This window comes from Triticum aestivum, chromosome 1A, assembly GCF_018294505.1.
Source record: "Triticum aestivum cultivar Chinese Spring chromosome 1A, IWGSC CS RefSeq v2.1, whole genome shotgun sequence".
Lineage (NCBI taxonomy): Eukaryota > Viridiplantae > Streptophyta > Magnoliopsida > Poales > Poaceae > Triticum > Triticum aestivum.
The window spans coordinates 590,868,331-590,931,313 of record NC_057794.1 but is presented as its reverse complement, the minus strand read 5'-3'; the positions used below and the strand labels follow the sequence as shown (position 1 = coordinate 590,931,313).

Genomic DNA, 62,983 nt, shown 5'->3' with positions numbered 1-62,983 from the left:
GGGGGGAGGTGGCGCGCGCGCGTGCCGGCGAGCGTCGGGCACACGCCGTTCCCCTGTCGGGGAGGAAGACGACAGAGGGGGGGGAGTAGCGGTGGGCTGGGCCAGCGGGAGGAGCTGGCCAGCTGGGCCGGCTACAGGTAAGTGGCCCAGGTAGGCTTCTGTTCTTTTTATTTTTTTCTTCTGTTTTGTTTTATTTAAACTTTTGCCACTGTTTTGAATTAAAAAATAATAATTCAAACAATGCCAAAAACTCCTCTGAATATTTTATATTGCTAGATGGACTTTTCCAAAAGCTTATAAATATTTCGGGGGTATTTGAAATTATATTCTAATTATATGAATATAATTCAAATTCAAATAGCTAATGAATTAAATCCAAAGTCCCAAAAATAAATCCTTAAAAATGTTCAATATTTTGGTTGGGACCAGAACCCTTACCAAAAATTATCAAACATTTAAGAAGAGCATTTTGGAGCAATGAATGAGATTTCTAGGGTTTTTGCCCCTCTTTTATTTAGGGTTTTGAGGCTTCCAATATTCCTCAACTCAAGTTTCAAAAATATAGACATGATGCACACATGAAGCTAGGCTAGAGCAATGCCAGAAGCTCGGGATATGACAACTCACCCCCACTAAACAAGAATCTCGTCTCGAGATTCAATTGTAGGGTAAGGTGAGGGGGAAACGCAAACTAGCACAATCTTCACGATCCAGGTTGCACTTCATATAAACGTTGATTCGATCACCATCTTTGTCTTGTCGTCTTGCTCTGAGAAATCCTGCCAACATGACCTGGAGGGAAAGAGACTCTAGAAGGGTCGATCTTCTCGAAGATCGAACAACTCACGGAATGAGACATAGCAACATCTCTTGAGCTGGGAGACGAAGCACAGATTTGAAGAAATGGAGTGGAACAGATGACGAAGGTTCACTAGGTAGACAACGATTCCACGCTTAAGAAGGTGGTAAACGATTGCCAACGTAGCGAAGAGTTGAGTTGCCATGATACCACGTCGAAACATCCTGGAGGAAGGTGATCGTAGAGTATTTCCTTAAGTGGCAAAAAGAATTACTTTTGATTCAGAGATCATTGAAACTCTTCATACCAGCATAAGGCAATTCACAACGATCGTTTGGAGGGGGTCTGTAGAATGGCATACTCGGACTTGGATGATGTGGATTACCTTGTTGAAGACAACGTAATGGATGAATTTGCTTATCACCGGAGGTGGAAGAGACCCATGGTAGAATGGCACATTGGCGGTGCAAGCTGGGAACAAAATGCAAATGATGGGAATGATTCTGGTAACTGGGGAAGAACCCAACAATAGAGAGTGAATCCACTGTTGAAAAGGTCGTAGCATTACCGAGGAAACTGAGAGTAATCCCAGTTAGAGCCGATGATAACACGTAACGCTTGTGCGTGCTCTCAAGAACTTGAGCATTTCCATATTCATCAAGGTTTTACCAACATCCGTGTCAAGGGTCCAGTAACACAACTTACTACCATGATGAATGGTGATGGAGGATGCAGATGCAAAGGAAGATAACACCTTCTCAGATTTCACCCTTGGCGGGGCCAAGGAAATAAAATCTGGATGATCGACCGAGAGACATTTAGCACTCCGCTTCTAATGTTCTCCTTGACGTGCTAGTGTAACCCATTCATAGATATGGTTTGATATCTAGAACATCAAGTAAAAGGTCGGACTTCGGGATCTCAGAAATCCATAGGGGCAACTAGGGAGTAAATCCTACGAAATCCCTATGGGGGGTGGCCAACTTCCTCAATCAAGATATTATAATAACAGGTCTTCCGGCTGGGTGTGTTGGCCACGACATCCACTGTACCGATTATCGAGGGACCAATATTATAATTCTTGGGAAATGTTCCAACCATCACATCTGCCTGAGATTCAGATCTGGTTGGTGTCAGGATATTCCAGACTCATTGAGTCTAGGAAGAAAAATGAAAGTTTGCAACACAATTCGACGAGATGACGTTGCGAGATTCTCGGGAAATGAACTACGATAGCAAGCTCCAAAACATGAGCTGGTTCTGCTACAAACATGTGAACACGTTGTCCCGGACAAGCATGACCACGTGGTAGTCTTACAATAAAACACTACCGAGTTCTGGTTGGGAACCATCACCGTGGATAACGAAGTCCTTGCATAAGTCATATGATTAGCTCTTATGAAGGAACTTCTTCCCCTTGAACAAATCAATCAGTGGCTTGGTGTGCTCGGGACACATATGGAATGAAGGTTGCAAGTTTCCAGACCACAGAATACTTCGCACGTGTGCATGACTAATTTGGAATGATTCCAGGGAAACAAAACAATCTTCCTCAAATTCATGGCGGCAACTTGCATCATATGCACATGAATTAGGGAAAATCACTACTTTCATTCGAACATATGCTTCATGAACGAAACACGAAGAAATGCTTACACAAGTTTCCAACACTAGGTTGATGTTCAACATGATTCATGGGGGGAGACAAAATGCTACTGATGGGCTCAACAGCAACTCATCGGAATTTCCATATCACTGGACTTCCACCATCATGTGAACACGGTGATAGTATTGGTCAGACCAAAGATGTAATGGTGTATGCTCGAGGGATCAACCACGAGTAGGACAACATTACGAGCATCGTTGGTACTGATTTGATTTGACGATAGCCCACACTCAAATCAAAGGATTGATAAGGCAATAGGTCCAGCAACTGATCACAGGGACCAACCGATGAAGATATCATCTTTCTTCAACACACACTACACAAGAATATCCTTTTGGAACGAACTAAGTCAGGCAAGCTTTTATCTTCCAACTCTCCAAGTTGTTGTCTAGCTTAACCAACTAGCTCAGGGATATCTAACACCGATTCTTGGAGAGAAGGTGGTTCACAAGAAACCAACTTGATCACGAGCTCAACATAACAGTCAGGGAACAACCTGGTAATACTTCCGAGAAGACATTCAGAAAATCACGAACCACTGGTATGTTACTAAGCTCGAGAACAATCTCGCTTTTGAGGGCAAGACGATATGATCAAATGAGTGAGGACTTGACAAAATCCTAACTCATCAATTGAAGGGTGCACCGAAATAAGGACTAGGTAGCACGATCAGTCTTAGAAGGATGATTCGAAAACCAACATACTAAGAATGAAATTATTATCCTTTAACTACCAAGCAACAGAGTTGCTAGCAGTATTGATTTCACACATCACAATTCATTTGTCGGTATTCCGGTTGCATCAACACGAGGGCCGAGGAATGAACAATGATGGCAAGAAGTATCACTGTACCAAGAGTTCATGGGATGGTGTGCAATTCCTATAACAATCTCGATATAGAATAAGGTAATACTCCAAGGTAGAACAGAACCAAAAGCTGGATTAGCAATTTGATCTGCGGAGCACAACTTCTTTGACCCAATCCTGGATATGGAAGAGGTACTGGAGTTTGTTTCTCCTAGTCATTCTGCGATAGAATGGCTTGACGGACCACAAGAGTAATAGGCATCGATAAACGAACGCATGCATACTCTTGACTATCAATTGATAGACGAGGTCAGAATGCAACTAAAGAGAGACAACTCAAGGAACATATGATTTTCTGAGTTGTGGATGCATGGTTTAGCATGTCGAACGAATTACACATGTTTCTTCCGGATAACCCATGCAGAATAGTAGAACTGGCAGAGTCACAATGTATAACGGAGAACTCATCAAGAATAATCCTGTTGTGATATTTCAGTTCAACGAGGAACTTCTGCCATAAGTAGTTCATGGTATTTGGAAGAAGAAGATACCACGGACTTCAAGGACTATCGCAAAGGTTACTAATATCCTAAAGGAACTAGCAAACACTATCAACATGAAGTAAGTAGAGTGAATCTCGGGTTCAAAGCCCAAGGAGTAGAATACCTACTACTAAGTGGCATCACGGGATGCTTTCGAGAATAAAAGCCAGAATCATCACACTGGGACACAAAACATGGCTAGACTACTAGACGATCCCCTGAGACACCTAGGGTCATAGTAATAACTCCAACATAAAGGTTGAGACAGTAGAGTACCTCAACTCAACAATTTGTGTGATTAACCTGGCCTAAAAGACATTGAAACCAGAGGAAAAGGATTTTGCAAATGCATCACACTACTTAGTAACCTGGGATGACTCGGACAGCATAACGGCTGTAAATGCTCAGAAAAGATTTGAGACATTCACAAAAATGGTGGCATAACCACTCAGAAGCACAATATCAAGGTCTCAAGCTCAATAATTAACATACAGAGGTGGAAACTGAACTGAGGCTTAATCCAACAATCTTATAAGTCTACGGATTAGTAACACGTCATCCTGATAGATAGATGAGAACACCTAGTTCCTTAACCCCGTAGGAAAGATAAGATGACTCAGATCAGAAGGGCATAAGGTATAAGGAGTAAAAAGAGCCTTACGTTCCATCCACAATCAATTCCCTTATATAACTAAGAATTTCTAGACTCAACTTCGACCAGTTTGGCTTGGTAATCCTACAGGCAGTCAAGCTCTGATACCAACGCTGTCAGGACCCCGACTCAATGCCACATCGATCTAGCATGTAACACCTCATATCACTTTGCGGCCTCACGCACGGTATTCCCACGGGTGTCGCCTTACCTTTGCCCGGGACCGTTTGCGCCTTTTGGCACACGTATATGACAGTGTCGCTAGCATCCATATGATAAGGAGCCCGGGCTGACATGGCTAGTCGTAAACCCAAAGCGGCACAGACTTACAGGGACAGGCATCCATGACCCAGCATCGAACGTGTCGGTCATCAGCGAGTGAATCCAGGCTGTAGCACTGGGCTAGCAGGACTCCGGTGAACCGGGCTGTAGCGGGCTAACAGGACTCCAGTATTCATCGCGTGACATTTCCCCGAAGGGACAGACACAGGAACGAAGAAGGACACATGCCGGCCAGCCTAAGTGTTCCGGAGCAGTAGCAAGCTACCATGGCTCAGTGGAAACACTAGGAGACATTTCCCGGTAAGAGAGGCTACTAAAGATAAACAACTAGATGGTCAGATCCCACACATACCAAGCATTTCAATAACATACACACAATATGCTCGATATGTGCAATACAACATGGCATCACAAAATGACTCTACGACTCAAGTAGTTTATTCAATAGGCTCCGAGGAGCGAGATATTACAAACATGGGTCTCATGACCCAACACTCAGAGCATACAAGTCAAAGCACAAGCGGAAGCTATCATGTCTGAGTACAGACAGCTATAAATGAAAAAGGCTGAGAAGCCTGACTATCTATCAGATCCTGCCGAGGGCACAAGATCGTAGCTGAGGTATCAAGCTAAACGTCGAAGTCCAAGCGGAACTACTAGTGAGACTGAAGTCTCTCTGCAAAAACATAAAATAGGCAAACGTGAGTACAAATGTACCCAGCAAGACTTACATCAGACCTATCTACATATGCATCATTATCAACAAAGGGGTGGTGGGGTTTAACTGCAGCAAGCCAGCTTTGACTCGGTGGCTATCCTAACTACGACTGCAAGCGACTCTTTTGAGGTGGCGCACACGAGTCCACATATTCACCATATCAATACACCACTATGGATCCGCTCCCGTCTCCCTACGAGGACGCCATCCATAGCACTCACGCTTATCTTGCGTATTTTAAAGTATCCACTTTCACTTGTCTATGAACTGATATAAGTAACCCAGAAGTCCTTTTCCGCGGACACGGCTATTCGAATAGATGATAATAACCCTGCAGGGGTGTACTTCTTCATACATGTTTCCACCACTTAGCGTCTGCACACGACATGTGCTCGGCAGACTTCAAGCGAAAGCCGACGTGGGTGTAGACCACAACCTACCTAAACACTCAAGTCTCTAGTCCAGGTTTATCGCCTATTCGGGTTCCATCCATGAGGAGATCCGGCCGGAGTTTCGCTCACAGCCCCAAACGATGTGAACAGGGTTCCGTGACACCAAACGGGCGCCCGGTTTACCCGGCCACGTGCCTACCGCATCACAGCCCACCCCTACGGTCAGCGCTGTCCACGGCCTCCAGCATACTACAAACACCAGAAACTACTTGCAACTCCTGGACAAAGGACGAGGGTGAATAAGAAGTCGAGCGGGGTCATATTTCAGGGCCCAATGTATGGTAGTAGCTGAATCATGGATCACAAACACAGAACTCAGTTCCTGAGGACGGCTGCAATGAGACAACCCACCATGTACTCCTACATGGCCTCTCACCGCTACCTTTACCAAATCGTGTTCACACACTTAGCTCACACACAGTAGGACATGTTCACACGCCTCTGATTCATCCCCGATGAATCAGACCTGACTCAACTCTAAGCAGTAGCAGGCATGACAAACAAGCATGAATGAGTAGGCACAACGGGGCTCAAACAACTCCTACTCATGCTAGTGGGTTTCATCTATTTACTGTGGCAATGACAGGTCATGCAAAGGATAAAGGGGTTCAACTACCGCAGCATGTAACAGTTGAATCGGTGTTGTCCTAATGCAGTAAAAGAGAGCAGAAGCGAGAGGGTAGGATTGTATCGGAATGAACAAGGGGGTTTTGCTTGCCTGGCACTTCTGAAGATAACATTGAGTCTTCATCAGTGTCAACGATCACATCCTCGGTATCACGTCTATCGAGAGGGGACAAATACCGGCAACACAGAAGGAAACACAATCAATGCAATGCACAATATGATGCATGATCATGACATAGCAAAATGAATGTGTTTTGGGCTAATGCATCTAGCAACAAGTTAAATGAAGTTGGTTTGAATACAAGATTCAAATTCAAACTCCATATGTGATTATTTAAATGCCCTTTAATTGATTTGTGCTAAACAGCAGCTATAAGTTGTTCTAACATGCATGAAAATGGTACAGATGGATTCCTTGAATTTTTCTGATAATTTTTCATATATAATTTATTTCATTTGGAGTTACGGTTAATTTTCTATGATTTATTGAAGTTTTAGCTATTTTCTGAAATTTCCTGAATAATATTAAATCCAGAAAATACTTATTGCGTCAGCATGACGTCGGCACGACGTCAGCGGGTCAACGCGGCTGTCTAGGGTCAAACCTGACGTGTGGGACCCACACGTCAGTGACAGGGGGTTAACCCCGAGTCAAACCTGGGCTGGTTAGCTTTGACTAAGCCCTAGGGCCCACTTGTCAGCGTCAGTAGGTGGGGGGTTAGTGACTAATTAACTAAGCCACGTCAGCCCGCCGGAGTTCTGGCCGGCGGCGACCATTAGCGCGGCGGCGACTCGCCGGACTTGCGTTTCAGACAGCGTTTGATCGCGCGAAGACCACCGGGGCGTAGCCCGTCTTCGTCCGCAACCAGGGGAGCTGATTGGGGGGCTGCGGGGGCGCCGGAGCTCGCCGGAGCAAGCTTGCGGCGGCGGTCGGAGCTCGGCTGTGTTCGGGGACGCGGCTGCAGCGTGCAAACGAGCGAACTAAAGCGCTAGCGGGGCACTACGAGGTGCGGCGAGAGTGCTAGGTGCACTGGCGTGGCCAAAAGGTCGCCGGAGCAACGCCGGCGACAAGCTCGAGCGGAGGCGAGCTTCGGCCATGGCGGAGCTAAGGCCTAGACGGCGCAAACGGACACGGGGAGGAGGGGGTTCGGTGCGGGGGCTCACCGCGGAACCAGCGAGCGCGAGGGCGAGGTCGGGGATGCCCGGTAGCTCCCGAATCGCCGGCGAGGATCCACGGCGGCCGGAGTCGAATTTGGCGACGGCGACGGCTCCACGGGGTGTCCGGAGGGGCACGGCTTGACGGGGAGCTTCAGGGCGGAGGAGCGGAGCTTCCGCGTGTGTCGGGGAGGCGAGGGGAGGCCGGTGGCTACGGTGATGCCCGTCGGCGGCGGCGGTGGTTCTCGGGTGAGAGGGAGAGAGAGCAGGGGGAGAAGAGGAGGGCGAGGGAGAGTGAGAGCGGTGCGGGGCAGCTGCGTGGCTTCGTCCGGGGCATCGAGGGAGTCCGGGGAAGCAGGAGGTGGCCAGCAGGGGGGGAGGTGGCACGCGCGCGTGCCGGCGAGCGTCGGGCACACGCCGTTCCCCTGTCGGGGAGGAAGACGACAGAGGGGGGGAGTAGCGGTGGGTTGGGCCAGCGGGAGGAGCTGGCCAGCTGGGCCGGCTACAGGTAAGTGGCCCAGGTAGGCTTCTGTTCTTTTTATTTTTTTCTTCTGTTTTGTTTTATTTAAACTTTTGCCACTGTTTTGAATTAAAAAATAATAATTTAAACAATGCCAAAAACTCCTCTGAATATTTTATATTGCTAGATGGACTTTTCCAAAAGCTTATAAATATTTCGGGGGTATTTGAAATTATATTCTAATTATATGAATATAATTCAAATTCAAATAGCTAATGAATTAAATCCAAAGTCCCAAAAATAAATCCTTAAAAATGTTTAATATTTTGGTTGGGACCAGAACCCTTACCAAAAATTATCAAACATTTAAGAAGAGCATTTTGGAGCAATGAATGAGATTTCTAGGGTTTTTGCCCCTCTTTTATTTAGGGTTTTCAGGCTTCCAATATTCCTCAACTCAAGTTTCAAAAATATAGACATGATGCACACATGAAGCTAGGCTAGAGCAATGCCAGAAGCTCGGGATGTGACAATATATCTGTAAATGATAGTGTCATACATCTTAAATTATACGTTGAAAAATGAAAACCTTTCGATTTTCACTTATATCCCACGTGTCTCGTATAACAAGAGAGGTGGCGATATACCGTCACCATCAACTCCCTTTTTTCTCCAACTTAAAAAAAATATTTCACCTCAATTTTTTTCGCGCACCTAAATAATACTTATGGTTGTGTCGTCCGTTATTTCTTTCCTCCTATACCTCCACCTCACATCGTCTGTTTTCGGTTTTATCAATTTTTTTCAACCGGTGTTTCCAATAGTACGGAATGGATCATTTACAACAGTTCTTGTAGGCCATTTTTCCTTGAGGACAACCTCAACTGGCCCATGTCTTATTGACTTAAATAAGAAATAAAATCAAGCTTTCTTTGATAAGTCAATAAGTACTGATTCAATTTCCATTTTTATACATAATCACATTAACAGTAAAATGACCGTAAAATCACAGTGATTACGTACAAGAAAATTGTACGTATTCACCACGTACACGCAGCTTCCACTCCCAAACGGTTTGAGGAAAAGGCTGCCCTGGCCCCTGCTAAACGCCACTGTGTCATATTCCTCCTATATATAAGTGGCCCGACCAAGCCTCCTCCTCCATCGCGATCGCCGTCTCCCAACTCAAAGCTCACACAACAAAAAGATCACCACAGACGCCAAGAAAATGGGGCTCTGCATGTCCAGCGGCAGCGCGGCGGCGGCGGTGCCGGCAAAGGGACAGCCTGCCTCGACGGCTATGGTACTGCTGCCAACGGGTGAGCTGCAGGAGTACCCGCGCCCGGCCACAGCGGGCCAGGCGCTTGACGACTCGGTGGCTGGGGACGCCGGTTGGTTCCTGTGCGACGCCGACGAGATGCCGTTCGAAGGCCCCGTGGCCGCCGTGGGCGTGGCCGAGGAGCTCCGCCCGGGGCAGATATACTTCTTGCTGCCCGCTGAGGCTCGGCGGAACGGCCTCCGGCGCGAGGACCTCGCTGCTCTCGCTGTCAGGGCGTCTGCGGCCCTTGTTAAAAAGGCCAACACCGCAGCATCGTCTGCCGGCGTTGGACGGCGGAGGCGCGCCGGCTCGGTGGCGCCGCTCGTCTTCGCCCCACCCCAGGAGGTCGTCGAGACCGTCGCTTACAAGACCGTGCCGGCGCTCGCAGCGAAGAGGCGGCCGGTGGCGCGTGCGAATAGTTCCGGGAGGATGCAGCCGCGCTTCGCGCCCGATCTGACCGCCATTCCCGAGTGCGAGTGAACCAACACAATGGCGTTTCCCCGGCAGACAGGGAGGTGTTTTAGACTCTGTATAATTTGTAGGAACAAAATTTTGTCCTGTTAGTCGAGTTTGTGTCTGAAGACGCTACGACGGAGACAACAAAATTAATGTGAATATAAATTCCTGATTTTGCCAAAACTTCTCCTCTTGTTTCTACCGTATATTCTCTCCTTTGCCGGTTTGCTGGAAGCGGGAGCTCATGTCAGTTGCGATCATCTTTTCAGCCACATGAGAATTGTACTGCCCAGTGGATGCAACTTCATCTCTGTTCAGATCTCAGGCTATCACCAAAAGCTATTCAGAATTTTTTGAATTGTTTTTTATTTTATTTTTCCAATTTTACTGTTGACCCGAGCTCATAAGAAACTCCTTGTCCCAAATAACTCTTTGTGAGTTGTGAAAATGAAATAACTATATAATGTGTGCTGAAATAAGATATTTGCATCTTTTTTCCTCGGGCCTATCAACGCAGTGCAGAGGATTACCAAAGTACAACGAAATACCAACAAGATATAGCTGACTATACATGCCACTATCAACAACAAAAGAAGAATAATATCTCACCGACGTGATGCATGGGTAGTGCACAATCTGCTACACACATATAGGCAAAACCATATCCACTGATGACACCAATCGCAAAGAAAAAAAAAAGAATATCATATATGTTGGCCAATGTGAGTGATAGAGTAGAAGCACTGCTTGCTTGGTGCATCTTTACTGGAAGGAAAAGTCAAACAACCCCTACGAATCGTTAAGGAACTAATATTTGTTCTCTTTTTCTGAAGGGCTTAAAAAACAATTATGTCAAACTGTTAAAGGGCAGATATACCACAGGAGAATATATTAACCCTGCTCTGAATCATTTAAAATTTACTCCCTCCGTTCCTATATTTTTGTCTTTTTAGAGATTTCAAATGGACTACCACATACAGATGTATATAAACATATTTTAGAGTGTAGATTTATTCATTTTGCTCCGTATGTAGTCACTCGTTGAAATCTCTAGAAAGACAAATATTTAGGAACGAAGGGAGTAACATTTTTCTAGATCAAGATATTTGCTAGTGTTTATATTTATGATAATAAGGAAGATATTAGCCAGTGCCCAAGTAACTATGTTATAAATCGGTATTGAAAAAGTACGCGGATACCAACCGAATATTCATCTCTGATTCCGGGCTCTTCTGCACCCGGTTAAAAGAAAATTCAAAAGAAATATTAAAAAAATTCAAATTTGTTTAACATGGAAGATGATTTGGTGCGTGAGGTTAGCTCTAAATTTCAGCTCATTTAGACATACATGAATAGTAAACTACTCCCTCCGTAAACTAATATAAGAGCGTTTCGATCACTACTTCAGTGATCTAAACACTTTTATATTAGTTTACAGAGGGAGTATTTCACAGACCCCAAATTTATCATGTTTGCCAGGAGCTACTCAGATAGCCAAATGAGTTGAAATTGAAGCGGACCTAACGCGCCTAAACATCTTCCATGCAAAAAAGTTGTTTTTTTTTAAACTAGTATTTGTTTTGAATTTAATGTTCACCATGGGCGCAGCTGAGCCTGGGAGCCAAATGGCCACACTCGACACCAAAATACTATTTAGTTTGGTGCACTTCAGAGTCTGATGTCTAAGTGCATCTTTAAAATAGACCCTCAAAACTCCTCTATACATCCGGACTGCAGTGTTTGGACCACTTTTGACATCCAACAGAGACCCTTAAATGTCCGCTTAGCAGTCCGGATGTATGGATTCCGGTATCCTAATAACAAATTTGGGGAAGGTTTGCTAGATTCTGAACATCCACTTGACCAATCAAAAGTAACCACATTGTCCTCCTCTGTTTTCTATCTTCGAACTGGATTAATATGGAAAAAAGCATTGGATCACCGGGTCCTACATCATGTCTGTGGATCACGTCCGGACATAAAAACGGGCATTTACAATGTTCATTTACGGGTCAGCGTTAGATATGCTATAACTGCTTGACGAAACTTTATAGGATGGATAAACTAAACAACTCAATTCTACTCTGGATCGTTTGGAAAACTCGTTAGTATACTCCCAATCAATCGGCCAATCAGCTTACGGTCAACCGTGGCTATAAGATACCACGAAACTGCAAATAAACAAAACATGGCACTACTGCTACTAACTACTATCATTCATCATATGATTTAGTACTACCCACTTGACTACTTGTCATCTTAAGCGCTCACGAAATACATAAGAAAAGCAACCCACATCAGCATCAGCCACGATGTCGTGGCAGATCATTTCGTAGCCAAGGAAATAAAGCATTTGCTATTTTCCTTTCAGATACCGTGGGGGCGCACCCCACATAAACCCATTCTTTTATATTGTAGTAGTAAATAAGGCCAACTCCAATGCAGGACCCCAAATCATCCACGGGTGTCTGTTTGGGCGTAAACGGACAGAGACAACGACCCAATGAACGACCTTATATCATATTTTTTCTGTTTAGCGTCCGTTTGACCATATTTCCAGACCATACTTGAGATGGATTTGGGTGGAAGCGGCCGGCAAGCGGACGTCCGTGCGTCCTCGCGTCCGTGCATGGCCCGCATGCTAGCCACCTACCCAACCTTTTCTCTCCTTCTTCTCGTCCCTCTCTCGTCTGCAAGATGCCGGAGTCGCGTCGCCTTCGCTCGTTTCGCCGGAGCCGCACTGCCATGGCTGCCCTCGCGCTGCCGTCCACCGCGTCGCCTCGCCGAAGCACATGCGTCGCCATAGCATGCTCCAGCTCGACGAGAACGTCGCGTCGCCATGGCGCTACCCCGCGTCGGCGTGCTCCTTCCAGAGGCATGGCACTGCCCCACATCGGCTACTGCTGCCCCGGGCTAGGCCAAGTGCGGCGGCAAGCGCGCGGCGAAGGCTGCGGCGGCCTAGAACGAGCGTGGCAGTGGCCGTGGCGGGCTGCTGCTAGCGAGCGGCCGTGGCGCGAGCGCCAGGATGAGGGAGCGACGCGAGAGCAACGGGAGAGCACGGTACGGGCGACGGCGGCGCGGGCGAAGCTGCCGAAAGGCGCGCGGGCGAGGTGTGGCCGAGAGCAGGCGGGTAGACGGGACCGCGGGCGGGCATGGCGTGAGCGCCAGGACGAGGACACGACGCGAGAGCAGCGGGGAGAGCACGATACGGGCGACGGCGGCGCGGGAGAAGCTGCCGGCAGGCACGCAGGCGAGGCATGGCCACGAGCAGGCTGCAAGGCGGGAGCACGGGTGGGCGTGGCATGAGCGCCAGGACGAGGGCACGATGCGAGAGCAGCGGGGGAGAGCACGATACAGACGACGGCGACGCGGGCGCGTGGGCGAGGCGGGTCTGCGAGTAGGCGGGAAGGCCGGCCGCGGTGAGCTGCAGCGGGCGGCGGCAGGGCGTGAGCGCGCGGCCACACTTGCAGGAGGGCGCGCAGTCTCAGCTTCGGGTGGCGGGCGCGGAGGCGGGCGGCAGGGCGAAAGCATGTGCGCGGGCGTGATGTGTGTGCTACCGTGGGAGGTTGCCGAGCGCATGGGCTGCGGTGCTGGCGGGCGCGGTCGCGTGCACTCTTGCAAGCGCCAGCGCGGCCGAGGCCGAGGGCGTGGGGGTGGCGCGAGCTGATGCTGCTGTAGCACGACCGCGGGAGCAAACGCGCGGACGGACATTTTAGGGTGGTTGGCCGCGTTGGGCGCCTCCAACAGAAGTCGGACGCGTATGCCCATTTTGCTACGCATTGTCATCCCAAACGGATGAAATTTAGATAAAGCGGGCGTCCATTTGATATCGTGCATTGGAGTTTGCCTAACATCACGCTTTTGCTCAAATGTTTATGACATGGTAAGGTCACACACCACGTACCAGCACCACTCACGCCACTAGCGCTCACAACTGTGATCCATGAGTTTTCACTAGGACAGAGGGTTTCATGGACTCTGGTCCAGCGATCTGACGTCTGGTACATACAACTAAAGACATTATTGTCCGGCCAAAAAACTAAGAAATTATTGAAAATAACGCTAAGCATCAATACTTGTAAAGAAAAATCTGATGTCATTTTGTTCTAAATCACACCAGAACCGATGTCGCAGATTATTTATTTTTATGACAACAAAGCCCTTGCTTAAAAACCAACAAAATGTTATGAGTTTTTAGAGGAATATTTAATTTACACAACTCCAGGTTAAGATCTAACCAGGAGTGTGCTGTTATGAGAAGGTTCCCACAGAACTCGTCCCGACCTCCATGAGATGAACGTTATTCAACCGCTTAAGTAGGTCGTTCCAAGGTACCAATTTCAGTTCAACTAGACATTGCTAATAAATATGCGATTATGATTTCGCCCTTTTTTAATGGACAGTAGGGACGCGTTTTATAACATAATACACATACACACACTAGAAGGGAACTTTCACTACCATATATGTTATCCTGGGCTTACCCATGCCTTCGTCATCTGTTATCTTGGTGAGCGCACTCTCTTTGCATGCCGCTATCTATCCATGCAACTACTCAGTTGCTGCTGCAGCAGTGTGCAACTGAGGTATAATTGCTTGGCACAAATTTACAGGATGGATAACCTAAAGAATTCTCTCTGTCCTGGATCGTGTTCAAAACATGTGAACATCCTCCGAAAACTTTTAAAGCAGCCCCTGGGAGTGATGTGGTTAATCACATCAATCTATGATACCTCAATGCGCACTTGGATTCAGAATCCACGTACAAGATATACCAAGAAAGAGCACATAAACAAAACAAAGAGCACTACTGCTACTACTACGGTACTACCGATTAACTATTGACCACTGGCTTCTTTAGCGCATGCACTGTCATCTTAAGCACTCAAGTACGATAATAAACTCGCCGCAGGGATTACATGAAATCAAGAAATGTGTAAAGAGCAATCAGGTCAGCCACAACCATGATACTATGAAGGATGTCGTGGCAGATCCTTTCATAGCCGCGGAAACAAAGCGCACACTTTGCTCTTTTTGTTTTGGATACGGTGGGGACAGACACTACGGACATCCACACTATACCGTTGTAGCAGATAAGACTACACTTTTGCTCTGTTGTTTAGGACGTGGTAGGGACGTACACCAGGTATGCACACATCCATGCCACTAGCACTCATAGAAGTAAGCTTTAGCTTTGGATTATCTTTGGACGTTGTAGCAGATAAGACTGCACTTTTGCCCTGTCGCTTACGTGATCAAATATTAGTATATCGTTAATATTGTCAATATCATGCTCATGATTTATCTTTGAATTAAATTAATCAAGAAATTGCTAATTTACTCAACAGAAATTTTATTCACTCATGTGTGTATCCATCTTCTGTAGGTACTTTAAGATTTGTGCATGTTTTTGGTTTGTGGCAAAGTTTGTTTTGTTTTCTAGTGTTACATGATTTTTCATTGGGTTTTGGCTTTTTCGTAGTGTATCATAACGATTCTTTGTGCACCAATAACTATGGGTGCATTTGTTTTAGCGTGGACTTGCTGGTACACATGAAACATGACAATGCAGATTGAAACAAGAAATAACCCAATGAAACATTATCTAGTACTTTGAAACACGGTAAAATTTGCCAAAAAAATAAAAAATGTAGCACAAACCTCAAAGTAATGCCGTGATGCATGCATGAACGGAATAACATGCATAATAGAAAATCACTCTCCCACATGTATGCACTAGTTTTATTGTTTTCTTTCCTACTGAATTTTGAGTAAGAACACATAATCTGTGCCAGGACGCGGTGGCTTATTTTGCACAAGTTGGAGCACAAGACTAGTGTAAGTTTAGCAATCTATCTAGCTATTCATTTCAGATTATGATAACTGCTGTGGTTACATGATGTATATATATTTTTACTACAGGTGAATTTTATTAGCTCAAAATGAAGCATCAAATAGATACAAACACAATGAGCACATCGGCCTCTCATAGTTAGGATGCACACACATAAAAACACTCCACAAAATAGCAAAGTCGGATAAGACCAAAGTTATATGTAGATGAAAAAAGGATTAAAAAAAATAGAGCGATCAGATCCTCAATCGGCAAACTACACCATAACGTATGTATATATGGTTACAAAAGATCAAAGAATGGTGGATAGATGGATACGCACCATACCAAAACCGAAATACAATACTCCACCACGTACACGCAGCTTCCACTCCCAAACGGTTTGGGGAAAACGAAGCAAATATCCGATCGAGTCCACGCATATACGCAGCCCTTGCCCTTATATATCTGGCCCTCCAAGCCTCCTCCTCCATCGCCATCGCCGTCTCCCAACCCAAAGCTCACACAACAACACCACAAAGATCACCTCAGACACAACTCCAACCTAACCTCAGACGCCAAGAGTGACAATGGGGCTCTGCATGTCCAGCGGCAGCGCGCCGGCGGCGGTTCGGGCAAAGGGGCAGCTTGCCTGGACGGCTGGCCAGGTGCTGCTTCCAACGGGGGAGCTGCGGGAGTACCCGCGCCTGGCCACAGCGGGCCAGGTGCTCGACGACTCGGTGGCTGGGGACGCCGGTTGGTTCCTGTGCGACGCCGACGAGATGGGGTTCGATGGCCCCGTGGCCGCCGTGGCCGAGGCCGAGGAGCTCCGCCCGGGGCAGATATACTTCGTTCTCCCCGCTGAGGCTCTACGGAACGGCCTGCGGCCCGAGGACCTCGCCGCTCTCGCCGTCAGGGCGTCCGCGGCGCTCATTATTAAGGCCAACACCGCAGCATCCTCTGCCACCGCTGGTCGACGGAGGCGCGCTGGCTCCGTGGCGCCGCTCGTTTTCGCTCCTCCCCAGGAGGTGAACGAGACCGTCGCCTACAAGACCGTGCCGGCGCTGGCGACGAAGCGGCGGCCGGTGGCGCGTGCGAAGAGTGCCGGGAGGATGCAATCGCGCTTCGCACCCGATCTGACCGCCATTCCCGAGTGCGAGTGAACCAACACAATGGCGTTTCCCGTGCAAGTTATAGTTTTGTCACATCATAGGCAGATTGGGATTTGGGAGGTGCTTTAGACTCTGTATATAATTTCTAGGAACAAAATTTTGGCACTACGGGTTTGTGTCTGAAGTTCACGCTACGACGGAGACAACAAAATTAATGTGAATATAAATTCTGATTTTGCCATAACTTCTTCTCTAGTTTGACATATTGCTGCTCCGTTCTCTGTGATCTCTGTCTCGTGCGCGCACGCTGGCGCACGGCCACTGCCACGTGGAAGTGATAGCGGCGCACACTGCTTACTTTGCCGGTTTGCTGGAAGCGGGAGCTCATGTCAGTCATGATCATCTTTTCAGCCACATGAGAACTGTACTACCCAGCGGATGCAACTTCATCTCTATTCAGATCTCAGACTATCACCGAAAGCTATGTCCAGTATTTTGTCCCTTTGCATCTGCATGGAAGGTGGCTGCATAAGGACTCTTCCTTCGCTTGATAGTTGTGGCCTGTGGTTCGACTTTGGAACTACATAACATTGTAGTAGTAGCAGGATCTTAATGACTCTCTGAATCTCCTGACCTTGTGAAACCCTTTAATTTATGACCTGTTCATCATTCTGTTCTTCGTAGGCTGCAGCGATAAGCTACCGGCGAGATGCCAAGCGTTTTGTTCGCATCAAGAAATGGTCTTCAGCGTCAATTCTACCCCCCAAAACATCACTGGCTGTTGGAACACAGGTTATCTCCGAAAAGGGGCAGATGAACACTGCAGACGAAGAAGTGGCCATGTGGTAGCGCGAATGCAGAGGGAGGCAGTAGTGGCTGGGGCTATGGGTGGTGGATGAAGTTCCATCACCAGTCAGTATTGTGGGCCTTTTATCTTCACGTCAGATCTTATCCACTGAATATATGCGAGTAGAAGGTGTTGATCGTATTGAATTTACATGACCTGACAAATCATGCGTAGGTATTGGATGTGTGTTGTCTCGCCTATTAATTGTGTCAGATAGCCTGAATTTGACAGAAGGAGTTGAACAAGTGACAGAGCGTGGTTTTTACTGTTAGAGAGAAAAAAGGAGGATGTTTGCCTGATTGATTGGTCAGCTTAGCCCAGCTGCTGCACTGCACACACTACTTGTGCTTCTGTTCAACAACTTGGCAACGCTCGGAATAGCTCTAATATTAGTATGAGATTTGTTCACACAGAGCGTTGATTAGCAGAGAGCTATACAAGACATAAGCTAAGCTATATATATGCAGTGCAGGGCGAGGAACCCAAAGAGGGTGCCATTTACTTGCAGTTTCGACAGAGAATGCAGAGGTTGTCGATTGTACCGTATCTTACAGGACCTGGTCGATTTTGTGTGGGCACAAGATACACGTGTATTTGAGCTTATATATCTTCTGACCTGTTGGGTTCAGAGAGGCTGAATTTGGCATGGCAAATGGAAGTAACGACGTTCAAACGAATGCACCTGTTGCAGCAACAAGATGCTGGAGATGCAGAACTTGTGCCCCCATGGACAGTACCAATGAAAGCTGTAAAATGTTGCAGTGCTAATGTGGATAATAACATCTGCATAATTCAGTGCTAATTTTCAGCTTCATCTTCTTGACCTCAGTCATGCCTATACTGAATGAACCTCTAAATCCTTGAGATGCTCTATCTGGCAGCAATATTTCTAACGGATTGCCTTCACCCAAAGATTTTGCTTGAGTAGAGTTACCTCTTATCTTTTATATCTCATATTAAGGAAGATATATACAGGGCATACACATACATACGCATAGATGCTCTATTTGTTGTCAAGAAACAATAAGAAGAGAAACGTGTCACGGGTGAAGGTGGAGGATGAAGCTAGGCTATCATCAGGATCTGCCATTTACTGCACTTTGGCATTTTTTTCAGTAACTACTCTGTCCGTTTCTTTTTAGTCTGCATATAAGATTTGGTCAAAGTCAAACTTTATAAAGTTTGACCAACTTTGTAGAAGAAAATATCAACATCTACAATACTAAACTTATATAGTATGAAAATTAATTTCATGATGCATCTAACATTATTGGTTTTATATTGTGAATCTTTATATTTTTTTTATAAACTTAGTCAAAGTTAACAAAGTTTGACTTTGACCAGATCTTATATGCAGACTAAAAAAAAGGAGAGAGTATAATGTTCCCACTACAAGACACGATGTCCCTGCATTTTGGCTCATTCTAGTTTCATACTGTATCTAGCCAAACTAAGAAGAAACTGAAAAATTGAACGACGAAAAAAAAACATTACATAACATGCACATTCATCACCAACACAGCCGCCACGTCTGTCATGTTTTCAGCCTGCTTTATCACGGACCAAAAATCTTGTACATGTTGAAAGAAAACAAAGCAACTAACAATACATAGATTTCCATGCTTGACACGATGTATGGCTCACGTCTCCTGAAATAAATAAATAGATACATCGCCTGAAGCCTGGGTATGGCTTCCAAACAGCTAGGAGAACTGAATTCATAATTAAAAGTTTTCTCTCAAACCTATCATCGGTGCAGTGCTGGATTTCTTCAGCTAATACTTGTTAGGTTGATCTCTCCGGTGTGGGCCCACCGGACCCCTGATTCGCACCCTGATCGGGGGCGCCCAATCGCAATCTGGTTGACGGGCCCCTGTCACGCAGCGCTACATAAAGAGGTGGGGGCCGGCGGCACGCAGTGTGAGGTTCACCGCGTTGCTAGGCTCCCCACCGATACGTCTTCAGCGTATCTATAATTTTTGATTGCTCCATGCTATATTATCTACTGTTTTAGACATTATTGAGCTTTATTTTCCACTTTTATATTATTTTTGGGACTAACCTATTAACCGGAGGCCCAGCCCAGAATTGCTGTTTTTGCCTGTTTTAGGGTTTCGAAGAAAAGGAATATCAAACGGAGTCCAAATGGAATGAAACCTTCGGAAACGTGATTTTCTCATCAGATAAGATCCAGGAGACTTGGACCCTCCGTCAAGAAAGCCACGAGGTGCTCACGAGGGTAGGGCGCGCCCCCTGCCTCGTGGGCCCCTCGAAGCTCCACTGACATACTTCTTCCTCCTATATATATCCACGTACCCCCAAACGATCGGGGACGGAGCCAAAAACCTAATTCCACCGCCGCAACTTTCTGTATCCACGAGATCCCATCTTGGGGCCTGTTCCGGAGCTCCGCTAAAGGAGGCATTGATCACGGAGGGCTTCTACATCATCATCCAAGCCCCTCCGATGAAGTGTGAGTAGTTTACTTCAGACCTACGGGTCCATAGCTAGTAGCTAGATGGCTTCTTCTCTCTTTTTGGATCTCAATACAACGTTCTCCCCCTCTCTCGTGGAGATCTATTTGATGTAATCTTCTTTTTGCGGTGTGTTTGTTGAGAACGATGAATTGTGGGTTTATGATCAAGTCTATCTATGAATAATATTTGAATCTTCTCTGAATTCTTTTTATGTATGATTGGTTATCTTTGCAAGTCTCTTCGAATTATCAGTTTGGTTTGGCCTACTAGATTGGTTGTTCTTGCCATGGGAGAAGTGCTTGGCTTTGGGTTCAATCTTGCGGTGTCCTTTCCCAGTGACAGAAGGGGCAGCAAGGCACGTATTGTATTGTTGCCATCGAGGATAACAAAATGGGGTTTTTATCATATTGCATGAAACTATCCCTCTACATCATGTCATCTTGCTTAAGGCATTACTCTATTTTTAACTTAATACTCTAGATGCATGCTGGATAGCGGTTGATGAGTGGAGTAATAGTAGTACATGCAGAATCGTTTCGGTCTACTTGTCTCGGACGTGATGCCTATATACATGATCATACCTAGATATTCTCATAACTATGCTCAATTCTGTCAATTGCTCAACAGTAATTTGTTCACCCACCGTAGAATACTTATGCTCTTGAGAGAAGCCACTAGTGAAACCTATGGCCCCCGGGTCTCTTTCTCATCATATCAATCTCCATCACTTTACTATTGCTTTGCTTTTACTTTATTTACTTTGCATCTCTATACCAAAAATACCAAAAAAATATTATTTATCATCTCTATCAGATCTCACTTTTGTAAGTGACCGTGAAGGGATTGACAACCCCTAAGCGTGTTAGTTGCGTTGAGCTATTGTTTTTGTGTAGGTACGAGGGACTCGAGCGTAGCCTCCTACTGGATTGATACCTTGGTTCTCAAAAACTGAGGGAAATACTTACGCTACTTTGTTGCATCATCCCTTCCTCTTCGGGGAAATCCAACGCAGTGCTCAAGAGGTAGCAAGAAGGATTTCTGGCGCCGTTGCCGGGGAGTCTGCGCAAAAGTCAACATACCAAGTACCCATCACAATCCCTATCTCCCGCATTACATTATTTGCCATTTGCCTCTCTATCCTCCCTCTCTATTTGCCTCTTTTGCCCGTTTGCTCTTGTTTGCTCGTGTGTTGGATTGCTTGTTTGTCGCGATGGCTCAAGATAATACTAAATTGTGTGACTTCACCAATACCAACAATAATTATTTCCTTAGCACTCCGATTGCTCCTCTTACTGATGCTGAATCTTGTGAAATTAATATTGCTTTGTTGAATCTTGTCATGAAAGATCCGTTCTCCGGCCTTCCTAGTGAAAATGCCGCTACACATCTTAATAGTTTCGTTGATTTGTGTGACATGCAAAAGAAAAAAGATGTCGATAATGATATTGTTAAATTGAAGCTATTTCCTTTTTCGCTTAGAGATCGTGCTAAAGCTTGGTTTTCATCTTTGCCTAAAAATAGTATTGATTCATGGAACAAGTGCAAAGATGTTTTTATCTCTAACTATTTTCCTCCCGCTAAGATCATCTCTCTTAGAAACGATATTATGAATTTTAAACAACTAGATCATGAACATGTTGCACAAGCTTGGGAGAGAATGAAATTAATGATACGTAATTGCCCTACTCATGGTTTGAATTTGTGGATGATTATACAAAAAATTTATGCCAGATTGAATTTTGCTTCTAGAAATCTTTTAGATTCGGCCGCGGGAGGCACTTTTATGGAAATCACTTTAGGAGAAGCTACTAAACTCCTAGATAATATTATGGTTAATTATTCTCAATGGCATACTGAAAGATCTACTAAAAAGGTGCATGTGATAGAAGAAATTAATGTTTTGAGTGGAAAGATGGATGAACTTATGAAATTATTTGCTATTAGAGTGTTTCTTTTGATCATAATGATGTGCCCTTGTCTACTTTGATTAATAATAATAATGAATCTATGGATGTGAATTTTGTTGGTAAGAACAATTTTGGTAACAACGCGTATAGAGAAAATTTCAATCCTAGGCCTTACCCTAGTAATCCCTCTAATAATTATGGTAATTCCTACAACAATTCTTATGGAAATTATAATAAGATGCCCTCTGATTTTGAATCTAATATTAAAGAATTTATTTCTTCGCAAAAGAATTTTAATGCTATGATTGAAGAAAAATTACTTAAGATTGATGATTTGGCTAGGAACGTTGATAGAATTGCTCTTGATGTTGATTCTTTGAAACTTATATCTATTCCACCTAAGCATGATATCAATGAGTCTCTCAAAGCCATGAGAATTTCCATTGACGAGTGCAAAGAAAGAACCGCTAGGATGCGTGCTAAGAAAGGTGCCTTTATAAAAGCGTGTTCTTCCAGTTCCTATGAAAATAATGATGAAGATCTAAAAGTTATTGATGTCTCCCCTATTAAATCTTTGTTTTGCAATATGAATCTTGATAATGATGGGACTGAATATGATCCACCTTTACCTAGAAGGCATTCTAAGAATTCGGAATTTGTTGATCTTGATGCTAAATTTGATAAAAGTGGGATTGAAGAAATTAAAACCCTAGATGTTGCTAAACCCACTATTATGGATTTCAAGGAATTTAACTATGAAAATTGCTCTTTGATTGATTGTATTTCCTTTTTGCAATCCGTGCTAAAATCTCGTCACGCTTATAGTCAAAATAAAGCGTTTACTAAACATATCGTTGATGCCTTGATGCAATCTTATGAAGAAAAACTTGAATTGGAAGTTTCTATCCCTAGAAAACTTTATGATGAGTGGTAACCAACTATTAAAATTAAAATTAAAAATTATGAGTTTTATGCTTTGTGTGATTTGGGTGCTAGTGTCTCTACTATTCCCAAAACTTTGTGTGATTTACTAGATTTCCGTGATTTTGATAATTGCTCTCTAAACTTGCATCTTGCGGATTCCACTATTAAGAAACCTATGGTAAGAATTAATTATGTTCTTTTTGTTTCTAATAGGAATTATGTGCCCATAGATTTTATCGTTCTTGATATAGATTGCAATCCTTCTTGCCCTATTATTCTTGGTAGACCATTCCATAGAACGGTTGGTGCAATTATTGATATGAAGGAAGGGAATATTAGATTTCAATTTCCATTAAAAAAGGGCATGGAATACTTCCCTATAAAGAAAATAAAATTACCATATGAATCTATCATGATAGCCACTTATGGATTGCCTACCAAAGATGGCAATACCTAGATCTATTATTGCTTGTTATGCCTAGCTAGGGGCGTTAAACGATAGCGCTTGTTGGGAAGAAACCCAATTTTATTTTTATTCCTTGCTTTTTTCTCCTATTTAGTAATAAATAAATTATCTAGCCTCTGTTTTGGTTGTGTTTTTTGTGTTTAACTAGTGTTTGTGCCAAGTAGAACCGTTGGGAAGACTTGGGGAAAGTCTTGTTGAACTTGCTGTAAAAAACAGAAACTTTAGCGCTCACGAGAACTGCTGTCATTTTTATTTGTAAAGTGATATTTAGTTAATTATTTTTGAAGATGTTTAATAGATAAATTCCTCACGTCCAGAAATTTATTTTAGAATTTTTGGGGTTCCATATCTTGCGCTAGCTACAGATTACTAGAGACTGTTCTGTTTTTGACAGATTCTGTTTTTCGTCTGTTGTTTGCTTATTTTGATGAATCTATGGCTAGTAAAATAGTTTATAATCCATAGAGAAGTTGGAATACAGTAGGTTTAACACCAATATAAATAAATAATGAGTTCATTACAGTACCTTGAAGTGGTCTCTTTTTTCTTTCGCTAACGGAGCTCACGAGTTTTCTACATTAAGTTTTGTGTTGTGAAGTTTTCAAGGTTTGGGTAAAGATTTGATGGATTATGGAACAAGGAGTGGAAAGAGCCTAAGATTGGGGATGCCCATGGCACCCCCAAGATAATCTAAGGACACCTAAAATCCAAAGCTTGGGGATGCCCCGGAAGGCATCCCCTCTTTCGTCTACTTCTATCGGTAACTTTACTTGGAGCTATATTTTTATTCACCACATGATATGTGTTTTGCTTGGAGCGTATTTTATGATTTGAGTCTTTGCTTATTAGTTTACCACAATCATCCTTGCTGTACACACCTTTTGAGAGAGCCATACATGATTTGGAATTTGATAGAATACTCTATGTACTTCACTTATATCTTTTGAGCTTTATAGTTTGCTCTAGTGCTTCACTTATATCTTTTAGAGCACGGTGGTGGATTTGTTTTATAGAAACTATTCATCTCTCATGCTTCACTTAGATTATTTTGAGAGTCTTAATAGCATGGCAATTTGCTTAAAATCCTAATATGCTTGGTATGCAAGATTAATAATAAGACTTTCGTATGAGTGTCTTGAATACTAATAAGAAATTGATGCTTGATAATTGTTTTGAGATATGAGGATGCTGATATTAGAGTCATGATAGTTGAGTAGTTGTGAATTTGAGAAATGCTTGTGTTAAAGTTTGTGATTGTCGTAGCATGCACGTATGGTGAACCGTTATCTGATGAAGTCGGAGCATGATTTATTTATTGATTGTCTTCCTTATGAGTGGTGGTCGGGGACGAGCGATGGTCTTTTCCTACCAATCTATCCCCCTAGGAGCATGCGCATAATACTTTGCTTTGATAACTTCTAGATTTTTGCAATAAGTATATGAGTTCTTTATGACTAATGTTGAGTCCATGGATTATACGCACTTTCCTTCCTTCCACCATTTCTAGCCTCTCTAATACCGCGCACTTTTCCCCGGTATCATACACCCACCACATACCTTCCTCAAAACAGCCACCATACCTACCTATCATGGCATTTCCATAGCCATTCCGAGATATATTGCCATGCAACTTTCCACCGTTCCGTTCATTATGACACGCTCCATCATTGTCATATTTCTAGCATGATCATGTAGTTGACATCGTATTTGTGGCAAAGCCACTGTTCATAATTCTTTCATACATGTCACTCTTGATTCATTGCACATCCCGGTACACCGCCGGAGGCATTCATATAGAGTCATATTTTTTTCTAAGAATCGAGTTGTAATTCATGAGTTGTAAGTAAATAAAAGTGTGATGATCATCATTATTAGAGCATTGTCCTAGTGAGGAAAGGATGATGGAGACTATGATTCCCCCACAAGTCGGGATGAGACTCCGGACGAAAAAAAAGAGGCCATAAAAAAAGGAGAAAGGCCCAAATAAAAAAAATGAGAGAAAAAGAGAGAAGGGACAATGTTACTATCCTTTTACCACACTTGTGCTTCAAAGTAGCACCATGATCTTCATCATAGAGAGTCTCTCATTATGTCACTTTCATATACTAGTGGGAATTTTTCATTATAGAACTTGGCTTGTATATTCCAATGATGGGCTTCCTCAAAATGCCCTAGGTCTTCATGAGAAAGCGAGTTGGATGCACACCCACTTAGTTTCTTTTGATCTTTCATATACTTATAGCTCTAGTGCATCCGTTGCATGGCAATCCCTACTCACTCACATTGATATCTATTGATGGGCATATCCATAGCCTGTTGATACACCTAGTTGATGTGAGACTATCTTCTCCCTTTTTGTCTTCTCCACAACCACCATTCTATTCCACCTATAGTGCTATATCCATGGCTCACGCTCATGTATTGCGTGAAGATCGAAAAAGTTTTGAAAATGTCAAAAGTATGAAACAATTGCTTGGCTTGTCATCGGGGTTATGCATGATTTAAATACTTTGTGTGGTGAAGATAGAGCATAGCCAGACTATATGATTTTGTAGGGATAGCTTTCTTTGCCATGATATTTTGAGAAGACATAATTGCTTTGTTAGTATGCTTGAAGTATTATTATTTTTATATCAATATGAACTTTTGTCTTGAATCTTTCGAATCTGAATATTGATACCACAATTAAGAAGATTTACATTGAAATTATGACAAGTAGCACTCCGCATCAAAAATTCTATTTTTATCATTTACCTACTCGAGGACGAGCAGGAATTAAGCTTGGGGATGCTTGATACGTCTCCAACGTATCTATAATTTTTGATTGCTCCATGCTATATTATCTACTGTTTTAGACATTATTGGGCTTTATTTTCCACTTTTATATTATTTTTGGGACTAACCTATTAACCGGACGCCCAGCCCAGAATTGCTGTTTTTTTGCCTGTTTTAGGGTTTTGAAGAAAAGGAATATCAAACGGAGTCCAAACGGAATGAAACCTTCGGAAACGTGATTTTCTCATCAGATAAGATCCAGGAGACTTGGACCCTCCGTCAAGAAAGCCACGAGGTGCTCACGAGGGTAGGGGGTGCCCCCCCTAGGGCGTGCCCCCTGCCTTGTGGGCCCCTCGAAGCTCCACCGACATATTTCTTCCTCCTATATATATCCACGTACCCCCAAACGATCGGAGACAGAGCCAAAAACCTAATTCCACCGCCGCAACTTTCTGTATCCACGAGATCCCATCTTGGGGCCTGTTCCGGAGCTCCGCCGGAGGAGGCATCGACCACGGAGGGCTTCTACATCATCATCCAAGCCCCTCCGATGAAGTGTGAGTAGTTTACTTCAGACCTACGGGTCCATAGCTAGTAGCTAGATGGCTTCTTCTCTCTTTTTGGATCTCAATACAACGTTCTCCCCCTCTCTCGTGGAGATCTATTCGATGTAATCTTCTTTTTGCGGTGTGTTTGTTGAGAACGATGAATTGTGGGTTTATGATCAAGTCTATCTATGAATAATATTTGAATCTTCTCTGAATTCTTTTTATGTATGATTGGTTATCTTTGCAAGTCTCTTCAAATTATCAGTTTGGTTTGGCCTACTAGATTGGTTGTTCTTGCCATGGGAGAAGTGCTTGGCTTTGGGTTCAATCTTGCGGTGTCCTTTCCCAGTGACAGAAGGGGCAGCAAGGCACGTATTGTATTGTTTCCATCGAGGATAACAAAATGGGGTTTTTATCATATTGCATGAAACTATCCCTCTACATCATGTCATCTTGCTTAAGGCATTACTCTGTTTTTAACTTAATACTCTAGATGCATGCTGGATAGCGGTCCATGAGTGGAGTAATAGTAGTAGATGCAGAATCGTTTCGGTCTACTTGTCTCGGACGTGATGCCTATATACATGATCATACCTAGATATTCTCATAACTATGCTCAATTCTGTCAATTGCTCAACAGTAATTTGTTCACCCACCGTAGAATACTTATGCTCTTGAGAGAAGCCACTAGTGAAACCTATGGCCCCCGGGTCTCTTTCTCATCATATCAATCTCCATCACTTTACTATTGCTTTGCTTTTACTTTATTTACTTTGCATATCTATACCCAAAATACCAAGAAAATATTATTTATCATCTCTATCAGATCTCACTTTCGTAAGTGACCGTGAAGGGATTGACAACCCCTAAGCGCGTTGGTTGCGTCGAGCTATTGTTTTTGTGTAGGTACGAGGGACTCGAGTGTAGCCTCCTACTGGATTGATACCTTGGTTCTCAAAAATTGAGGGAAATACTTACGCTACTTTGCTGCATCATCCCTTCCTCTTCAGGGAAATCCAACGCAGTGCTCAAGAGGTAGCACCAACCGAAACACCCGACCCGATCTAGGTGTAGCGCTGACAGTGACGGGAAGCTCCGCCGCCGCCACTGCCCACACATCGCCGCCATAACCACCTCACCTCTCTCTGCCATCGCCACCATCACCCTCCCCACGATGGCCTCCAGCTCGAGTTCATCAACCGCTGGAGAAGTAGGTTTACTGAAAATCCTACCCCACACGATCCCATGGATCTATTAATGGTATCAAACAGGTTTGGGCATAGGATTTTTGGTTGAAATCAAAGGAAAAGATATTTCCCCCTCCCCTGGAACCCTAGAACAGGGGAAAGAACAGAACCCTCACCGGAAAAGTTGCGCCGCCGCAATGGCTGCGTCGTTTCTCTCAACCCCAACGCGCATCGGCAAGCCGAGGCGCCGGGACGAAGAACAACCCCTCCCAGGGCAAAGAGACATCTCGCCGGGGAGGAAATAGTGCCGCCGCTAGGGCCACTTGATGGCGACGCGCTCACATGAGGGTGGAAGCGCACACCGGCAAGGGGGCCAAGGGGGCACCGCCGTTCGGCCGCCGCCTCTGCTCATAGTGACTGGTGGTGATTGGAGAAAGAGGAAAAAAGAAAGGGAAGGGGGCTCACGCGGCACACGTCCGACGCCGTCGCCGGCGACCGGGCGCGGCGTGGTGGCCCGACGAGGTCGGGACAGAGAGGAGCGAGAGCAATAGAGAGGCGCGCGAGAGGGCAAAAGGAAGGGCAAGGCAAAGAGGAGGCTCGCGGGGCGCGGTGGTTTTGGCGTGCGGGACACAATGAGCGACGCACGGGGGAGGAAATGACTAGGGTTTCCCCTCCTGCAGGCGCTGGGCGGTTTTGTTCGAGCTAGATCTAAGGACGACCGTCGGATTTTGTCCAATGGTCAGATATAAGCGGTGCAGGGCCTTTGGGCCGAAAGAGGAAATGCGCGCTGGACTAGGCCGGCGGCCCAGCCTGAGGCGATGACGGCTCGCGCGAGCACGCGGAGGCGCAGGCCATGGGCCGTTGCGGGCCTCCCGCGCCAGGGCGCGGGCCAGCTACAGTTCTTTCGGTTTTTTGGTTTTGTCTATTTGTCCAGATTTTGGGCAAAAGTTACACAGTTTATTTCATATAGTTTTCTATGCAATTTTTTCCAACGAAAATTTTGTTTAAGAAAATAGAAAAGTAAACGGAAAAAGTTTCTGAAAATTAAAATAGAAATTTTTGTCCAGAAAAAGAAATGTTCATAAGAAAATAATAAAGTTCATGATTTTTATTCGGTCAAAGAAAAGTTTCTATAAAGATTAAAAAGTTCATGAATTTTTATTCATGTTTTTCCGCTACGTAAATAATTAATAGTGCTCTTTTACAAAGAAAATAAAAGTTTAGATAGAATTATATTTAAAGAGCATATTAAAGTAATTATTGAAATGAAATGATTATGTTATTTTTATGACCAATGTCGTTAATAACATGATCATGTTTTATTATTGAAAATAAAAGTGCTCTTTCAAAAGTGAATAGAACTAAAGTAAAAGATTAAAATGTTGCTTCTCTAATGCATTTTTGAACCAACCGGTTAAAATTGCTTAGAGAGTAAAAGAGTACAGAATTGTTTTTGAAAAGAATATTGTAAAGTTTCTGCTGCAAAGTAAAACTTTTATCCTCCAATTAAATTGGAAACAATGGAAAATTTTAATTGGAAGTAATATTCTTAGCAATGTTTTTCCCCTGTGGGTGAAATAAGATGCAGATAGTTTACGCTATGAAATAAGATATTTGTTTTAAAGTTAAAATATGGTATTGTTATTTTATGACCAACGTTGATGATAACGGTGCTATAATTCTATGAGTCTAATGTTCAAAGTTTAAATCTCTGATAAATTTTGTATCAAAGTGATCAATTTTTAGAGAACGGATAAAGATCAAGAAATGCTCTTGAAATAGAGAAATGTATATTTCTTGTTCCCGCTGCAATAAAGTTGATGATGATGATTAATTCTTAGCAAAGTTTTTTAATAGAAATACTATCATCACATTGTTTATGAGTTATATGCATTATTTCCATTTCCGCCCAACGGTGATATGGAATTAATGGTGAAGGATGATGTTTATTCTAATTCTGCCACAACGGTGATTTAGAATATAAAAGAAAGTTTCAAAAGTTTAATGTGCATTTGTTTTAACTAGACCAACGTAGGGTTATTTTTATGCCCGTTATTGTTGATTATTGGCTATGTTTTCTCAGACTAAAAGTTTTCCATGCTTTCATTCGTGAAAGCGAATGGCTGGGTACTTGGGACCCAGAAGATGACCAAGAAAGGTCATAACCTGGACCAACCATCACTTGACATCGGCTGTGATGTCGCCACCACTTTCCACATCCCCAACAACTACATGCATAGCATGGTCTTGACGTGAGGTGCCACGCAAGTGAAGGCTATGTTCGCGCAAGCAAACAGTCAAGCCGTGACAAGAGCCACTCACCGCCAGCAACTCATCGCCGTCGCACTTTGCAATGGAGCTCGAGGGAGGATGATCACCGACACTATCAAATCCCAAATTAGGACGCTCCAACAGTCTCGCACCGTCCTCATGCTTCACCATCCTCGTCCATTGTAGTAGAATCACACCAAATGCTTCTTGTAAACCTTTCTTGGATAGTAGAACCGTTACTCTTTTCACATGTCTACTCTTCGTAAGATCATCATTGCATTCACTTGGTTCTTTCTTTTGCCGAAGCTTCTCAATGACCTCGTCTGATGTGTCAATTGGCGAGGAAGCGTGGGTGTCCATGCAGAAAACAATGACGAGCAAGACTGTCCTGACTTTAATGAGATCATGGACAAGCCTTGTGCCTGCTGGAATATTAGGAAAATTCATGATTAATTTTATTAAATAATTCATGACTAATTAGCATGTAAAGCTCTAGCATACTAGATGACCGAAACAACACCATCGCACATGCAACAGCTATCATAACTAGAGACAAGAGAAGATCACGGTGCACGTACTAATCGTTCCTAGATGAAGTAGTTGTGACTGTTGTAGGGGCGGCGATGTTATTGATGATGATGTTGGTGGTGACGACTGTTGGAAATATGCCCTAGAGGTAAAAATAAAATGGTTATTATTACATTTCCTTGTTCATGATAATTGTCTATTGTTCTTGCTATAATTGTGTTATCCGGAAATCATAATACATGTGTGAATACATAGACCACAACATGTCCCTAGTGAGCCTCTAGTTGACTAGCTCGTCTATCAATAGATGGTTACGGTTTCCTGACCATGGACATTGGATGTCATTGATAACGGGATCACGTAGTTCATCTGCTAAAGCTTTTCTAATGCCAAGTATCTTTTCCTTAGACCATGAGATTGTGCAACTCCCGGATACCGTAGGAATGCTTTGGGTGTGCCAAACGTCACAACGTAACTGGGTGGCTATAAATGTGCACTACGGGTATCTCCGAAAGTATCTGTTGGTTGGCACGAATCGAGACTGGGATTTGTCACTCCGTATGACGGAGAGGTATTTCTGGGCCCACTCGGTAAGACATCATCGTAATGAGCTCAATGTGACTAAGGGGTTGGTCACGGGATGATGTGTTATGGAACGAGTAAAGAGACTTGCCGTAACGATATTGAACAAGGTATTGGTATACCGACGATCGAATCTCGGGCAAGTGCTATACCGGTAGATAAAGGAAATTGTATATGGGATTGATTGAATCCTCGACATCGTGGTTCATCTGATGAGATCATCGTGGAACATGTGGGAGCCAACATGGGTATCCAGATTCTACTGTTGGTTATTGGCTGGAGAGATGTCTCGGTCATGTCTGCATGATTCCCGAACCCGTACGGTCTACACACTTAAGGTTCGATGACGCTAGGGTTATATGGAAAGTTTGTACGTGGTTACCGAATGTTGTTCGGAGTCCCGGATGAGATCCTAGATGTAACGAGGAGTTCCGGAATGGTCCAGAGACAAACATTTATATATGGCAAGTCCTTATTCGGTCGCCGGAAGTGTTCGGGGGTTTATCGGTATTGTACCGGGACCATCGAAAGGGTTCCGGGGGTCCACCGGGAGGGTCCACCTTCCCCGGAGGGCCCTATGGGCTGAATATGGAGGGGGAACCAGCCCCTAGGTGGGCTGGGCGCCAAACCCCCTAGGGCCCATGCGCCTAGGGTTTGGGGAACCCTAAAAGGGGGCGCCCCCCTTGGCTTGGGGGCAAGCCTTTCCCCCTTGGCCGCCGCCACCCCCCCTCTAGATCCATATGGAGGGGCCGGCCCCCCTCTCCCTTGCCCCTATAAATAGAGGGGAGGTGGGAGGGCAGCCGCACCACATCCAAGGCGCAACCCTCCCCCTCCCCAACACCTCCTCCTCCTCCCGTGACGCTTGGCGAAGCCCTGCCGGAGTACCACGCTGCTCCAACACCACCATGCCGTCATGCTGCTGCTGGATGGAGTCTTCCCCAACCTCTCCCTCTCTCCTTGCTGGATCAAGGCGTGGGAGACGTCATCGGGCTGCACGTGTGTTGAACGCGGAGGCGCTGTTGTTCGGCGCTTGGATCGGAATCAACCACGATCTGAATCGCCACGAGTACGACTCCCTCATCCGCGTTCTTGTAACACTTCCGTGTCGCGATCTTCAAGGCTATGAAGATGCACTCCCCTCTCTCTCTCGTTGCTAGTTTCTCCATAGATTGATCTTGGTGATGCGTAGAAAATTTTAAATTTCTGCAACGATCCCCAACAGTGGCATCGTGAGCTAGGTCTATGCGTAGTTTCTATGCATGAGTAGAACACAAGTTGTTGTGGGCATCGATTTTGTCAATTTACTTGTCGTTACTAGTCTTATCTTGATTCGGTGGCATCGTGGGATGAAGCAGCCCGGACCGACCTTACACGTACTCTTAGGTGAGACTGGTTCCACCGACTAACATGCACTAGTTGCATAAGGTGGCTAGCGGGTGTCTGTCTCTCCCACTTTAGTCGGATCGGATTCGATGAAATGGGTCCTTATGAAGGGTAAATAGAAATTGGCATATCACGTTGTGGTTTTGGCGTAGGTAAGAAACGGTCTTGCTAGAAACCTATAGCAGCCATGTAAAAACTTGCAACAACAATTAGAGCACGTCTAACTTGTTCTTGCAGCATATGCCGTGTGATGTGATATGGCCAAAAGGATGTGATGAATGATATATGTGATGTATGAGATTGATCATGTTCTTGTAATAGGAATCACGACTTGCATGTCGATGAGTATGACAACCGGCAGGAGCCATAGGAGTTGTCTTAATTTATTTATGACCTGCGTGTCAACATAAACGTCATGTAATTACTTTACTTTATCGCTAACCGTTAGCCATAGTAGTAGAAGTAATAGTTGGCGAGACAACTTCATGAAGACACGATGATGGAGATCATGATGATGGAGGTCATGGTGTCATGCCTGTGACGATGATGATCATGGCGTCCCGAAGATGGAGATCAAAAAGGAGCAAAATGATATTGGCCATATCATGTCACTATTTGATTGCATGTGATGTTTATCATGTTTTACAACTTCAACGCGTTCCTAGAGAAAACCAAGCTGAAAGACGATGGCAGCAACTACACGGACTGGGTCCGTAACCTGAGGATTATCCTCATAGCTGCCAAAAAAGCATATGTCCTTGAAGAACCACTAGGTGACGCACCTGTTTTCCCAGCAACTCAAGACGTTATGAACGCCTGGCAGTCGCGTAGTGATGATTACTCCCTGGTTCAGTGTGGCATGCTTTACAGCTTAGAACCGGGGCTCCAATAGCGTTTTGAGCAACACGGAGCATATGAGATGTTCCAAGAGCTAAAAATGGTTTTCCAAGCTCATGCCCGAGTCGAGAGATATGAATTCTCCGACAAGTTCTACAGTTGTAAGATGGAGGAGAACAGTTCTGTCAGCAAGCACATACTCAAAATGTCTGGGTTGCACAACCGCTTGTCTCAGTTGGGAGTCAATCTCCCGGATGATGCGGTCGTTGACAGAATCCTTCAGTCGCTTCCACCTAGCTACAAGAGCTTTGTGATGAACTTCAATATGCAGGGGATGGAAAAGACCATTCCTGAAGTATATTCAATGCTGAAATCAGCGGAGGTGGAGATCAAAAAGGAACATCAAGTGTTGATGGTGAATAAAACCACTAAGTTCAAGAAAGGCAAGGGTAAAAAGAACTTCAAGAAGGACGGCAAGGGAGTTGCCGCGCCCGGTAAGCAAGATGTCGGGAAGAAGCCAAAGAATGGACCCTAGCCTGAGACTGAGTGCTTTTATTGCAAGGGAAACGGTCACTGGAAGCGGAACTGCCCCAAGTACTTAGCGGATAAGAAGGTCGGCAATGCCAAAGGTATATGTGATATACATGTTATTGATGTGTACCTAACCAGCGCTCGTAGTAGCTCCTGGGTATTTGATACCGGTGCGGTTGCTCATATTTGTAACTCAAAACAGGAGCTGCAGAATAAGCGGAGACTGACGAAGACGAGGTGATGATGCGCGTCAGGAATGGTTCCGAGGTCGATGTGATCGCTGTCGGCACGCTGCCTCTACATTTACCTACGGGATTAGTTTTAAACCTCAATAATTGTTATTTAGTACCAGCTTTGAGCATGAACATTGTATCTGGATCTCGTTTAATGCGAGATGGCTACTCATTTAAATCCGAGAATAATGGTTGTTCCATTTATATGAGAGATGTGTTTTACGGTCATGCCCCGCTGGTCAATGGTTTATTCTTGTTTAATCTCGAACGTGATGTTACACATGTTCATCGTGTGAATAGCAAGAAGTGTAAGGTTGATAATGATAGTCCCACATACTTGTGGAACTGCCGCCTTGGTCACATTGGTGTCAAATGCATGAATAAACTCCATGTAGATGGACTTTTGGAGTCTCTTGATTATGAATCATTTGACACATGCGAACCATGCCTCATGGGCAAAATGACCAAGACTCCGTTCTCCGGAACAATGGAGCGAGCGACCAACTTATTGGAAATCATACATACTGATGTGTGCGGTCCAATGAGCGTTGAGGCTCGCGGTGGCTATCATTATGTTCTCACCCTCACTGATGACTTGAGTAGATATGGGTATGTCTACTTAATGAAACACAAGTCTGAGACCTTTGAAAAATTCAAGGAATTTCAGAGTGAGGTTGAGAATCAACCTGACAGGAAAATAAAGTTCTTACGATCAGATCGTGGGGGAGAATATTTGAGTCACGAATTTGGCACGCACTTAAGGAAAATGTGGAATTGTTTCACAACTCATGCCGCCTGGAATACCTCAGTGTAATGGTGTGTCTGAACGTTGCAATCGCACTCTATTGGATATGGTGCGATCTATGATGTCTCTTACCGGCCTACCGCTATCATTTTGGGGTTATGCTTTAGAGACTGCCCCATTCACTTTAAATAGGGCTCCGTCGAAATCCGTTGAGACAACACCATATGAATTATGGTTTGGGAAGAAACCTAAGATGTCGTTTCTAAAAGTTTGGGGATGGCGATGCTTATGTCAAGAAACTTCAACCTGAAAAGCATGAACCCAAGTTGGAAAAATGCGTCTTCATAGGATACCCTAAGGAAACTATTGGGTATACCTTCTACCTCAGATCCGAAGGCAAGATCTTTGTTGCCAAGAATGGATCCTTTCTAGAGAAAGAGTTTCTCTCGAAAGAAGTAAGTGGGAGGAAAGTAGAACTTGATGAGGTACTGCCTCTTGAACCGGAATGTGGCGCAGCTCAACAAAATGTTTCTGCGGTGCCTGCACCGACTAGAGAGGAAGTTAATGATGATGATCATGAAACTTCGGATCAAGTTGCTACTGAACTTCGTAGGTCCACAAGGACACGTTCCGCACCAGAGTGGTATGGCAACCCTGTCCTAGAAATCATGTTGTTAGACAGCGGTGAACCTTCGAACTATGAAGAAGCGATGGCGGGCCTGGATTCCGACAAATGGCTAGAAGCCATGAAATCCGAGATAGGATCCATGTATGAAAACGAAGTATGGACTTTGACTAACTTGCCCAATGATCGGCGATCCATAGAAAATAAATGGATCTTTAAGAAGAAGATAGACGTGGATGGTAATGTGACCATCTATAAGGCTCGGCTTGTCGCTAAGGGTTATCGACAAGTTCAAGGGGTTGACTACGATGAGACTTTCTCACCCGTAGAGAAGCTGAAGTCCGTCTGAATCATGTTAGCAATTGCCGCATTCTATGATTATGAGATATGGAAAATGGACGTCAAAACGGCATTTCTTAATGGTTTCCTTAAGGAAGAATTGTATATGATGCAGCCAGAAGGTTTTGTCGATCCTAAGAATGCTGACGAGGTGTGCAAGCTCCAACGCTCAATCTATGGGCTGGTGCAAGCATCTCGGAGTTGAACATTCGATTTGATGAGATGATCAAAGCGTTTGGGTTTATGCAGACTTATGGAGGAGCCTGTGTTTACAAGAAAGTGAGTGGGAGCTCTGCAGCATTTCTCATATTATATGTGGATGACATACTATTGATGGGAAATGATATAGATTTCTTGGAAAGCATAAAGGCCAACTTGAATAAGTGTTTTTCAATGAAGGACCTTGGAGAAGCTGCTTATATATTAGGCATCAAGATCTATAGAGATAGATCGAGACGCCTCATTGGTCTTTCACAAATCACGTACCTTGACAAGATATTGAAGAAGTTCAATATGGATCAGTCCAAGAAGGGGTTCTTGCCTATATTTCAAGGTGTGAGATTGAGCACGGCTCAATGCCCGACCACGGCAGAAGATAGAGAAAAGACGAGTGTCACCCCCTATGCCTCGGCCATAGGGTCTATTATGTATGCCATGCTGTGTACCAGACCTGATGTAAACCTTGGCGTAAGTTTGGTAGGAAGGTACCAAAGTAATCCTGTTGGGGATATTACTATCAAACATGACCGGCCCAGGAGGGGCCGGGTCAGCCCCAATGGCGGGTTACGCAAGAAGCCCAGTAAACATTCAAGACGATAGTTTATTAAACCTTGTAGAAGGCCCAAAGGCCTGGAGGGGGCTTAAGGCCCGATATTCTAAACCGCCGTATGTAAGGAAAGACTTTTAAAGGAAGGCATGTAAAGGAAGTCACCGAGCCAGACACGATTATGAGCCGGCCGGGACTCTGTAGGCCACCAGGCGTCAACCCATGTACATAAGGGGAAGACCCGGTGGCGGCTTAGGGCAAGAAACAAGAGATCGACAACCAAGCCGGCGAGTTGAGCCTCTTGGTGATCGAAACCTCAGCAATACCAACACAACTAGACGTAGGCTTTTACCTTCATCGTAAGGGGCCGAACTAGTATAAAACCTCTCGTGTCCTTTGTCCCGATTAACCCCTTTAAGCTTCCTAGTTGCGATGGCCCTACGACTAAGTCATTTCTCTAGGACATCTGTCGTGACAATTCCACGACAAATCCCGGCATGGAACACGGGACAGCGGTCAAGAATATCCCGAAGTACCTGAAAAGGACTAAGGATATGTTTCTCGTTTATGGAGGTGACGAAGAGCTGGTCGTAAAGGGTTACGTCAATGCTAGCTTCGACACAGATCTGAATGACTCCAAGTCACAAACCGGATACGTGTATATTTTGAATGGTGGGGCAATCAGCTGGTGCAGTTGCAAGCAAAGCGTCGTGGCGGGATCTACATGTGAAGCGGAGTACATGGCAGCCTCGGAGGCAGCATGTCGGTGTCAAAACCGGCGGATCTCGGTTAGGGGGTCCCGAATTGTGCGTCTAAGGCGGATGGTAACAGGAGGCAGGGGACACGATGTTTTACCCATGTTCGGGCCCTCTTGATGGAGGTAAAACCCTACATCCTGCTCGATTTATTCGTGATGATATGGGTATTACAAGAGTTGATCTACCACTAGATCGGAGAGGCTAAACCCTAGAAGCTAGCCTATGGTCTGATTGTATCTTGTCCTACGGACTAAAACCCTCCGGTTTATATAGACACCGGGGAGGGTTAGGGTTACACAAGGTCGGTTACAAAGGAGGAGATATACATATCCGTATTGCCTAGCTTGCCTTCCACGCCAAGTAGAGTCCCATCCGGACACGAGACGAAGTCTTCAATCTTGTATCTTCATAGTCCAACAGTCCGGCCAATGGTTATAGTCTGGCTGTCCGGATACCCCCTAATCCAGGACTCCCTCAGTAGCCCCTGAACCAGGCTTCAATGACGATGAGTCCGGCGCGCAGATTGTCTTCGGCATTGCAAGGCGGGTTCCTCCTCCGAATACATCACAGAAGAGTTTGAATACCAGGATAGTGTCCGACCCTGCAAAATAAATTCCACATTCCACCGTAGAGAGAATAATATTTCCACAAATCTTAATCTGCTGACACGTTTTGGCAACATGACATCATGCCATGGCTCGGTGATTATTCGAACCGTTTTTCTTCAACCAGCTCCATACATAACACGAGGCGGTTTCTTGACACGTCTTGTCAAAGCAGAGATCATGTTCCCCTAATTACGAGATTCTCATCAATATGGTCGTGGGTAACCCAACCGGACCTAGGACTCCTAGATTTTAGGCAAGTCCCAAACGGCCACTAGGAGGACGCTTGATATTCACCCTCCTTATAAAGGGGCAAGGCTTTTACTTTTTTCCCTCCCGTGCTCAATCGAATCCTTCCCCCGCCTCGAGTTCTAACACCTGTCGGTGTCAAAACCGGCGGATCTCGGGTAGGGGGTCCCGAGCTGTGCGTCTAGGTGGATGGTAACAGGAGACAACACACGAAGTTTTACCCAGGTTCGGGCCCTCTTGATGGAGGTAAAACCCTACGTCCTGCTTGATTAATATTGATGATATGGGTAGTACAAGAGTAGATCTACCACGAGATCAAAGAGGCTAAACCCTAGAAGCTAGCCTATGGTATGATTATTGTATGTTGTGTTGTCCTACGGACTAAAACCCTCCGGTTTATATAGGCACCGGAGAGGGTTAGGGTTACACAAAGTCGGTTACAATGGTAGGAGATCTAAATATCCGCATCGCCAAGCTTGCCTTCCACGCCAAGGAAAGTCCTATCCAGACACGGGACGAAGTCTTCAATCTTGTATCTTCATAGTCCAGGAGTCCGGCTGAAGGTATAGTCCGGCCATCCGGACACCCCCTAATCCAGGACTCCCTCAGTAGCCCCTGAACCAGGCTTCAATGACGATGAGTCCAGCGCGCAGATTGTCTTCGGCATTGCAAGGCGGGTTCCTCCTCCAAGTACTTCATAAAAGATTATAAACACTAAGGATAGTGTCCGGCTCTGCAAAATAATTTTCCACATATTGCCATAGTGTAAGTGCATCTAGTGCCACCCCTAGTTGGTTTTGGAGTATTGACGACAAACCTAGTTGCGGGACTAATGTGTTTGTGCGAATTGCAGGATAACACAGGTAGAAGTCCCTCATTGATTCGGTTTTCCTACCAGAGATGACCCCTAAAAATATACGAAGACTTTGAAGTCAATGGTGGTATATGAAGATATTCACATTGAAGACTATGACAAGAGAAGACACCACGTGAAGCCTATGGAACTCGAAGACTTAGATCTTTCGTAGTTCTCTTTTATTTGTGTTGAGTCATAGGAACCACCGTGCTGTTAAGTGGGGTCCAAAAGAACCAGTCAGAACAATTGAAGTGATGCCTAATTAAAAATCTATGTCTTCGAGTGAAGACTATGAGAGCAAATCTTGTCCAAAGTCGGACAAGTCAGCTTTGCTTGTAGCCCAAGTAAAGTTGCCGTGTGAGTTTGAAATCTGACCGTTGGAACACGTGTCAGTTCCTTAGTGACCCGGGGTCATTTCGGACAAATCAGGTCGGGTTGCCAAGTGGCTATAAATAGCCCACCCCCTACAACCATAAACGGTTGGCTGCTCAGATTCAGTGCACGGCTTTTGTCGTTTGAGAGCAACCCACCTCGAAGCCTTTGAGAGAGAGAATTCCTTGCGAGGATAAAGCCCTATCCACCCAGAGCCAGAGAGAATTGGGCATCACTTAAGTCTTCTTGTCTGAGTGATCTGAAGACTTATTACACTTGAGGACTGTGCATCCTCCAGCCGGTTAGGCGTCGCGTTCTAAGCATCCAAGAGACATTGTGGATTGCCGGTGAACGAAGTCTGTGAAGGTTTAGGAGTCTACCTTGAAGACTTACCAGAGTGATTGTGCGAGGTCTGTGTGACCTTAGCTCAAGGAGAATACGGTGAGGACTGGGTGACCCGAGCTGCGTGTTCAGGACTGGGTGTCCGGGACTGTGTGTCCTAAGGTTTAAATACCTAGCCGCTCCAACCAGACGTACAGTTGTCACAGCAACTGGAACTGGTCCAACAAATCATTGTCTTCAACGAGTCACTGGTTTCATCTTCACTTCCTTTTACTTACTATTACTCATTGTGAAGTCATTGCATGTTTGCTCTATCTTTTGTCTTCACAACGTGAATGTATGATCTGTTTGGCTTCATAATATCTTCCTACCCGATCCTTATTACACTGCAGCTATTTGTCACTGTGCTTTCACTCTATTGAATACTTGACCATGGCTTGCCTATTGTAGTCTACCTTCCGCTGCATAGTAATAGGCATATCTCTCCTGTTTGTCTTCATAACTTCCACGTTTTGAAGACTTTCATAAAATCGCCTATTTACCCCCCCTCTAGTCGATATAACGCACTTTCAATTGGTATTAGAGCAAGGTGCTCCCTTGTTCTGTGTGATTCGGTTTAACCACCTGGAGTTTTAGCTATGTCGACTGCAGGGATAATTAAAGTCTCCGCTGCGTGCCCCGTCTTCGATGGAACTGAATATCCCTACTAGAAGAATAAGATGCGCATGCATGTTGAAGCCATTGACGTCGACCTATGGTATGTCGTCGAGAATGGCGTTCCCAACGCTGGAGAAGGTGTCACTGCTGCTGATGTCAAGAAATTCGTTCAACTGGACTCTACTGCCAAGAATATCATCTGTGGTCATCTGACCAAAGGACAGTATGGCCGTGTGAGTGCTTTGAAGACATCCAAGCTGGTCTGGGACTGGCTCTCCAAGGTCAATGAAGGCATCTCAACCCAGAGAGATCAGAGAATAAGTGTTCTTCGCAACCTCTTCAACCGCTTCAAGCGAAATGACAATGAGAATGTCCAGCACACATTTGATCGACTCACTGACATCACAAATGAGCTTCAAGCCCTCGGTGCCACTGAGATCACCAAACATGAAGTCGTCAAGACGCTGCTGAGATCACTTGATAGTTCATTTGACATCCTAGCCCTGATGATTCAAGAACGTCCTGATTTCAAGACACTTGATCCATCTGACATACTTGAGAGGCTCAACACACATGAGTTTCAGCTTTCTGAGAAAAGAGATATCTACGATCCAAACTATGGGCGAACTCGTGCCTTGAAGGCAAAAGCTGTTTCCTCATCTGAAGAAGAATCTGACAGCAGTTCTGATGATCATGAAGACATTGGAAGGGAACTTGCAATGCTTGTGAAGAAGTTCCAAAAAATTCACCAAGAAGAAAGGCTTCAGAAAGTCTTCACGATCAAGCTCAAGGAATGATGAAGCTTCTGCTCATGACTACAAGAAGAAAACATGCCACAAGTGCAAGAAAACTGGACACTTCATCTCTGAGTGTCCATAGTGGGACAATGAGAACAGAAGGAAGAAGAAGAGCAAGGAATATGACTCTGACGACAAGAAGAAGAAGAAATACTCAAAGTCTTCTTCCAAGTCTTCCTCAAAGTCTTCATCACACAAGAAGAGCTCATCTGGCAAGGCATGTGCATTTGTTGGCAAGCAAATGGATTCAGAGGAGGAGTCCGCTTCTGAGGAGGCAGAGGTGGAGTCTGAGGAGGAGTCTGATTCTGGCATTGCAAGTCTGGCTACAGCATACGTCGCCAAGTCCATCTTCAACACTGAAGACAATGACTTCATCACCGACCCTGATGCAAATGAGAAGGACTACTCCGCTCCTACCTACTGCTTCATGGCACGCGGTGCCAAGGTAAACACACGCACTACTCACTATCAAACATCTAGCGACGATGACTCTGATTGTGGTTCGAAACCCAGCTACAAAACACTTGCTAAAATTGCAACTGAACAACAGAAAGCTATGGAACATATTCAAAAACTGTTAGACAGAAGCGATGATCTGTTGGGTGCTGAAATGACTCGATCTGAATCCTTAATTGAAGACATAAAAAATCTTCACGTTAAGTATCAGGAACTTGAAGATCGTCATGATACTCTCTCAACAACTCATGAAAAGCTTTCCTATGATTATCTTCAAAGGAAGCAAGATCTTGAGAAATTGAGAGCGGCTCATGAAGATCTTCAAAAGGAAAACGAGTCACTTCGCGCCAAACAGATCAGTTCCGCTCAGGAAGAATTTGAACCACCATGTCTTAAATGCATTGAGCGTGATAATGCTACTTCTGTTGCTGAATGTTCCACTCCTACTGCTGTTGCAATATCTTCAACTGTTGATGTGGTAACTAACCCCTCTGCTGAGGATACCACCGCTATTGCTGATGAGAATGCTAGGTTGAAGACATTGCTTGAAACAGGGATGTACAAAAGTCTTAAAGGGCATCAGACATTATGTGATGTCCTCAAGAAGCAGATTCTGAACCGAAACCCTAGGAAAGAGGGTGTTGGGTTCGTAAGGAAAATGAATGCAGATGGCTCTTACTGGAAACCTGAGCAGTACCCCAAAACCAAGTGGGTTGCTGCAAAGGAACCTTCAGCAGATCCATCCAATCTATCTGGCTTCACTTGTGCTAACCCCATTATCATTGATGAATCCTTTGATGCAAACTATGTACTGTTTAAGAATCAGAATGGTGAAGTGTTTGCCAGGTACATTGGTACTAACTGCAGGAATGGACCGCCTATGAAGAAGATCTGGGTTCCAAAAAGGTGTTTGGAAAATCTTCCTGTGAATGTCTTCATGACACCTCACATGAAGAAGACAAACCTCAGACCAAAGGCTTCGTACGGTCCAAAGGCTTCATACAGACAGAGGACTCACCTGAGTCGCACTAACACAAATTTTTTGCAGGGAAACCATACTCAGGCATATGAATATGAGAGCGGTTCATCAAACCGCCATGTTCATATGACCAAGAACTATTCTGCCTATTCTTATGAGTACTACTGTCCGCCTGCTAGACTGTTTGCTAGGGCTCTAAAGCCAAAATTCTCAAATGCTGCACTTAGACTTATTGCTTCTAAGCCACCCTTGAAGATGTGGGTGGCTAAGAAAGCTTAACTCTCTTTTGCAGGGAAAGGTCTCCAGCAAAAAACCAAAATCTTCTGACGCTATTGCTGGGGACCTTAAACATCTTGTAGGGCGCAAGATCAAATGCCCGAATGGCATTACTATGTACTTCGTTCCTGAATCACATGCTACTCTCCCTATTAGTCCTAATCTGGATCTAAGTTTTCATAACCCACTGGTTCGTCAAATGTTTTTGCTTCACAATTCTCTTCGTGAAGCCTATCCCCCTAACTGCACTGTAGGGTACGACACCAGCGTCTTCAGAATGGATTATTGACAGTGGGTGTACAAATCACATGACTGGCAAAAGAAGCCTTCTTATGGACTCAACCTTACGTCCATCCGACAAGAGCCACATCACATTTGCTGACACTGGTAAAAGTAAGGTATTGGGTCTAGGTAGAGTTGCAATCTCAAGGGATCAACACATGGATAAAGTCATGCTTGTTGAATCCCTTGGCTTCAACTTAATGTCTATCTCAATGCTTTGCGATTTGAACATGATCGTAATATTTGGAAAATATTGTTGCCTGGTACTAATGGAATCTGACAAGTCTCTAGTGCTTGAAGGGTATCGGAAAGATGATCTGTACGTAGTAGATTTCTCAGCAGGGCCACAGCTTGCAGTATGTCTTCTAGCAAAAGCTTCAGAATGCTGGCTTTGGCATCGGAGGCTTGGGCATGCTGGCATGAGGAACCTCCACACCCTTGCGAAGAAGAAGCATGTCATAGGCATCGAAGGTGTCAAGTTCAAGAAAGATCACTTATGCGGTGCCTATGAAGCAGGGAAGATGACGAGGGCTAAACATCCCTCGAAGACAATCATGACCACTACTCAACCCTTCGAACTGCTTCACATGGATCTTTTTGGTCCCACTCACTACTCAACTTTTACCACTACTGCTTGCCTATATGGCTTTGTCATTGTTGATGATTACTCTAGATATACTTGGGTGCATATAATCCTTTACAAGACTGAAGTGCAGGATGTCTTCAGATGCTTCGCCAATCGAGCAATGAACAACTATGGCGCCAAGATAAAGCACATCAGAAGTGACAATGGCACTGAATTCAAGAACACTAGACTTGATACATATCTTGATACCTTGGGCATCACACATGAATTCTCAGCCCCGTACACGCCACAGCAGAATGGCGTCGTCGAACGCAAGAACAGAACACTCATTGAGATGGCCAGAACGATGCTAGATGAATACAAGACTCCAAGAAAATGCTGGCCTGAAGCCATTGACACTGCATGCCATACAATCAATCGTGTTTATCTTCACAAGCTTCTAAACAAGACATCTTATGAACTCCTAACTGGAAAGAAGCCAAATGTCAGTTACTTCAGAGTATTTGGAGCAAGGTGCTGGATCAAGGACCCACACCACACCTCAAAATTTGCACCAAAAGCACATGAGGGTTTTATGCTTGGATATGGAAAGGATTCACACTCCTACAGAGTCTTCAATCTCTTTCATTACAAAGTGGTTGAAATAGTGGATGTGCGGTTCGATGAGACCAATGGTTCACAAAGAGAGCAACTGCCAAATGTGCTAGATGAAGTTCCATCTAGTGAATCAATCAAGCTAATGGGAACTGGAGAGATTATACCTTCTGAAGCTCATCCTGAAGAAGAACTTATCATCTCAGCACCTAATCCACATGAAGACAATGCTCAGCCTGAAGACATTCATCTCAACAACAACACAGATCAGCAAGAGCAAAGTCTTCGCCCTGTACATCCTCGTGTTGCCAATGAAGTGCAGATTGAGAGAATAATTGACAGCATCAATGCACCTGGTCCACTCACTCGTTTAAGGGCAACTCAGCTGGCAAATTTCTGTGGGCACTTCGCATTCGTCTCAATTGCAGAACCCAAAAAAGTTGAAGAAGCCTTCATGGAACCTGAATGGATTCAAGCTATGCAAGAAGAGCTTCAACAGTTTGAGCTGAACAATGTATGGGAACTGGTTAAGCGTCCTGACCCACGGAAGCACAAAATAATAGGAACCAAATGGATATACCGCAACAAGCAAGATGAACATGGTCAAGTAGTCAGAAACAAAGCTCGTCTCGTTGCTCAAGGATATACTCAAGTGGAAGGCATTGACTTCGATGAAACATTTGCTCCTGTGGCTAGACTTGAAGCCATACGTATACTGTTGGCCTATGCAAATCATCATAACATACTTTTATATCAAATGGATGTGAAGAGTGCCTTTCTCAATGGCAAGATTGAAGAAGAAGTGTATGTTGCACAACCGCCTGGGTTTGAAGATCCAAAACATCCTGACATGGTATACAAGCTCAACAAGGCACTATATGGCCTCAAACAAGCCCCTAGGGCCTGGTATGACACACTCAAATATTTGCTGAAGAGCAAAGGCTTCATACCTGGTTCCTTAGACTCCACTCTCTTCACGAAGACATATGATGGTGAACTGTTTGTGTGCCAAATATATGTGGATGACATTATCTTCGGTTGCACCAATCAGAAGTACAGTGAAGAGTTTGGCTATATGATGCAAGAGCAATATCAGATGTCTATGATGGGGGAGCTGAAGTTCTTCCTCGGTCTTCAAATACGACAACAACGTAACGGCATCTTCATATCTCAAGAGAAGTATCTCAAAGAGTGCCTGAAGAAGTTTGGTATGCAAGACTACAAAGGCTTCACAACACCAATGCCAGCCAAACATCATCTGGGTCCCGACGACAATGGTAAAGAGTTCGATCAAAAGGTATACCGCTCCATGATTGGTTCTTTGCTTTATTTATGTGCATCTAGGCCAGATATTATGCTTAGTGTTTGCATGTGTGCTCGATTTCAAGCGGCACCAAAGGAATCGCATCACTTAGCTGTGAAGCGAATTCTTCGATATTTGGCTCACACCCAAACTCTCGGATTATGGTATCCAAAGGGCTCAGAGTTTGATCTAGTTGGATTCTCGGATGCTGATTATGCTGGTGACAAGGTTGATCGGAAGTCTACATCAGGCACATGCCACTTTCTGGGACGATTACTTGTATGTTGGTCTTCAAAGAAGCAGAACTATGTATCCCTCTCCACTGCTGAATCTGAATACATTGCTGCTAGATCTTGCTGCGCTCAGCTTCTGTGGATGAAGCAAACTCTCAAGGACTATGGCATTCAACTGAAGCAAGTGCCACTTTACTGCGACAACGAAAGTGCCATCAAGATTGCCAACAACCCAGTTCAGCACTCGAAGACAAAGCACATAGAAATTCGTCATCACTTTCTCAGAGATCATGTTGTGAAGGAAGATATTGATATCATACACGTCAACACTGAAAATCAATTGGCAGATATCTTCACCAATCCCTTGGATGAGAAGAGATTTTGCAAGTTACGGTGTGAGCTAAATATCCTGGAATCCTCAAATGTCCTGTGATCAGGCACACATCCTAACACTTATGCATATTGATGACTTAGATGTGCAACACACGAAGTAACGTATATCTTCAATCAATGAAGACATACATTCTAAGTGTGAATACATTAATGTGGAATTTGACTTCGGAGCGCCACGATAATTGTGCGCCGTGTCTGGGTCTAATACTTCCTATACGGTGGGTAACGCCACCACCAAACATTCTATTTTTAAGTGTTTCACTCATGGCGTTACCTTGCAATGTCTTCACATTTGGTTTGGCTTCAATCTCAACATGTCTTCATGATTATCTTCACTATGTTGATTATATAGATATATATATATATACTAGTGTTCTGTCCTCTACAGCATTCACTTATAGCTATGTCTTCTTGTTTGAATCTTTTGAACTAAGTGAATGTGATCGGACCCTAACCTCTCTATGCTTTCTATCTCAAATTCTATCTCTCCAAGTCGTATGCATTATATTGAAACTGTCGAATGTCTTCTCTGCGCCCTTGACAGCAGAAGACACAGAGACAACCTTTAAGTCTGTTTTCAATGCTCATTCATCCACATGAACTCCGGAGAAGTAGGAACGACCACCCGACAATCCAGGCGTGCGTGGGACGTGGAACAAACCCCAAAATTCCGCATGATGGCCACGTGTCACTCAGATGCGAATCGCCAGGGGCACCTGTGTAATAGCGCAGTGCCGCCCCTGTACCTATAAATACACACTTACAGCGGTCATTATCCCTTCTTCCACCCTCGCACGAACCCTAGCACCACCGCTAGCCCTCGACGATGCCGGCGACGAAGCGCTTCGCTGCCGCAACCTCTCCGACGCCGTCTTCACACTGATCGCGGACATCGTCCTCTCCGCCGTCGCTGTAGGTGTCCTCCGTCGCCAAGTTAGGGCACGGAAGATTGAACTACTCGGCCTCATCTCCCACTCCGTCCAGCAGTTCCCAGTGTGGTAAATAAAACTTCTTTTTACGGCCCCTTTTGATCCTATGGCTTTGTCACTTTCTACCATAAGAAGTTTCTATTCACACAAGTTAGATCTCCCTCATACTGCATCTCATAACATGCCTAGTATATTCACTTGTGCTTCACAAAGTAGTTAGATTCCTCACTTGTACTGATCTGTGGGTTCGTACAAATCTGGAACCAACTTCTTATCTATGAGTGAATGTCTTCGCACGATGAGGTCAATGTCTTCTAAACTGATTTATCTTCAAAATCTTCTGATAATGCATATGACCTCTTCCCCTTCCCTCGCACCTTAATGCTGTCACAGGTACATGTCCGTGGGAGAATCCTTTGGTTCTCATAGTCTGCATTCATTTGCAGAGTTCTTACAGCATCACATAAATTCTCCTGAAGCCAGTTCCTGTTGGTCTAGCAAGAGAAAGCCTTTGAACGTCTTGAAGCCTTTCAAGTTAAAGTTTATGGCTTCAGAGAAAGCAGCAAGGAAGGGGGGCAGACAACGTCGTGGAGGAACATCCAGAGATCTGCCTGATGAACTCGCAGAAATGTATAAGACGGATCCTGAAGAGGATTATAGTCAGCACAAGACCCGAATCCAATGGATTCGACGCTATTGGGCAGAACAATGGTTCAAATACCACTTCACAACCCAAGAGTATGCTGAGAAAAGTTCCATCAAAAGACCGTGGGGAGACATCCTATACAAGAATCTTCTACCCAGGTCCAGAGATGAAGCTATTGCCCAAAGCTTCTATCCATGCATGGTCCGTGGGCCACAGCCTGATGATGCACATCCGTCGTCACTACTCTGGTGTCGTGACGACAATCTGTTCAAGCGCAACTTCCAGTTTGCCCAAAACTCAGCGAAGCAAAACAAGAAGAAATTTGGGTTAGACTTCAACCCTGGTCCCTCCGCACCAAGGGCAGATGGCACACGAGAAGCAGAACCCAATGTCATCGGTCCGTATGCCAACCTTGAGGGCCTCATTACCCGCATCTTGGTTCAAGGAACTGCAGTGAATGAGCCTCCAGCTGACTTTGAATCAGAAGAAGCTCTTGCAGTGCTGAAGCCAAAGAAGATGAAAAAGCCTAAAGCTTCAAAGCCTGCCTCTTCACCGAAAATCTCAAGGGCGAAGCCACTTTCAACTGCACCTCCTGAAGACAGTGTGCAGTCTGAAGACGTATCCCGCATATCCAAGCCCCAGAAGAGCAAGATGCCTCTGCCACACAGCGGTCAAGAGCTCACAGCTGCTGCCATTCTGCGCAATGATGACATTGACCTGTCAAGTGATGAAGACCTAGCAGATGACGCTCTTGAGAAACTCATCAAGAGCAAAGAAGAAGCAGAAATCTTCAATGATCTGCCGCTCTTTGACGTCACCATCATCCACAACTTCATTGACGAGTGGTTTGACACGCCAAACATCAGCTTTGATGATCTGCAGCTACCCATTGGCCTCAGTGTCGCCTTCCAAGGAGCCATTGCTTCAGAAGTAGCTATCGCCCAGTGCATTGTTGAACTGAAGCAGAAGATTGACTATGAAAAAGCTCAGTTCAAGAAGCATATGGCCAAGCTCAGCGTGCAAGATGTGAAGAACTTCAAGATCATGATGCACGAGCTCAAGGAAAACTTTCTGAAGAAATGCGCCGAAGCTCAGGGCTCACGTGAGCGCATGAAGACTTTGGCTGACAGATGTGTGCAAGCCTATAATGAGGCGGAGAAGTGCAAGGCACTTGGGCGTCCTGGCATCGACCCCAGGATGGCCGCAAAGAAGAAGAAGCCTGCTACGGCTGAACCTGATGCACCAAGCCAAGAAGAAGTTCCGATTGTCTTCCCAACAAGAATGACTGGCTCTAAGCCAAAGAGCCGGTCAACAGCTTCAGAGCTCAAGAAGACAAGAACTGCTGAAGCTGAAGTCAGGAAGAGGAAACACTCTGAAGCCTCTCCTACTGCCCCCACCAAGAAAAAGAGAAAGACCAAGAAAGCTCGGGCTGCTCCCACAGAGCCCTTGATGGTAGAACCCATTTCTATGGTCTATCCTGAAGCTGAACGTCAACTGACTGTCCATGAGCCTGCTCCCACAGAGGCTCGTGAAGTTGAAGACATTGGTCAACATGACAATGTAGAAGATGATGCAGTCCTTCCTCAGCAAGACAACAGCGAACTCATCAGCGTTGGTCGTCCATTGACGCCAATTGCCCAGGATGCCTCATGGGCGGATCGCCCATAAGAGAAAGAAGACAATGAGGCCCAGACCACTCAATCTCCACAGGCGTCGCCCGCGTTGCGCAGGCTTCGCAAAGGTCCAAGGCCTCAAGTCTCTGCTGAAGACATTCCGGCTGCATCAGCCGAAGACGATGAAGTACCCCAAGTTTCCCCGTCTCACCAAGAAGCAGTTCTTATGGAGAACGTGCTTGTGTCCGACCCTCCAGCTCGTCAAGTGGAGGATGCAAATCGTGAAGCTGCCACAACTAACAATGAAGCTAATGTGGAGCCCTCCCCACCAAAAGCATCAGAAGACAGCGAAGCCACTGATCCTGACACTTCTGTTCCTGAGTCTGCTGCCGGTCCCCAATTCAACTATCATGTTGAGCACAGGCCTCAGGTCCAGAAGCCAATCCCAAGACTGCCAAGGTTCCCAGGTCCTGCATCAGCACCTGGCTCCTTCAACATCAATGGCTTCAGGGCAGACAATACATTCTTCAATAGCTCCAAGAACCCCTACTCAAGGGAAAGGATTTCATCAGATCGGTTCTGGAGCTATCCTCAGCGAAGCTATTACTCTTGCATTCTTTACAACCAAGGTCGCATCTTCCCACACAAGCGCCTTGACGTTGAAGCTATAGCTGGTCTGCCCTGTCTCGAAGAAGCGTTGGATTGCTTCAAGCAAGTGGGTCTGCTGCAGTTTGTTACTGATGAAGAGCATTGGAATGAAGAGCTGCTGCTACAATTCTATGCCACACTTCACATCAAAGGGTACAACAGAGATCCGAAGACTTGGGTCCTGGAGTGGATGACTGGCAATGTTCATCACGAAGCCAATGCATTTGACATCATTGAGCTCACTCACTTGCCCACTCCTGGCGATCTCTTCGAGCAAGGCTGTCAATTGCATACTGAAGCTATTAAAAGCATCTTTCAGAGGCCTGAACCTAATATGATTCAGATGCTCAGCATGATGAAGCCATTGCCCCAAGATGCTGCTTATCCCACAGAGTTCTTCGTTGAAGACCTTGAGTATCTATCACATCATCAGGCGGACTCTCTGGCCCATTAAAGGACACTCTCCAAATGCCAAGATTGAGGGTGCAATGAAGACTTTGATATTCTGTATCCTTCATGGCAAATGCTTCAATGCAAAGGACTTCTTCATACGCCAACTTGCTGCATCCGGCTCTGACTTGTTTGATTTGAAGTTCTACGCCCCTTGGGTAATGAGGCTGATCAAACTTCACTCTGCTATCTTGTATCAGCCCTCTGCCCGCAACCATCGTATCTTCTTGCCAGATGTGGATACCTCTGCTGAAGCCATCTATCATGAACCTGCCAAGCAACCTCTAAGTCTTCAGAATGCAGAACACCAGAGCTTCACTCAAAACATTGAAGGTATTGAAGCAGTCTCTCGGGTGTATCCGTTGGCTGGCACTACACGTGCACCACACCCTGCTTCCACTGAAGCCACTGACAGCACAACTGCTCCAAGACCCAAGAAGCGCACTCGTGTTCTCAATGACCGAGAGCTTCTTGTGGCCCTTCATCAGAAACAGGATAGCCATCATGACTGGCTCAAGCGACAGATGAAAAGCCTCTTGGTGGATGTCAATTGCATTCGAAATCTTGCCACCAAGAATGCTTTCGTTGCCCATGAAACCTGTCGACGCACATGGAAAGGACTCACGATGATGTGTTCTGAAGCTGATCTTCAAGAGGATGGCTTCACTGAGCGATTCAAGTTTGACTCCACACCTCCTAGAAGGGCTGTGCTGCGAGGAACACCATCACTTGAAGACTCTAAGTTCTCTTCCTCTGCTGCAACAGTGTCTGCCCGAGTTATTGAGGATGAAGACAATGCAACTTCACCACCACCCTCTTCAGCACCGCCAAACACCACCAACGACCCTGTTGCTCATGGGAACGAATAGAAACTCTATGTCTTCAAACCTTTTTGGTCCTTACTGACAAAAGGCGGAGAAGCATATGAGGTTGATAGTCTTCAAGCGGGTCCATATGGGCGGGTGCTCTATATTTTGCTATATTTTGCTTCGTGATTACAACTCTCGTTTTGCTTCATTTGGTTCTTTGAGTTGTAACACTAAAACTCGATGGTCGTATGCTACTTGTTTGCCACCTTGCTTTGCGAAGATAAATTCCGCTTGTGCGACGATAAATTCCGCACTTAGATCATTCTGCAGACATCCATTTTCCATTATGCATGACATTATCTTCATATACTTTTACATGCATAGTGGATTGTCATCATAAGTTGAAGTGGATCTCCACAAGTACAACCTGCCATGTGCATTTGCATTCCAAAAGCAAATTACATACATGCACATCTCCAGGGGGAGCCCTTACAACTTATGAAGACAATTCCCTATCCTTTACAAATTTCACAGATTATATTCCCCGTTGAAAACTTCAACTAGTTTGTCATCAATCACAAAAAAGGGGGAGATTGTAAGTGCATCTAGTGCCACCCCTAGTTGGTTTTGGAGTATTGACGACAAACCTAGTTGAGGGACTAATGTGTTTGTGAGAATTGCAGGATAAGACAGGTAGAAGTCCCTCATTGATTCGGTTTTCCTACCAGAGATGACCCGTAAAAATATACGAAGACTTTGAAGTCAATGGTGGTATATGAAGATATTCACATTGAAGACTATGACAAGAGAAGACACCACATGAAGCCTATGGAACTCGAAGACTTAGATCTTTCGTAGTTCTCTTTCATTTGTGTTGAGTCATAGGAACCACCGTACTGTTAAGTGGGGTCCAAAAGAACCAGTCAGAACGACTGAAGTGATGCCTAATTAAAAACCTATGTCTTCGAGTGAAGACTATGAGAGCAAATCTTGTCCAGAGTCGGACAAGTCAGCTTTGCTTGTAGCCCAAGTAAAGTTGCCGTGTGAGTTTGAAATCTGACCGTTGGAACACGTGTCAGTTCCTTAGTGACCCGGGGTCATTTCGGACAAATCAAGTCGGGTTGCCAAGTGGCTATAAATAGCCCACCCCCTACAACCATAAACGGTTGGCTGCTCAGATTCAGTGCACGACTTTTGTCGTTTGAGAGCAACCCACCTCGAAGCCTTTGAGAGAGAGAATTCCTTGCGAGGATAAAGCCCTAACCACCCAGAGCCAGAGAGAATTGGGCATCACTTAAGTCTTCTTGTCTGAGTGATCTGAAGACTTATTACACTTGAGGACTGTGCATCCTCCAGCCGGTTAGGCGTCGCGTTCTAAGCATCCAAGAGACATTGTGGATTGCCAGTGAACGAAGTCTGTGAAGGTTTGGGAGTCTACCTTGAAGACTTACCAGAGTGATTGGGCGAGGTCTGTGTGACCTTAGCTCAAGGAGAATACGGTGAGGACTGGGTGTCCTGAGCTGCGTGTTCAGGACTGGGTGTCCGGGACTGTGTGTCCTAAGGTTTAAATACCTAGCCGCTCCAACCAGACGTACAGTTGTCACAGCAACTGGAACTGGTCCAACAAATCATTGTCTTCAACGAGTCACTGGTTTCATCTTCACTTCCTTTTACTTACTATTACTCATTGTGAAGTCATTGCATGTTTGCTCTATCTTTTGTCTTCACAACGTGAATGTATGATCTGTTTGGCTTCATAATATCTTCCTACCCGATCCTTATTACACTGCAGCTATTTGTCACTGTGCTTTCACTCTATTGAATACTTGACCATGGCTTGCCTAGTGTAGTCTACCTTCCGCTGCATAGTAATAGGCATATCTCTCCTGTTTGTCTTCATAACTTCCACGTTTTGAAGACTTCCATAAAAATCGCCTATTCACCCCCCCCCTCTAGTCGATATAACGCACTTTCACATAGAGAGAATAATATTAACACAAATCTAATCTGCTGACGTGTTCCGTAGCGTGACATCACGCTACGGCCAAGTCCTTTATTCGAATTGTTTTTACTTCCCCGCCTCAGTGCATTTTGCGAGGCGGTTTCCTTGGCACGTCTTGTCAAAGCAGAGATCGTGTCCCCTTTATTTACGGGATTCTCATCAATACGGACGTGGGTAACCCAATCGTGCCCGTTAGCATGTTTTCTCGATTAAAGGCGAGTCCCAAACGGTTAAGGGGAGGGCCCTTGGTATTCATCCTCTTATAAAGAGACCAAGGCCTTACTCCTTTTCAATCTCAAACGAGTTCGCCCGTCGCCTCGAGTTCCAACACCCTAGGTTCCAGATTTCAGGTGCTTCAGACCTTCGACAATGTCCGGTTCCGACCTTCAAGGCCGATGGATGCCCTCCTCCGTCACGGAGGAGGACGTGCTAAAGTTGAGAGAGGCCAAGTTCTTGACCGGCGAAATTTCGCATAGGCTGCTTGCTCAAGGGCAGGCTATTCCCAGTCCCCAGCCTGGTGAGAGCGTCGTGTTCGTGGCTCACTTCCTTCGGGGGTTAGGCTTCCCAATGGATCCCTTTGTGAGGGGGCGGATGTTCTATTATGGGCTGGAATTCCACGACCTAGCTCCGGAGTCCATCCTCCATGTTTCCTCATTCATCGTCGTGTGTGAAGCATTCCTCCGTGTTACTCCTCACTTCGGATTATGGCTCAAGACCTTTAAGGTAGAGCTGAAGATGATTGAGGGACGGCACGCAGAGTGCGGAGGCGCTGTTGTAAGCAAGAATGCCGATGCTCCATGGCCCGAGGGCCCTTTTCAAGAGGAGCTTGGCTTATGGCAATGAGAGTGGTTCTATATCACCGCTCCCAGGGGCACCAAGTGGGTGGCGCCGTCTGCCTTTCGCTCGGGTCCCCCAGAGCAGCTAGGGTCGTGGGTCAATAAAGGCCTAGATTGGGGACCGCCCCAGGACGTGCCTTTGTTGCAGGGCCGCATCAGGGATCTCTTAGAAAGAGGTCTCAGCCTGGTCAAAGTGATGCAAGTCATGCTGATCCGCCGAACATTGCCCGGCAAACGTCGCTCCCTTCGTCTATGGGAGTTTAATCCGGAGGGACCACGAGCTCTCCAGCATTTTATGGGCGCAACGCCCGCGGAGATGTATAAACTGTTCTTTGGATCACAAGCAATGTGTCCGGATTTGACCGAGGACGCAGGTCTGAGCTGAATCGCCCGGATACTCAAGTAAGTAGCCTTGTGCCCGGACTCGTTATCCGTATATTTGTCATAAACTTGCCCCTAAAAGAGCTGTCCTTTTAAACAGGAGTGGATAGCAAAAGCAAAGCTGATCAGGTGTCCGGCTCCCCTTCCCGAGACCAGGCCGGATCCCGTCCTAGTCAGGATGTTGAAGATTGTGCCTTTGGAGGAGAGTGAGGGAGGGGACAAGGAAACTACGGCCTCCTCGAAGGAGGCTGTTCGGAAGGAAGGAACCGAAAATTCCTCTCCTCAGGGGAAGAAAAGGACCGCCTCTGAAGACCCGGAGACCATGGCCTCAAAGCGGTGGGGGGGGGAATCCTCGTCAGAGGGCCCTACGCCGGGGGGTACCTCAGCCGAATTATGCCCTCAAGGGGATCAGCCCTCCAGCGAGCCATAAGTAGAGAAAGATTTTCTTTTTGAGAGATGAGAGAAATCCTTGCTATATGTCTAAGAAGATTAACCGAAATTTTACCTTGTAGCTTGGACGTCAACCCTTCTCAGCAGAGCTCGTCTTCAGGGGACCTTCTTCCGGAGATGATGGAGAGCGGAACGCCTCCCCCTGCTGTACCACCTAGTGAGGCGGGCGACCCTGAGGTGTTGTCGCGGAGGGTTTCTCCGAATCTAGCAGGGGCGGAAGGTAGCTATATGGCCCCCCAAGGTTCTCCGCGTCCGGCCTTCGAAAGAGGCCATAGGTGTTGGGAACGTAGTAATTTCAAAAAATTTCCTACGCACACGCAAGATCATGGTGATGCATAGCAACGAGAGGGGAGAGTGTGATCTACGTACCCTTGTAGATCGATAGCGGAAGCGTTATGACAACGTGGTTGATGTAGTCGTATGTCTTCATGGCCCGACCGATCAAGCACCGAAACTACGGCACCTCCGAGTTTTAGCACACGTTCAGCTCGATGATGATCCCCGTACTCCGATCCAGCAAAGTGTCGGGGAAGAGTTCCGTCAGCACGACAGCGAGGTGACGATCTTGATGTACTACTGTCGCAGGGCTTCGCCTAAGCACCGCTACATATTATCGAGGACTATGGTGGCAGGGGGCGCCGCACACGGCTAAGAATATGATCACGTGGATCAACTTGTGTGTTTCTGGGGTGCCCCTGCCTCCGTATATAAAGGTTGAAGAGAGGAGGAGGCCGGCCGGCCCCTATGGCGCGCCAAGGAGGAGTCCTCCTCCTAGTAGGAGTAGGACTCCTACTAGGAGGGGGAAAGAAGTGGGGAGGGAGAGGGAAAGGGGGGCGCCGCCCCCCCTCTGCTAGTCCAATTCAGCTAGGGGGGGGGAGGAGGTGCGCGGCCCACCTTTGGCTGCCCCTCTCTCTCTCTCTCCACTAAGGCCCATATGGCCCATTACTTCTCCCGGGGGGGTTCCGGTAACCCTCCGGCTTTCCGGTTTTCTCCGAAATCACCCGGAACACTTCCGGTGTCCGAATATAGCCATCCAATATATCAATCTTTATGTCTCGACCATTTCGAGACTCCTCGTCATGTCCGTGATCACATCCGGGACTCCGAACAAACTTCGGTACATCAAAATGCATAAACTCATAACATAACTATCATCGAAACCTTAAGCGTGCGGACCCTACGGGTTCGAGAACAATGTAGACATGACCGAGACACGTCTCCGGTCAATAACCAATAGTGGAACCTGGATGCTCATATTGGCTCCTATATATTCTACGAAGATCTTTTATCGGTCAGACCGCATAACAACATACGTTGTTCCCTTTGTCATCGGTATGTTACTTGCCCGAGATTCGATCGTCGGTATCTCATTACCTAGTTCAATCTCGTTACCGGCAAGTCTCTTTACTCGTTCCGTAATACATCATCTCACAACTAACTCATTAGTTGCAATGCTTGCAAGGCTTATGTGATGTGCATTACCGAGAGGGCCCAGAGATACCTCTCCGACAATCGGAGTGACAAATCCTAATCTCGAAATACGTCAACCCAACATGTACCTTTGGAGACACCTATAGAGCACATTTATAATTACCCAGTTATGTTGTGACGTTTGGTAGCACACAAAGTGTTCCTCCGGCACACGGGAGTTACATAATCTCATAGTCATAGGAACATGTATAAGTCATGAAGAAAGCAATAGCAACATACTAAACGATCGGATGCTAAGCTAATGGAATGGGTCATGTCAATCAAATCATTCAACTAATGATGTGATCCCGTTAATCAAATGACAACTCTTTGTCAATGGTTAGGAAACATAACCATCTTTGATTAACGAGCTAGTCAAGTAGAGGCATACTAGTGACACTCTGTTTGTCTATGTATTCACACATGTATTATGTTTCCGGTTAATACAATTCTAGCATGAATAATAAACTTTTATCATGATATAAGGAAATAAATAATAACTTTATTATTGCCTCTAGGGCATATTTCCTTCAGTCTCCCACTTGCACTAGAGTCAATAATCTAGATTACACAGTAATGATTCTAACACCCATGGAGCTTTGGTGGTGATCATGTTTTGCTCGTGGAAGAGGCTTAGTCAACGGGTCTGCTACATTCAGCTCCGTATGTATCTTGCAAATCTCTATGTCTCCCACCTGGACTAGATCCCGGATGGAATTGAAGCGTCTCTTGATGTGCTTGGTTCTCTTGTGAAATCTGGATTCCTTTGCCAAGGCAATTGCACCAGTATTTTCACAAAAGATTTTCATTGGACCCGATGCACTAGGTATGACACCTAGATCGGATATGAACTCCTTCATCCAGACTCCTTCGTTTGCTGCTTCTGAAGCAGCTATGTACTCTGCTTCACATGTAGATCCCGCCACGACGCTTTGTTTTGAACTGCACCAACTGACAGCTCCACCGTTTAATATAAATACGTATCCGGTTTGCGATTTAGAATCGTCCGGATCAGTGTCAAAGCTTGCATCAACGTAACCGTTTACAATGAGCTCTTTGTCACCTCCATATACAAGAAACATATCCTTAGTCCTTTTCAGGTATTTCAGGATTTTCTTGACCGTTGTCCAGTGATCCACTCCTGGATTACTTTGGTACCTCCCTGCTAAACTTATAGCAAGGCACACATCAGGTCTGGTACATAGCATTGCATACATGATAGAGCCTATGGCTGAAGCATAGGGAACATCTTTCATTTTCTCTCTATCTTCTGCAGTGGTCGGGCATTGAGTCTGACTCAACTTCACACCTTGTAACACAGGCAAGAACCCTTTCTTTGCTTGATCCATTTTGAACTTCTTCAAAATCTTGTCAAGGTATGTGCTTTGTGAAAGTCCAATTAAGCGTCTTGATCTATCTCTATAGATCTTTATGCCTAATATGTAAGCAGTTTCACCGAGGTCTTTCATTGAAAAACTCTTATTCAAGTATCCCTTTATGCTATCCAGAAATTCTATATCATTTCCAATCAATAATATGTCATCCACATATAATATTAGAAATGCTACAGAGCTCCCACTCACTTTCTTGCAAATACAGGCTTCTCCGAAAGTCTGTATAAAACCAAATGCTTTGATAACACTATCAAAGCGTTTATTCCAACTCTGAGAGGCTTGCACCAGTCCATAAATGGATCGCTGGAGCTTGCACACTTTGTTAGCTCCCTTTGGATTGACAAAACCTTCCGGTTGCCTCATATACAACTCTTCTTCCAGAAATCCATTCAGGAATGCAGTTTTGACATCCATCTGCCAAATTTCATAATAATAAAATGCGGCAATTGCTAACATGATTCGGACAGACTTAAGCATCGCTACAGGTGAGAAGGTCTCATCGTAGTCAACCCCTTGAACTTGTCGAAAACCTTTTGCAACAAGTCGAGCTTTGTAGACAGTAATATTACCATCAGCGTCAGTCTTCTTCTTGAAGATCCATTTATTCTCAATTGTTTGCCGATCATCGGGCAAGTCAACCAAAGTCCATACTTTGTTCTCATACATGGATCCCATCTCAGATTTCATGGCTTCAAGCCATTTTGCGGAATCTGGGCTCACCATCGCTTCTTCATAGTTCGTAGGTTCATCATGATCTAGCAGCATGATTTCCAGAACAGGATTACCGTACCACTCTGGCGTGGATCTTACTCTGGTTGATCTACGAGTTTCAGTAGTATCTTGTCCTGAAGTTTCATGATCATTATCATTAGCTTCCTCACTAATTAGTGTAGGTGTTGCAGAAACATTTTTCTGTGATGTACTACTTTCCAATAAGGGAGCAGGTACAGTTACCTCATCAAGTTCTACTTTCCTCCCACTCACATCTTTCGAGAGAAACTCCTTCTCCAGAAAGTTTCCGAATTTAGCAACAAAAGTCTTGCCTTCGGATCTGTGATAGAAGGTGTATCCAATAGTTTCCTTTGGATATCCTATGAAGACACATTTCTCCGATTTGGGTTCGAGCTTATCAGGTTGAAGCTTTTTCACATAAGCATCACAGCCCCAAACTTTCAGAAACGACAACTTTGGTTTCTTGCCAAACCATAGTTCATAAGGCGTCGTCTCAACGGATTTCGATGGTGCCCTATTCAACGTGAATGCGGCCGTCTCTAAAGCATAACCCCAAAACGATAGCGGTAAATCAGTAAGAGACATCATAGATCGCACCATATCTAGTAAAGTACGATTACGACGTTCGGACACACCATTACGCTGTGGTGTTCCAGGTGGCGTGAGTTGCGAAACTATTCCGCATTGCTTCAAATGTATACCAAACTCGTAACTCAAATATTCTCCTCCACGATCAGATCGTAGAAACTTTATTTTCTTGTTACGATGATTTTCAACTTCACTCTGAAATTCTTTGAACTTTTCAAATGTTTCAGACTTATGTTTCATTAAGTAGATATACCCATATCTGCTTAAGTCATCTGTGAAGGTGAGAAAATAACGATATCCGCCACGAGCCTCAATATTCATCGGACCACATACATCTGTATGTATGATTTCCAACAAATCTGTTGCTCTCTCCATAGTACCGGAGAACGGTGTTTTAGTCATCTTGCCCATGAGGCACGGTTCGCAAGTACCAAGTGATTCATAATCAAGTGGTTCCAAAAGTCCATCAGTATGGAGTTTCTTCATGCGCTTTACACCGATATGACCTAAACGGCAGTGCCACAAATAGGTTGCACCATCATTATCAACTCTGCATCTTTTGGCTTCAACATTATGAATATGTGTATCACTACTATTGAGATTTAATAAGAATAGACCACTCTTCAAGGGTGCATGACCATAAAAGATATTACTCATATAAATAGAACAACCATTATTCTCCGATTTAAATGAATAACCGTCTCACATTAAACAAGATCCAGATATAATGTTCATGCTCAACGCTGGCACCAAATAACAATTATTTAGGTCTAATACTAATCCCGAAGGTAGATGTAGAGGTAGCGTGCCGACCGCGATCACATCGACTTTGGAACCGTTTCCCACGCGCATCGTCACCTCGTCCTTAGCCAATCTTCGCTTAATCCGTAGTCCCTGTTTCGAGTTGCAAATATTAGCAACAGAACCAGTATCAAATACCCAGGTGCTACTAAGAGCATTAGTAAGGTACACATCAATAACATGTATATCACATATACCTTTGTTCACCTTGCCATCCTTCTTATCCGCCAAATACTTGGGGCAGTTACGCTTCCAGTGACCAGTCTGCTTGCAGTAGAAGCACTCAGTTTCAGGCTTAGGTCCAGACTTGGGTTTCTTCTCTTGAGCAGCAACTTGCTTGCTGTTCTTTTTCAAGTTCCCCTTCTTCTTCCCTTTGCCCTTTTTCTTGAAACTAGTGGTCTTGTTGACCATCAACACTTGATGCTCCTTTTTGATTTCTACCTCCGCAGCTTTCAGCATTGCGAAGAGCTCGGGAATAGTCTTATTCATCCCTTGCATATTATAGTTCATCACAAAGCTCTTGTAGCTTGGTGGCAGTGATTGGAGAATTCTGTCAATGATGCAATCATCTAGAAGATTAACTCGCATATGAATCAAGTGATTATTATACCCAGACATTTTGAGTATATGCTCACTGACAGAACTGTTCTCCTCCATCTTGCAGCTATAGAACTTATTGGAGACTTCATATCTCTCAATCCGGGCATTTGCTTGAAATATTAACTTCAACTCATGGAATATCTCATATGCTCCATGACGTTCAAAACGTTGTTGAAGTCCCGATTCTAAGCCGTAAAGCATGGCACACTGAACTATCGAGTAGTCATCAGCTTTGCTCTGCCAGACGTTCATAACATCTGGTGTTGCTCCAGCAGCAGGCCTGGCACCCAGCGGTGCTTCCAGGACGTAATTCTTCTGTGCAGCAATGAGGATAATCCTCAAGTTACGGACCTAGTCCGTGTAATTGCTACCATCATCTTTCAACTTTGCTTTCTCAAGGAACGCATTAAAATTCAACGGAACAACAGCACGGGCCATCTATCTACAATCAAACATACATAAGCAAGATACTATCAGGTACTAAGTTCATGATAAATTTAAGTTCAATTAATCATATTACTTAGGAACTCCCACTTAGATAGACATCCCTCTAATCCTCTAAGTGATCACGTGATCCAAATCAACTAAACCATGTCCGATCATCACGTGAGATGGAGTAGTTTCATTGGTGAACATCACTATGTTGATCATATCTACTATATGATTCACGCTCGACCTTTCGGTCTCCGTGTTCCGAGGCCATATCTGTATATGCTTGGCTCATCAAGTATAACCTGAGTATTCCTGCGTGTCCAACTGTTTTGCACCCGTTGTATTTGAACGTAGAGCCTATCACACCCGATCATCACGTGGTGTCTCAGCACGAAGAACTTTCGCAACGGTGCATACTCAGGGACAACACTTCTTGATAATTTTAGTGAGAGATCATCTTATAATGCTACCATCAATCAAAGCAAGATAAGATGCATAAAAGATAAACATCACATGCAATCAATATAAGTGATATGATATGGCCATCATCATCTTGTGCCTGTGATCTCCATCTCCGAAGCACCGTCATGATCACCATCGTCACCAGCGCGACACCTTGATCTCCATCGTAGCATCCTTGTCGTCTCGCCAATTTTATGCTTCCACGACTATCGCTACCGCTTAGTGATAAAGTAAAGCATTACAGCGCGATTGCATTGCATACAATAAAGCGACAACCATATGGCTCCTGCCAGTTGCCAATAACCCGGTTACAAAACATGATCATCTCATACAATAAAATCAGCATCATGTCTTGACCATATCACATCAGAACATGCCCTGCAAAAACAAGTTAGACGTCCTCTACTTTGTTTGTTGCAAGTTTTACGTGGCTGCTACGGGCTTAAGCAAGAACCAATCTTACCTACGCATCAAAACCACAACGATAGTTTGTCAAGTTGATGCCGTTCTAACCTTCGCAAGGACCGGGCGTAGCCACACTCGGTTCAACTAAAGTTGGAGAAACAGTCACCCGCAAGCCACCTATGTGCAAAGCACGTTGGGAGAACCGATCTCGCGTAAGCGTACGCGTAATGTCGGTCCGGGCCGCTTCATCCAACAATACCTCCGAACCAAAGTATGACATGCTGGTAGGCAGTATGACTTATATCGCCCACAACTCACTTCTGTTCTACTCGTGCATATAACATCAAACCATAAAACCTAGGCTCTGATGCCACTGTTGGGAACGTAGTAATTTCAAAAAAATTCCTATGCACACGCAAGATCATGGTGATGCATAGCAACGAGAGGGGAGAGTGTGATCTACGTACCCTTGTAGATCGATAGCGGAAGCGTTATGACAACGCGGTTGATGTAGTCGTACGTCTTCACGGCCCGACCGATCAAGCACCGAAACTACGGCACCTGCGAGTTTTAGCACACGTTCAGCTCGATGACGATCCCCGTACTCCGATCCAGCAAAGTGTCGGGGAAGAGTTCCGTCAGCACGACGGCGTGGTGACGATCTTGATGTACTACTGTCGCAGGGCTTCGCCTAAGCACCGCTACAATATTATCGAGGACTATGGTGGCAGGGGACGCTGCACACGG

The 62,983-nt window shown here is 45.0% G+C and overlaps 2 protein-coding genes across 2 annotated transcripts; both read left to right on the top strand.

Annotated features, from left to right (window-relative positions):
* The first annotated feature begins 9,388 nt into the window (after window positions 1-9,388).
* On the top strand, window positions 9,389-9,958 carry LOC123183125 (uncharacterized). Its single transcript, XM_044595868.1, has one exon. The coding sequence runs from the start codon at window positions 9,389-9,391 to the stop codon at window positions 9,956-9,958; it is 570 nt and encodes a 189-aa protein (XP_044451803.1).
* A 6,318-nt stretch (window positions 9,959-16,276) lies between these two features.
* Window positions 16,277-17,027, top strand: LOC123183115 (uncharacterized). The gene has a single exon (XM_044595858.1). The coding sequence runs from the start codon at window positions 16,358-16,360 to the stop codon at window positions 16,928-16,930; it is 573 nt and encodes a 190-aa protein (XP_044451793.1). The 5' UTR covers window positions 16,277-16,357; the 3' UTR covers window positions 16,931-17,027.
* Window positions 17,028-62,983: the final 45,956 nt, after the last annotated feature.

Excerpts from the sequence above, each read along its gene's own strand:
- LOC123183115 (XM_044595858.1), top strand. The coding sequence starts at position 16,358 with ATGGGGCTCTGCATGTCCAGCGGCAGCGCGCCGGCGGCGGTTCGGGCA.
- LOC123183125 (XM_044595868.1), top strand. The coding sequence starts at position 9,389 with ATGGGGCTCTGCATGTCCAGCGGCAGCGCGGCGGCGGCGGTGCCGGCA.